The following is a 63,056-nucleotide window of genomic DNA, read 5'->3' on the forward strand; positions in this document are numbered from 1 at the left end:
ACTAATCTTGTAGAAAATTACCTTGATATCTTATTTGTGTTCTAGGAATGAATTTGAAATTACATATGGTTTCTCATCTTGTTGGAATAGAACCTACAAGTACAAGAACAATATACTGAAATAAACCACCACTAAAGAAGGTGAAATAGGAAGCAATTTCACACCAAATGGATAAAACTGCTAAAACTTGTAGGAGAAGGGAAAAATAACTTGTGGAGGACATACAAGTAGACAAGATACATTCATGTACATGAACACCCTAGTAACCTCATAATGAAAACATGGTTTCTAGGAATCAAAAGCAGATGCATTAATTGGAGACTTTGAAACTAATTCCTATGAATGTACAATATAGAAGGATAAGACCCCTCCAATTATTAAAATTTCTTATAAGAATAAAGACAAGATGACAATAGTGTTTTGGATACACTTACAAAAGAGCCATAATGAGCTTCACAATTGTCTCAAAGAGAAACAAGTCCACCAGTCCAAGGACAATCTGAGTACTGATGCACAACGATCTATTGTTGAAATGTTAGCTGCCCCAACAGGGCTGAACACTCAATATCACATTTGAAATAACCAATGATATGTTAAAAAATGTATTTTTACGAACTACACATGGACCATAGTTGATTACAAATGTTACAAAGTAGTGTTATTATCTTGTGCACAATGTAAGACGAGAATATCATGTTAAAAGCCATTATTGTGTATGATAATATCTTGTTCATCAGAGAGAAGCAAAAGCGGATAAATTTGCTATCCGATGTTAGAAATGTTTGCCAACCACTTACGCATGGGCAAGTGAGAACATGATTCTCAATGTAGGAATCACACATCTTGGCATTGAAGAAGATGAAAAGGGACATAGCAGGATGTATCTTACACATTTTGTGACGAAGGTTCTTGTGGACTTTCAACTATGTAAAAGAGACAGTCGCGGTCCTTTGGAGATCTGGTTCCACAGGTACCTCTAATTTTTGCATCTATTTATGTATCAAACAATAGGGGAAGGAGCTATGTCCAATGGTATGCAATACTTAAGAGGCCAAACTAGGAGAAAGTACATGCACTAAATTCTGCAGGTTGCATGTTAAAGGAGGAAAAAATACTGTAAAATATTGTATATTTCAGTTCGAGAGTATTAGAGAGACAAATTTTTTTATAGATGAAAATGAGTGGCAACTAGTGATATATTTTGATATCGTGTGCAAATTCAGATGTGTCATGAGAACAATAATTTTGTCATTGATCAAGGTTCTTGATAAACATTTTGTCCAATGGATTTATACCATTGACCAATAATGCATTTTGATATGGTGTTGCTCTCACTATCAATCAACAAGCATTCGTTTAGATCATTTTTAGATTAACATTTCATACAATCCAGTAGCACCTCAAGATTGTCGGACGTTGTCCGGTCGGCACCGAGTATGATGGCTCCGTAGCGATAAGAGATAGTGGTATCGAACGTTGACAGTGTCGTTGTCCAATGGATCAAAACCCTAATGGGTCTATATAACTACGTTGCAATTATTGCCCTATGTGTCGTACGTGCAGGCTCTGACTCGAGGGAGGCGCCGAGCTCCAAGCTAGGACAGGGTCGCCGGGTGATGGCGACGGTGGCCTCTTGAACCTCGTTGAAGCGACGAAGGCGTCTACGGCCAAACGGATTCTATCCGTAGGGCTCACACGTAACGGACGTACTCTTTCGTACCAGTAAGACACTCATAGAGTCATAATTTTCTATCAATTGTTACTCTCTCACCTACCTAGCCCGAGTGTGGTGGAGTCAAGACAAAAGCGTGTTGTAAACGGTGATTAAACGAGCAGCGGGAGAGGACAGCGTACCTCATCGGTGCGTGGCTCGTCGTGCAGTGTTGTCGACGGTCGGCGTCGATCGCAACAGGTGTGGCAGAGAGTTGCCGGAGAGATCACGGCGGCTCGACTAGTGTATGGGTGCAGGAGCGAAACTGGAGGTCGGAAGAGAGATAGAGTGAGGGAGGTGCAGCACCAGGAGTAACCTGAATGGAGGCCCGGAGGTCAACGTCGCGTCTATCAAAGGACTGTCATAGGCAGAGCGGGTCGGGCGTCGTCACCAGGTTAGCGAGCACCACTAACAGCCTGCCTACGTTCAACGGCAGTCAAGCAGCAACACAATGACCGTGGGGTGCTCTGGACACACAATTCCTGAGAATTCAACGCGACCGGGCACCGTCGACCAAATTAGTAACACCAGTGGCTAACCCAGTTGGTATTGTTGGGCAAGCGCTTCCGGTGTATGGGTTCGGCGGGTCTGCGAGGGATCCCGCAAATGATGGAGGGGGCTGGAATGCTCAATCCGCCGGGCCAAAGGGCGGAGATCGCCATTATTATCCCCACATGATTGATCGATCGTGATTTTGATGCGCGTCTTCTCCAAACAAAGGGGCGTAGGGTCTGGAAGGACCATAATTTGACTTTCGACAGGAAAACAATAGCGAAATTCCCCACAGATCACCAGTCCGCAGAGCCAAATTTTGCCCACACCTTTCAGTCAGCAGCGGGAGGGTTAGAATTGATGGGCTAGACGAAGACCCGTCAAGAGGGTCGCTCGAGCGGCAGTTTGTGTGGCTCCGTCCCTCTATCCACGATCTCTTCTTCTTCTCGATTCCCTTCTTTCTGATGCTTCTTCAGCTCCCCCTCTCTCTCTCTCTCGTCTTCCTTCCCCCCCTCCTTCCTTATTTCAACAACTGTTTACCTAAAAAAAAAACAAGTCCTAACTGTTTAGGGCGCCCTCTCTTCCCTTTATGGAGAGGTCAATGGGCCCCCAAATTGGGTCATAGGGGGGGGGGGGGAAGAATAGGGTCCATTAAGGGGGCCCTCATATTATGGGCCCCCTCATTACAAGGTAAAAGGGGAACAAAATAAAACAAGAAGAAAAAGGACAAGACAAGGGACAATGAAGGGGATCCAAAATACTAAGGATCCCTTCACTTTGACGGTGAAAATACGAACACGGGGGCGCATTGCCGTGCTAAGAAAACGGGACAGACGCGACGAAAACATGAGACACAACTAGCTAAACGATGAAAATCAAAGGGGATAATTGAGCATTTCGCTCACCCGGTCCTCGACGACGACGGCGAGTGGCTTGGACGACGTCATTCACAATCCTTGATGGCGCGTGCCATCAAAGAATGCATTTTGATATGGTGTTGCTCTCACTATCAATCAATAAGCATCCGTTAAGATCATTTTTAGATTAACATTTCATATAATCCAGTAGCATCTCAACATTGTGAAGCCTGTGTGGCATATGTTTGACAACTTCAGAATGTCATTATTGAGGAAATTGTTTGGGATGATATAAAAATAGGATTCACGCAATCCCCTAGGACCCATATAGAGTTGGGGAGACTGAAGGGACATTTTTCACCTTTATTTTAGCAAGGTTTGGATGCATCTTTCCACATCACAGTCGTGTAACACCTTAGTTGAGGATGAGCTTCTGACCCACCTAAAAATCCGTGGAGTGTTGAATGATCCCTCGTTCTGGTGCTAAAGAGAAGGATGCAAGTTAATCCCAATGATTTTGTTGGAGCTTGAGACTTCCTTACTATTTTTTTCCAGCAGTGCAGTAGTTAAAAGATTATTCTCCACTAGTCTAATAATTTGTAATAATAAAAATTCAAGGGTTTACTCACAGAATATATCCATCTTGATGACATTGAATATTTGGTTGAAATAATATTACTTGGAAATCAATCTGGTAGAGCCTTTGCCTCCAATTGACGAGGTCAAAAAGTAAGAATAAGAGTTTGATGATGAGTTTCCACAAGGACAGTAGACCAAGAGGAATCTTGATAACTCCTACCAAACAGTAGCTGTTTGCACAGCTTTTAGATTAATCAAGGAGCAGGGGATTCATGAAGATCAGATGGACTTATAGTTGTCTTTTGTCTCTCTCTCTCTCTCTCTGTCTCTCTTTCTCTCTCTCTTTCTCTTGTTAACTATTTTCATTTTTAAGGACTTAGAGGAATTACTTTTTCCTTATAAGTTAATTTTTTATTGTATTCTCATGTGAATGCATCTTATTTCAAATAGTCAGATATGCAAGAAAAACAAAGTGTAACAGGAAGAACATACATTATTTCAGCTTGATTGACATTTTTTGGGTGGGATCATATTTCATGGGAGGTAGTCATTTTATGATAGACATGATTTTTGTTTCTTATATAAACAATTAGGGAAAAAAATGTACTGACTCGCTTAATTTCTTGGAAAATGTATTAAGTTAATTATTTGGTTGAATAGATTATCTTACTTGATGAGATTCAATTGAGCTTCAGTTATGTCTAACCTTGGAATTAACTAGTATTTCATTATTGAATTATAGATGTTTGAGAAAACATTTTTTGAGATCAATCATATCCATTGATTATGTATTTGTTTGAGGGCCTTGTTTCGACATTATTATGTGGAGATTGATGGAGTAGATTGAAGGAAATATTCTGTCTATCTCTATTCTATTTTTATCTCTCTCACTCCCTTAGGCCCCTTCCCTATCCCATTCTTTGTTTATAAATATATATCTCTATTTCTGATATTTCACTAATTTTTAAATGAATTTCATTAATTGGAATAACTGCTTCAATTAAAATGCTTATTGATCTGTGTTAAGAAGCTTTGAATACTTTTCTAATTCATGAACCATGTTTTGAGTTTTCTTAGATTTTTGGATACCTTTTTAGAAGTTGAAACATAGTATTTCTAAGAGATTCTTATATCAGAATATATTTTTAGGGGTTTTTTAACAAGTTATAAAATAAAATGTAATTTAGTGCGATTTAATGTCTTCATACCATGTGTCACAATCTGTTTTAGTCATTGGAAACTAATCATTGGTCATTGTAAATCTTTAGATTTTACCAACGATTAGGCATGTGAAGCTCGTCACCATTGAAAACCCTAAAAAACTGGTTTCTACTCATGTTTTTTTGTTGACAAATGTTTGTGAACAAACCTCTGTTTGTTGAATAAATGAAAAGTATAGAAAATTTTTAATTATGAACATATTAATGTTATGAATTTCAGCTATCAACATCTTTGAATCAAGATCTTTATATAGGTCTAGTTTCTTAGACATAAAAAATAATTCAAATGCATCTTTAAAAATATATTTAAATTGATGGACATTGTTTTAAAATAACAGGGTTTTGTAGCAAACTCCCTTTCTTTCCTTCAATTGATCTAAAGTATGACCCCGCTGGGACACTGTATACAGAAGGTCACTACCACATTTACAATACCAGCAATATCTCCTTGTCAAAGTCCTTCTGATCAAAATATTTGAATATATTTCATGCATCAGTTTCTAAACTTTTGTTTTATTTATCAATATTAAGTCTTAAATTCTAGATACCAATTCTGAAGTATGTACCCTAAAACATCAAAAAAAATATTAATCAACATTAAAATGGAATCGTACAAGTAAAATAGGGTATAAAAAATTGGTATATAAAACACAGCTGTCCTAGAGCATGAAAACTTGTGGTTGAATCTGAAAATAAAGGCAAAATGGTAAAATGGCAATGTGGCAATTAATTAGAATCATGTTTAAGCGGAAAATTTAAATAATATACATTTTTTTAATTTTGTAACTATGAAAAGGAACATGGTAAGAACTCATATTATGTAAATTAAGAATTATGGATGTAAAGAGGGCCTGCACAGGTTCTACAATGTGTTTTAAGAAATAATGATTTTCAAACGCAACCCCTTCTTAAAGATCACTTGATGACCAATGAAAGAAATTTACTTTTAGGTTAAATTATGTAATACTACACTTGAGGTAGATAACATAGTGATGATGGAGAATTGTTAAGGATTCATGTATGTAGATATGACTTTATACCAAAGAAATGCGTATCACATGTTATGGTTTGAAACTCAACTCAGTGTTCTAATTGAAGCCCAATTATGTTTACAACTAACCTACATATGAAGATACAACTTTATACATCTGACCTACGTAACTTCTTTAAAAAACTTGTCAGGACTTCATCCTCTTATTGGTAGTTTTATCGTTAACGTAAACAGATTTGCCACAATAGGTGCAAAATTTTCCAAAAGTAGTCAGCCAATATCCAACCTAAGACTCTTTTATTTCAAGTCAGCAGAGCCTTTTTACAAGGTAAATGATAAGCGTTTACATCAGGTGTCCTGGTGACGTCCAAAGAATTGGTAATTTGGAGAACAAAATTTAGACTCTCATAGTATTTGAGACAAAAAAATCAACTTGCTTTAAAAATAAATAAATACCAAATGAACTTATCGTTACGAGGCTCAAAGATAAGGGTTTCATGTGATGTAGTCCAAAATTGACAATATGGAGTTTCCTTATATTTTACCTCATAAGGGTCATTGGTAATCTGGGAGAGATTTCTTAATTGTTTTGATAGCACTGTGAATGGAGAGTGTCCAATGAGATAAGGGAAAAAAGGTAGGTGCTGAAGGTAGTCTCACATGGGTAATTTTGTTTGGGCCTTTCTCTTACTCACATGGGTATGTATTTTTATATCTGATGAACCTTTTGTGGGTGACCTCTTTAACTCATGTATTAGTAAAGCTAATAACTATAATTTCCCAATAACCATTAATAGGTCAACCTTTTTAAATAATAATATATAACAGAATAATTAATTAATTAGGGATCAGTTTTCAGATAACTGATAAGTTGAATGGCCAATGTGTGAGTGAATATACCCCCCCGGAGGGGTACTCTTGTAATTCACTCTCTCTTTCTCTCTCTCTCTCTAGGGTTTCCTCTCCTCTGTATAAGGGAGGCAACCCCTCTCTTATCACTTGGACAATATGATTATCTCTTCCCATTGTTCCACATGGTATCAGAGCCAAGGTAGCCGCCGCCGTTGCTTGCGAGAGGCACCTTGTTCTCCGGCGACGCCCTATCCTCCGGCGACGCCCTATCATCCGGCGAGTTAACCCGGCCATGTAGTCTTCCTCGTCGCTGGCCTCCGATTCCAACGGAGAACCGTACTCCCACGAGAACGGGAACTCCGCCGGAAAGCTAAGTCCCTCGTTACTGTTCTTCTCCGAGAAGAAGTCGTCGGCGAGAAACTCCGTCGGCAACCGTCGCGCTACGTCGGCCATGTCCTCCGCCATTAAAGAAGTGGCGCTTCTCTGGAAAGAAGGGTAGAGTAAAGCGACGGGGAGGCAGCACGCCAGCGGGCAACTGCAGAACCAGACCGCAGCTCGATATACTTTACGAGTCTTCTCCAGCAGTTGGGCTTCTTCTCTCTGGCAGACCGCAAGAAGACATCTTGAGAGAGTGAGCTCTACAGTGGAGTTCTACAGCAGCAGCCGCCGCCGCCGATCCCCTACAGCAGCAGCTGCCGCCGATCGGCTACAGTAGCCGCCGATCGCATTGCTGTCGATCGGCGCCACCAGCAGCCTCCCGCCGATCGGGATCGCTGCCCTCCGCCGCCAATCGTCGATTGCTGCCCTCTGCCGATCGGGATCGCTGCCGATCGTGATCGCTGCCGCTCGGGATCACTGCCTACCGATCCAGATCGCTTCCATCCGATTGCTATCTCCATCCGATCGGCGCCTCTCTGTGGATTCCAGCCACCTATTGACGCTTTCCGGCGTCGCCTATTCTATATTCTATTCGGGGATTCATGGAGCGTCGGGACGGTTCCTCGGCCTCGTCGTCGCTTCCACCTCTGACTCAGTACCCGGGTATGCCTCCGGACCCTTATATTCCTTCACACAGCTTCATTACCGGAATTCAAGGTCCGACGGCACTACTGGACGGCACTAATTACGTGACGTGGTCCGCGGGATTTTGTCGGTTTCTGGAAATTCATGGACGTCTCTCTTTCCTCACCGACGAACCGCCCTCTCTTGATGACCCCAGATTTCCCACCTGGGTCACTCAAGATCAGGCGGTTACTGCCTGGCTCCTAAAGATGGCGATTCCGGTCATCGCAGAGCCGATGCAGCTCATCTCTCCATCAAAGGCCATTTGGGATGAATGGGCCCGCATGTACGGGTATCGCTCCCATATCGGTCGGACGGTGGAGATAGTGGAAGGGATGTTCCGCGCGCGCCAAGGCACCCGGCCACTCCAGGAATTTTATGCCACCCTGCGATCTCTCCTCAACCAACTCGAGATCTATCAGCCGTATACGGCCGATCTCACTATTCAGCGACGCTATTGCGAGGAGATTGCGGTTGGTTTATTCTTGGCAGGCATTGATCCCACTCTTGGTGCACAGATTTGGGGTCACATTCTGAGCTCCGCCACTCTGCCTACCTTGGGTGAGGCCTTCTCCACGGCTTTACGGGTCACCCCCCCGGTGTCCGCACTTCCCGTTCTCGCTCCGTTATCAACGGAATCCACTGCCCTTTCCTCCGAGACTCGACCTTACAGTCGCGAATCGGATGGCGGTGGACCTAGTCGGGACAAGGAACGCAGTCGGTACCCCCCATGCACGCATTGCCAGAAGTATGGTCATCCTTCCGAAAAGTGCTGGAAGAAGTTTGGTAGACCCCGCCGGGTCGCCAACTCCGCCATGACGGCCTCCTCCTCGGCTTCAGGCATCCTCACTATATCTAGGGAGGAATATGCCCGCCTCACTGCCCCTCGGGCTCCGACGGTTTCGTCCAGTTCCGCGGGATCTCATACTTCACATATTGCGTCGACTTCGACCTCAGGTACGGCTCTTCTTGCCTCCTCTCCGGGTTCCTGGATCATCGACTCGGGAGCCTCTGCACACATGTCAGGTACCTCCTCTCTCCTCTCCCGTATATCTAGCCTCCCCCACCCTGAGACTGTCACCATTGCAGACGGTCGTGCTTGTCCTGTTCAGGGCAAAGGACTTTCTCTCCCGACTCCCTCACTTCCCTTATCCGATGTCCTTTATGTCCCTAATAATCCTGTTAATCTCCTCTCCATCAGTGCTATCACTAAATCTCTCTTCTGCTCGGTGTCCTTCTTTCCTTATCACTGTACCTTTCAGGACCTGCGGATGGGCAAGAGGATTGGTTTGGGACGTGAGACCGGCCGGGGCATCTACGAGCTCGTTCCCGATATTCCTTCTCCTAGCTTTCGTTGTCTCCTTTCACAGTCAGACTCTTCTCTCCAATGGCATCGTCGTTTGGGCCATCCTGGTATTACCAAACTTCGACAGGCCCTTCCCTGGATTAGTCTATCTCCTTTTGAGTGTGAGTCTTGTCAGTTAGGCAAGCATTTCCGTTCCACTTACTCTCGTCTGGATTCTGTCCCTAGTACGAAGGCTTTTGATCTCGTACATTGTGATGTTTGGGGACCATCTCGTGTCTCTTCTATTTCTAACTTCCGCTATTACATCGTATTTGTCGATGACTTCTCTCGTCTCTCGTGGGTTTACCTACTCCATGATTGCACTGACGTTCTCTCCTCGGTTCGTCTGTTCCTCCAAGAGATATCCACTCAATATTCTTCCACCCCTAAAATTCTTCGCACGGACAATGCCTTGGAGTTTGTTCAGTCCGCTCTCCAAGATACTTGCTCCTCGCTTGGCATCATCCACCAGACCACGTGCCCCTACACATCTCAGCAGAACGGTGTCGCCGAGCGGAAACACCGTCACCTTCTGGATATGACCCGTACTCTCCTCATTGAGATGGGCATTCCACACTACCTCTGGTCGGATGCCCTCCTTACCTCCACTTACCTTCTTAACCGCTTACCCTCCTCCCCTCTCGGTGGTGATGTTCCTCTTCGTCGTCTTCACCCCGATCACGAGCTATTTATACTGCCTCCTCGGACGTTTGGGTGTGTGGCGTTTGTCCATGACCATACACCCAACTTGTCCAAATTGGCTCCTCGATCCATTAAAGGAGTCTTTGTCGGCTACTCACGCACTCAGAAAGGTTATCGTGTATACCTTCCTGATCAGCGCCGATATCTCGTCTCGGCCGACGTCACCTTTTTTGAATCCACTCGCTACTTCACCACCCCTTCCCCTCCGACCACTACTCCACCTATATTGTCTACTATGACGCCACAGTCTACCGTTCCTCCTTTGGCTCCTCCTCCACTTGAGCCTACTCCTCCACATCTCTTGGAGCTCCCACGTGAGACACCCTCCTCCTCATCTACTACACCTCCTCGCTTGGGACCTCCAGCTCAGTCGGTACTTGCCCCGGAGCCGGACTCCGTCGAGCCACCAGGCGGGTCCTCGCCCCTGTCCGCAGGTTCCACACCACTTGCATCGGCCACGGATGACCTCCATTTACCCGTCGCCTTACGGGAAGGTACTTGCTCTTGTACCCTTCATCCTATTTCTCACTATGTCCATTATGACCGTCTTCACCCCACCTATCGTGCCTTTTCCCTATCCCTCACCTCCGAGTCGATACCACGGTCCCATGTGGAGGCCCTGTGCATTCCCCACTGGAAGGAAGCTATGGACCAGGAGTATGCCGCACTCACCGAGCGTCGCACGTGGATTCTTGTTCCTCGTCCGTGAGATACAAATATCGTCACATGCAGATGGATATTCACGGTGAAGTATAAGCCAGATGGCCTCGTCAATCGGTACAAGGCTCGTTTAGTGGCACGCGGCTTCACCCAGACATACGGCATCGACTACAAGGAGACCTTCTTTCCTGTGGTACGTCTGAACTCTATTCGGGTTCTTCTCTCCATTGCGGTGAATCAGGGGTGGCCGCTACATCAGTTGGATGTTTCCAACGCCTTTCTTTATGGGGAGCTCACCGAGCAGGTTTTCATGGAGCAACCGCCCGGATATTCCACTCCCGGCTCGATCGGCAAGGTATGTCATCTCTAGCGTGCTCTATACGGCCTCAAACAGAGTCCACGCGCCTGGTTCACCAAGTTCAGCGAACTTGTACGTACTGTGGGCCTCACCCCATGCACGGTGGACCCTATGGTGTTTCGTCGGCATGGATCCATCGGCACGGTTATACTTGCGGTATACGTGGATGATATTCTCCTTATGAACAGTGATCAGCCGGGTATTGCTCAGGTAAAAGCTTATCTTCACCAGCATCTTACCATTCGGGACTTGGGTACGCCCAAATATTTTCTCGGCATTGAGTTTGCTCATCAGCCGGGTAAGTTGATCTTGAATCAACGAAAGTATGTCCTGGATATGCTGGAGGAAGCCGGGTTACTGGGGTGCAAACCTCGTAGTTCACCTATTGACAGTAAACCTTGCTTCTGGGATACTACTTCTCCGCTCCTGACTGACGTTGAGCCTTATCGACGCTTGGTGGGGAAACTTATCTATCTGACAGTCACCCGTCCGGACATTGCTTACCCAGTGGCACTCCTCAGTCAGTTCATGCATGCTCCTCAGGACATACATTGGCAAGCCGCATTACGCGTCCTTGCCTATTTGAAGCATGCCCCTGGCTGGGGGCTTCTTTACCAGCGCCATGGACATCTCCGCGTGGAGGCGTACTCGAATGCTGGTTATGCTGGGGATCGCGGTGATCGGAAGTCCACTTCCGGTTTCTGCACTTTTGTTGGCGGTAACCTAGTTACGTGGAGGAGTCAGAAACAGCGGGTGGTCTCCCTCTCGAGTGCGGAATCTGAGTATCGTGCCATGACGCAAGCCTCTTCGGAGCTACTATGGATCCGCTCTCTCCTTCGCGAGCTTGATTTTCCGGTGCAGGAGGTTATGCCAATGTACTGTGACAATCAAGCCGCTATCTTCATCGCCAACAATCCCACGTTTCATGAGCGGACGAAGCACATTGAGATTGACTGTCATGCGATTCGCGATCGCGTGCTCGCCGGTCTCATCACTACTCCACATGTGAGCTCGTCCGAGCAGTTGGCGGACATTTTCACTAAAGGACTGAGCACCACGGCATATGACGTAATCTCTCGCAAGCTGGGCATGTTTGATATCTACGCTCCAGCTTGAGGGGGAGTGTGAGTGAATATACCCCCCCGGAGGGGTACTCTTGTAATTCACTCTCTCTTTCTCTCTCTCTCTCTAGGGTTTCCTCTCCTCTGTATAAGGGAGGCAACCCCTCTCTTATCACTTGGACAATATGATTATCTCTTCCCATTGTTTCACAACTGATAAGTTGAATGGCCAATGTGTGGGTTGTTAAGCCACAACTTTTGGTTTAGAAGCTACAAAGGCATTTATGAGCACCATTATAAAACCTTTACATCAAGGGTTATTCAATACATTACTTTAAGTATATGTGTCCAGCAAGCCGCTTGTACATTTCACATCTTGTTTAAAATTCAATTATACAGCACATTCTTTTAATGGATGTGTTATGCTTAAATGAGGCCCATGAAGTCATGACATGACAAAGTGAATTCTGTAGATTTCCGAATACAGAAATCCCTAGGCTTTAAACATGCATTAAAAATATTAAACTTGAAATGATTCTCGAGGACTACCTCTAAATCTAGATACACTAGCATTATCTAGGCTCACACAAAGAATGAGTATGGCCACTCCCATAGCCATTATTGTGGATACATCAAGGATATATAATGAGTTATGTAAAGGGGTAGAGTTCATTACACTGATCTATTTTAATCCCTGAATGGAATCATACATATCCATCATGTTGTTTAATGTCTTGGTTGTGGAAATTGTTAGTATCTTGTATCAGACACATCAAGAGGTTCATGAAAATGATTGATAGGTTGATAACATACTAATTATAAGACCAAAGTCATAACTTTTACATTTTTTCACTTAAATATTTATATATGCATGTTAGGAAGCTTAAATGATCAACTCTATTCATATGGATTTCAGATATTTAATGGAATACTTGGGCATCATATTTATAAACAAAAACCTTTCAGATTTTTTTCATTAAATCACAAGTAAAATAATTTTCTAAATTTGCCATATATATATTTGATATATTTTTTGAATTATTATATTTTTGTAGACTTGTGCACAGATCACCACATGTCAAGTTGTGTGCTTCCAGATTGTAGATCATCATTGGTGGTATCCAATCATGGCTGTAGGCAGTGATCAATAGTTTAATTATTGCACAATATATCATTGTGGCATTATAAATCATGATGCCATAATAATCACTAAATTTTTTGTGATTCTCTTTTTTCAATAAAAAGAGGTAGATTTAAATAATGAAGAATGCAATTTTGGTGAGAAAGCACATACAGGGTCCTTTATGAGTCACAGAGGAAAATATCGATTAGGATGCAAGGAATTTGAGGGCATCTTTTGCTAACAGACACTTGTCAGCTTATGATGAGAGAGATAGAGTACAATTGACAAAATCAGAGTACTTATTTTACAGAAAATGATGACTTCTTTTCAGGATCACATAATTTTCTCTAATGACATGTGCCAGATCATCACTTAAACGCATTTAAATGTGATTATAAAGGTAGACTCTATGGAAAATTTGACTGTTTCATACCCATACAGGACAGAGAAAATTTGATGGTTGAGAATGATTCAATTTCCAATAAAGATATCTCGTAGTAAAATATGATTCTCTTCTACCTATCCATACACTTGGATCCACAAAATAAGTCACACATGAAAGATAAGTGGTGGGCCTTTCTTACTGTCCCAAATCACCTAAACCGTAGTAGAATATGTGGATTTATATTGACTTGTCTTGATCTCACTTCATTTACTTCTTCTTAAACATCATCCATTTTATCGTAACATAAATACACATCATCGCACCCACATATTCCATTCATATAGTTATGTGAACTATTGTATATCTCTATCTTTTATTATCATCTTTATCCTCTCCACAGTTCTTGTTTTACAATCTAAAAAATACTATTCATTAGCAATCAAGACAGAATATTATTCTGTCATTTTTTACGTGTATCGTATATGGTTTTTGAACCAAACACAACTTCATCGTAGTAATCTATAGGTTGGTATAGTTAATTGATAAGTTTGTTAAATAAATTTTATTGAACCATTTTATCTATTAAGTGAATTTATTGAATTTTCCATTCCTATAATTGCATGAAAGACTGGCGATCAGCTACACAAACCGGAGGAGAGGATAATATAGATGGCTCAGATTGCTCTAAATTTTCAAACGATGGTATCAAACAATCTAAAAACAATTTCGAGCTGAAGGTTTGAAGGTAATTTCATCTTTGATTCATCCACCATCTTAGATCTATAAATAGAACTCCTAATTCTTCTAAAACAGATACCATTGGATTTTGTTCTTAATTATCATTAGCAGAGTGATTTCTTCATTCAAAAATCTAATTTGGCTCCACTCTTTTTCTACAATACCAAGTGATTGAATACATGTGAATAAAAATAACCACTTGGATTGTTGGGCATTTGACGACAAGGTTAGTGTGACATTTGCCTTTTATGACTCACATCTTCACCCTTTCTTGTAGGATGATTATCACCTATTTTTTCACTTGAATGAAGAAATCTATAAGATTTTAAAATCACACGTGCCACTTTAAATCCATTACTCATTGGTATGTATCTACATTCATTTCCATTGCACCAGCAATAGTAAAATTGCCAACACCTGCCGCTGATCTGCCGCTCGTCAGCACATATCTGTCAACCTCTCTGTCGCAATCAGGGACACTATCTCTTTCATTTTTTCACTTCACTAATGTACACTACCGATCATTTGGGGTTACCAAAGAGCTGGAAAAGGTATTTATTTCTAATTAATTTAGTAATTTTATATTATAAAATTATATAAACTCTTTTAAATTTTTTATGAAATCTGAATAAGTTAGTTAAATTAGGAAAATTATTTTCCAACTAATGTAGAATTAGTTTTCAATAGTTTTGTTCTATTAATCTAAGTTAAATTACTTAAGAAATATTACAAAACCAAAAAATTCACTTATTTTATACTTTCCCTCTATGAATTTGACCCTTACTCACCCTATGCTTGTACAAAAACTTATGAATACTGTTGCATAAACCTGAACTCTTAAACGACATATCTTGCCCTTTATTTCTTGTTCATCAGATGCTTTTTAGGATATTGGGTTAAATATATGAAGACCCCTTAAGCTATATTAGGACTATACCCGAATCCTTGACAAATTTCCTCTACATCTCTCGTATACAACTAAGTTGACAGGTTCTTTCATTTAATAGAGTATGAGAAATGACTAATTTTAGAGGATCAGTTGGGTAAAAGCTATAGTTAAAGACCTAAGTGAAATTCAGCTAGACTGACTGTATTTTGTCATGACGAGAGCTGGGTTGGTATATATGATGACTCAATACAAGTTTTCAAACCCTAAGGTGAGACCTCTACCCTTGGCTCCAACAAGATGTGTTGAAGGTTGTTTGACCATCTTCTCTTAAAGATTCAGAACTGGACAATTTGGCACATCTAAAAATTTCAAATTATAATAAGTTACTTTATAGTAGCTTCCTAAGACATAAAAGATACACTAGAATATATCAAACAAATTTAGCTAAAAATAGAATAATCAAGAGTAAAAATGAAAAAAAATTGGAATATAAAGTGAACCTAATACAGCTTGGATAATTCTAAGACAGAAACTATTTGCAAGTTTGCTTTTAGAGATTCTTTTGAAAGGATCTATACAAAAAACTAGCCAACATGGCATACATGATTTATTTGAATTTGGTTTTTCTTTGTTCATGTATGCCAGATAAAAATAGGCGATGGCCAAAATGAATAATACATGTCAAAGTAGGTGCTCCAAAAAAATATAACATTCTATACAACAGGAAATAATGTGAAGATTGGTAGTCATAACAAGATTTAACTGAAATTACTCTCTCATAATGATGAATCAGTATTATCGATTTATAATGACTAGTCATTACATGATGTATTACTTAAATTAGTCTCTCATAATGGTGATCCAGTATTATCTATTCAAGTATGAAGATGACTAGTCATTACTAGGTATATTACCAAAAATACTCTCTCATAATCCTAAGCCAGTATCATCTCAGTTTCACAATTCAATTATTATCTTGATTATCACCTCCCCCTCGGTATCTTCTTCATTCAAATATTAGAAAATGATCCTGCAGGAGAGGTCAGAGAAAAACAATCAGTGATCATGAAGAAAATTCTAGCCACATCGTTTGAACCAAAAATTCACAAATGATCCAACAGTGTGAAATAAAAATCATGCTGGACACTTCTTATACTGATTCACCTAATTCTAAAGAGCTTGAAACTTCTAATGATAATGATCCATAGCATGAACAAGAGTAGTTTCTCGTGCATACTGCATTATAATAATTCTCTTAACTGATCTTAAAATGTTCATTGTATAGTTACCAAATCATTCTGGGCACTTCTTCTAATAATTCACATGATTCTCAAGGGCTAGAAACTTCTAATGATGATGATCCATAGCATGAAAAACAGTAGTTTCTTGTGTAAACTGAATAATAATAATAATAATTCTCTACACTTATCTTAAACTGTTCATTGTATAATTACCAAAACATTCTGTGGATTTTTTTCTACTGAGTTACCTGATTCTCAAGAGCTTGAAACTTCTAATGATGCCGATCCATAGCATCAACAATAGTAGTTTCTTGTGCAAGTTGAATAATAATAATCCTCTAAACTGATCTTAAATTTTTTATTGTATTGTTACCGAATCATTCTGGGAACTTGTTCCACTGATTCACCTGATTCTCAAAAGCTTGAAACTTCTCATGATGATGATCCATAGCATGAACAAGAGTTTTTTCTTGTGCATACTGCATAATAATAATTCTCTAAATTTATTTTGAAATGTTTATTGTATAGTTACCAAATATTTGTGGGCACTTCTTCTATTGATTCACTTGATTCTCAAGAGCTTGAAACTTCTAATGATGATTATCCATAGCATGAACAAGAGTAGTTTATAGTGCAAACTAAATAAGAACAATAATACTCTAAACTGATCTTAAATATTTTATTGTATAGTAACCTAATCATTTTAAATTCTTCTTCTTCTGATTCACCTGATTCTGAAGAGCTTGAAACTTATGATGATGATCCATATAATGAACAACAGCAGTTTCTTCTGCGAACTGAATAATAATAATAATTCTCTATACTGAGCTTTAAATTTTTATTGTATAGTTACCAAATCATTTTGGACACTTCTTCTAGTGATTCACCTGATTCTCAAGAGCATGAAACTTCTAATGATGATGATCCATAGCTTGAAAAAGAGTAGTTTCTTGTATAAACTGAAAAATAATAATTATCCTCTAAACTGATCTTAAAATGTTCATTGAATACTTCCCAAATCATTCTGGGCACTACTTCCAATGATTCACCTGATTCTAAAGAGCTTGAATATTCTAATGATGTTGATCCATAGCATGAACAGAAGTAGTTTGTTGTGCCTACTAAATAATAATAATCCTCTAAACGGATATGAAAATTTTCATTTTATAGTTACCAAATCATTTGGGGCACTTCGTCTACTCATTCACCTGATTCTCAAGCTTGAAGCTTCTACTGATGATGATCCATATCATTAACAAGAGTTGTTTCTTCTGCAAACTGAATAATAATAATAATGCTCTACACTTATCCACAAATTTTCAGTGAATATTTCCCCAATCATTCTGGGAACTTCTTCTACTGATTTACCTGATTCTTAAGAGCTTGAATATTCTAATGATGCTGATCCATAACATGAACAGAAGTAGTTCGTTGTGCCAACTAAATAATAATCATCCTGTAAAGTGATCTGAAAAATTTCATTGTATAGTTACCAAATCATTTGGGGCACTTCCTCTACTCATTCACCTGATTCTCAAGAGCTTGAAACTTCTACTGCTGATGATCCATATCATGAACAATATTTTTTTCTTGTGCAAACGGAATAATAACAATAATTCTCTGCACTGATCTACAATTTTGCATTGAATACTTCCCCAATCACTCTGGGCACTTCTTCTACTGGCTCACCTGATTCTTAAGAGCTTGAATATTCTAAGGATGCTGATCCATAGCATGAACAAGAGTAGTTTGTTTTGCCAACTGAATAATAATAATCCTCTCAAGTGAACTGAAAAGTTTCATTGTATAGTAACCATATATTTCTGGGCACTTCTTCGACTGATTCACCTGATTCTCAAGACTCTGAAACTTCTAGTGATGATTATCCATACAAGAACAAGTGTTGTTTCTTTTGCAAACTGAGTAATAGTAATAGTTCTCTACGCTGATCTTAAAATGTTCATTGTATAGTTACCAAATCATTTTGGGCACTTCTTCGACTGATTCACCTGATTCTCAAGAGCTTTATACTTCTAATGAAATTAAACTATAGCATGAACAAGAGTAGTTTCTTGTGCAGACTGAATAATAATAATCCTCCAAACTTATCTTCAAATTTTCATGGAATAGTTCTCAAATCATTCTGGGCACGTCATTCTATAGTTACAAAATCATTTTGGACACTTCTTCTACTGATTCACCTGATTCTCAAGAGCTTTAAACGTCTAATGATGGAGATCCATAGCATGAACAAGATTAATTTCTTGTGCAAACCTAATAATAATAATCCTCTAAACTGATCTTAAAATCTTCATTGTATAGTTACCAAATCATTTTGGATACTTCTTCTAGTGATTCACCTGATTCTCAAGAGCTTGAAACAGTAATAATGATGATCCACAGCATAAACAAGAGTAGTTTCTTGTGCAAATTGACTAACAACAATAATCATCTAAAAATGTTCATTGGATACTTACCAAATCATTCTGGGCACTTCTTCTACTGATTTACCTGATCCTCAAGAGCTTTATACTTCTAATGATAATGAACTATAGCATGAACAAGAGTAGTTTCTTGTCCAGACTGAATAATAATAACCCTCTAAACTGATCTTCAAATTTTCATTGAATAGTTCTCAAATCATTCTGGGCATGTCTTCTACTGATTCACCTGATTCTCAAGAGCTTGAAACTTTAAATGATGCTGATCTCGGCATGAACAAGAGTAGTTTCTTGTGCAAACTGAATAATAATAATCCTCTAAACGGCTCTTCAAATTTTCATTGAATAGTTCTCAAATCATTCTGGGCACGTCTTCTACTGATCTACCTGATTCTCAAGAGCTTGAAACTTCTAAAAATGCTGATCCATACCATGAACAAGACTAATTTCTTGTTCAAACTGAATAATAATGACAATTCTCTACACTGATCTTTTAATTTTTATTAAATAGTTACCAAATCATTTTGGACATTTCTTCTATTGATTCACCTGATTCTTAAGAGCTTGAAATGTCTCATGATAATAATTCATAGCACGAAGAAGACTAGTTTCTTGTGCAAACTTAATAATAATAATCCTCTAAACTGATCTTAAAAATTTCATTCTATAGTTACTAAATCACTTTTAAAACTTCTTCTACTGAGTCACCTGATTCTTAAGAGCTTGAAAGTTCTAATGATGATGATCCATAGCATGAACAAGAGTAATTTCTTGTGCATACTGCATAATAAGAATTCTTTAAACCAATCATAAAATGTTCATTGTATAGTTACCATATCATTCTGGGCACTTCTTCTAATAATTCACATGATTCTCAAGAGCTTGAAATTTCTAATGATGATGATTCATAGGATCAACAAGAGTGGTTTCTTGTGCAAACTGAATAATAATAATAATAATTCTCTACACTGATCTTACAATTCTCAGTGTATAGTTATCAAATTATTTTGGACTCTTGTTCTACTGATTCACCTGATTCTCAAGAGCTTGAAACTTTTAATGATGATAATCCATAGCATGAAAAAGAGTAGTTTCTTGGGTAAATTAAATAAGACTACTAATCCTCTAAACAGATTTTAAAATTTTCATTCTATAGTTACCAAATCATTCTGGGCACTTCTTCTAGTGATTCACCCGATTCTCAAGAGCTTGAAACTTCTAATGATGTTGATCCATAGCATCGACAAGAGTAGTTTCTTGTGAAAACTGAATAACAATAATTATCCTCTAAACTGATCTTAAAATATTTATTGTATAATTACCAAATATTCTGGGCACTCCTTTTACTGATTCCCCTAATATTTAAGAGCTTGAAATTTCTAATGATGATAATCCATAGCATCAACAAGAGTGGTTTCTTGTGCAAAATGAATAATAATAATAATAATTCCCTACACTGATTTTACAATTCTCAGTGTTTAGTTACGAAGTTTTTTAGACACTTCTTCTATTGATTCACCGATTCTCAAGAGCTTGAAACTTCTAATGATGATGATCCATAGCATGAAAAAGAGTAGTTTCTTGTGTAAATTAAATAATAATAATAATCCTCTAAACTGATATTTAAATTTTTATTCAATAGTTCCCAAATCTTTCAGGGCACTTCTTCTACTGATTCACCCAATTCTTAAAAGATTGAAACTTCGAATGATGTTGATCCATAGAATCAACAAGAGTAGTTTCTTGTGCAAACTGGTTAACAATAATTATCCTCTAAACTGATCTTAAATTATTTATTGTATTGTTACCAAATCATTGTGGGCACTTCTTCTACTGATTCACCTGATTCTCAAGAGCTTGAAACTTCAAATGGTGTTGTTCCATAGCATCAACAAGAGTAGTTTCTTGTGCCAACTGAATAATAACAATAATTCTCTGAACTGATCTTAAAACTTTCATTTCATAGTTACCAAATCATTTAAAAACTCCTTGTACTGATTCACCTGGTTATCAAGAGCTGGAAACTTCTATTGACGATGATCCATAGCATGAAAAAAAGTAGTTTATTGTGGAAAGTGAATAATAATAATTATCCTCTAAACTGATCTTAAAATATTCATTGAATAGTTCCAAAATCATTCTGGGCACTTCGTCTACTGATTCTCAAGATGTTGAAACTTCTAATGATGCTGATCCATTGCATGAACAAGAGTAATTTTTTGTGCCCACTAAATAATAATAATCCTCTAAACTGATCTTAAAATTTTCATTATATAGTTACCAAATCATTCTGGGCAATTCTTCTTATGATTCACCTGATTCTTAAGAGCTTGAAACTTCTAATGATAATGATCCATAGCATGAACAATTGTAGTTTCTTGTGCATACTACATAATAATAATTCTCTAAACTGATCTTAAAATGTTCATTGTATAGTTACCAAATCATTCTGGGCACTTCTTCTAATAATTCACATGATTCTCAAGGGCTAGAAACTTCTAATGATGATGATCCATAGCATGAAAAACAGTAGTTTCTTGTGTAAACTGAATAATAATAATAATAATAATAATCCTCTAAAGTGTTCTTAACATTTTCATTGTACAGTTACCAAATCATTTTGCTCACTTTTCCTGCTGATTGAACTGATTATCAAGAGCCTGAAACTTCTAATGATGATGATCCATAGCATGAACAAGGGTAATTTCTTGTGCAACCTGCATAACAATAATAATCCTCTAAACTGATCTTAAATTTTTTTTTGTATAGTTACCAAATCATTCTGCGCACTTCTTATAGTGATTCACCTGATTCTCAAGACCTTGAAACTTCTAATGATGTTGATCCATAACATCAACAAGAGTAATTTCTTGTGCCAACTGAATAATAATAATCCTCTAAAGTAATCTTAAAGTTTTCATTGTATAGGTACAAATCATTCTGGGCACTTCTTCTACTGATTCACGTGATTCACAAGAGCTTGAAACTTCTAATGATGATGATCGATAGCATCAACAAGAGTAGTTTCTTGTGCAAACTGAATAACAATAATAATCCTCTAAACTGATCTTAAAATTTTCATTGTATAGTAACCAAATCATTCTGGGCACTTCTTCTACTGATTCACCTGATTCACAAGAGCTTGAAACTTCTAATGATGATGATCCATAACATGAACAAGGGTAGTTTCTGGTGCAAACTGAATAATAAAAATCCTCTTAACTAATTTTAAAATTTTCACTGTATAGTTTTTCTTGCATGTTCTGGGCATGGTCTTATAGTAAGATCACAATCTTTATTTATAGTAAGATCATAGGCTACAGGAGAGAGTTTAGCGCCATGGCCAACGCTGGAGAGGGCGAGAAGGGGCAGGATCAGCTCGCAGATGCGCTTGCTAATCTGTTCAACAACGTCGCTGTCATGGTGCGTGGCGATCTCCAGGTCACTATCTCCCCTCTTGATCTGTCTATACCGTTCTCTAATTCTTCTGCATTGGCGTCCATGGGATGAATTGGTGGATTAATTTTGAGGTTTCTTGGGGTCGTTTGCGCGATGATTCTTAATGGGTGCCCGCCGATCATGAATTTCTTAGGCATTTTTCCCAAATTTATCGTTTTGTGCTGCGTCTGTGGAGAAATTAACGACTTTACTTTAAAGTTTCTGGGGGTTACATGGAGGAAGATTCTTAATTGCTGTCGGCAGATGGGTACTTGGTTTTTTTATGGATTTGCTTATTCTTTTTGTATTTGATCTTCGGATTGGGATTCACCGCATCAGTACGGGATTATCAATTTCTTTCACCCAGTTCATAATTTATAGATGTTGAGTCTCGACTGTTTTTTTGTGGGGCATCTTTCTGTTTGGAATGCCAATCGGATTACAATCTGATCATTTCTTTCCTTACTCTCGAACGGTCTTTAAAATTTTGGTGACTTTTATTCTGTTCCATCTCGTAATAGATTGAATGAATTATTCTTCAACTTCTAGCATCAGAAGATTTTGTCTTTCTCTCAGTGACCTCTGATCATGGTCCAGAAGGTCTCCAAAAGACTTTTTAGTTCATGAAATCCTCCAACTCGAGTTACAAATATTGAAATATATCCATATGTTTTGAGCCTGATGACTTGACCGTTTCTTGTGGCGGTTTAGATAAGCCATCAGTCTGTCCGTCATTCTTGTTATACCAGGACTTTATTGTCTATTTCGGCATTTCATCAATTCTGGGTTGAGTTCAAAACTTATCCAGTGCGGCATTTGATGCAGATTTCAATTATTCTATCATTGCTGCAAAATGATATCTTTATAATAATTTCTGTTCTGCCGCTAGTAAAAAAAGAGAATGAGAAGCTAAGTCAACATTTTCTGGATTCCATGCAGAAGGGAAATAAATCTGATTTAGATGTCATCAGTTATTTTTTTTTACACAATGCGTTGATACCTATTTGGCTTGCGATTTTCAGAAAGTGAAATTAAACTCTCAAATGATCTGTTTTCAAATGCCTAGATGTTAAATTTTCACCCTTTTGAAGCAAACTTATATGCCCTACAATATACTCCCAATTTACTTCAAAATTTGACCGATCAGTCTTCTAATAGCTAAATTACAATCCAATGCTATGAAAAAAGTCCTCTGACATGCTTTTTACAAAAACGTATCAAACGAAAGGCTAACCCCTGGAACTGCATTAGGGGATGGCCACGCGTGTGGCCTCTTTTAAATAGATGGCCAGTGTGGGAAGAAATTCATTCAGACATTTCAAGATTCCGAATCAAAACAGCGGTCGAAATGACCAGAGGCCAGAGCAGTGAGATACTCTTTTTGGCTGGTATAAGAGTCCACCAAGGACTCCTCTGTTTGTTTATACCTCTCTGTCTGTATTTTTGATTGGATACTAGAGATACATTTGGATTGGATCTGGACTTTGAATTCCACCACATTGACAATTTTCTTCAAAATTACTATTCGAACACTACTGAGACCAATTTACGTATCAAAATCCTAGAAAATTTATTGGAAAGTTGTAAAGCCTGTGCTTCTCTTCTCCTTGTTTCTTCTCTTTTGAAACATTGTCAATATTTGTTGTACCCTTTTACCGATGTTTACATTTTTCGCTAACACTGCTGATGAAGATTTAATTGATAGGGCATGAGTAGCTCATTGGAGCTTTTAGAGAAGATGAACCTAAGATTCACAGAGGAGTACCAGGGTTTTGAGGATATCGCTTCCGGATTAAGACATTTTGTTGAGCAGTTGAGTGATAAGAACAAGGGTTTTGAGACCTACGTCCAGAAAATTGAGCTAATTGATAGACAGGTGACAGAATTTGAAGCAGCTGTGTCAATGCTCGCCAGATATGTATCATTACTTGAATCTAGAGTGAAATCAGCATGCCAGAGACCACCTGTATGATACCTTTCATCCTATGTTTATGGATAACTAGTATGATAATCTTTGCTCGTATAGAATCAAAGTTCTACTAATACTTCATCATACTCTTAACACAACATGTTTCGTAGTTGTGTCATGATATCATGAATGTATTTGAATTTCAAGCACGTTTTCAATTACTCATTACTGCCAGGACGGCCTGAGCTTCAAGATATTTGATCAATGATCCTTTTTGGGGAGTGAAACAAATATTAAATAGTGTATGTATGTTTTCTTGGTTGTATGTTTAAACCTTCACGATGTCATGCTTAAAATAGTATGTCGACCATTAATATTCCGATGTCATGTTTCGTAGTTGTGTCATGCTTAGTGTTTTGTATATTAGTTATTCTTAGGGTTAATATCACGGTACAGCCCAAACTAGGTTGAAAGTCTGTGATCTAACCTTAGCATTTTTTTTGGTACGGTATATCCCAAACTCACTAAGTCGTCTGCGATATATCCTGGTGATGACGTGGAGTCCATCGTGGCTGCAAGGTGGATCTCCGGCCAGATTTTGACCTGGCAGAACCCACCTGGCAGCCACGCTGGATTCCACGTCATCGTTGGGATATGTCAACTTGCCAAGGGTTTTTCGATAAGAGAGAGAGGGGCATTCTAGAGAGAGAGAGAGGCAGTCTAGAGAGAGAGAAGGAGAGAGAGGTTCTAGAGAGAGAAAGAGAGGTGTTCTAGAGAGAGAGGTGTTTTGTAGAGAGAGAAAGGGAGAGAGACCCGATCGGAGTCCGGCAGAACGCCTCTCTCTCTAGAACACCTCTCTTTCTTGAGAGAGAGAGAGAGAGGTCGGGTCTCTCTAGAGCGCCTCTCTCTAGAGAGACCCGACCGGAGTCCGGCAGAACGCCTCTCTCTCTAGAACACCTCTCTTTCTAGAGAGAGAGAGAGGTCGGGTCTCTCTAGAGCGCCTCTCTCTAGAGAGACCCGACCGGAGTCCGGCAGAACGCCTCTCTCTCTAGAACACCTCTCTTTCTAGAGAGAGAGAGAGAGGTCGGGTCTCTCTAGAGCGCCTCTCTCTCCCTTTCTCTCTCTACAAAATGCCTCTCTCTCTAGAACACCTATCTTTCTCTCTCTAGAACCTCTCTCTCCTTCTCTCTCTCTAGACTGCCTCTCTCTCTCTCTCTAGAATGCCCCTCTCTCTCTTATCGAAAAACCCTTGGCAAGTTGACATATCCCAACGATGCCGTGGAATCCAGCGTGGCTGCCAGGTGGGTTCTGCCAGGTCAAAATCTGGCCGGAGATCCACCTTGCAGCCACGATGGACTCCACGTCATCACCAGGATATATCGCAGACGACTTAGTGAGTTTGGGATATACCGTACCAAAAAAAAAGCTAAGGTTAGATCGCAGGATCATTACATTGAAGCACCAGGATAATGAAAGTTAAACATCAATCTAAATGTAACTTAAAGAGGAGGATGAATCCCTTGGAGTTCTGAAGAATAAAGAACTACTGCTGCTTGTAATGATCCTGGTGCTTCAATGTACGCTGATCTTTTATTAAAATTTTAATGAATTTGCAGTCAGATCAATCCTGGCTTTTTGATATTCAGTCTCCTTTGAAGCTGTAGACAATGGTGTTTTTGAGATATTAGCCGAGCAAATAAGTCAACATCAAAGTGGATTAAGGTCTTTGCTTTCTGGCTTCTGGTCTGTTCCAAAAATCATTCTTCTATTATCTGGAAAATAAAGAAAAAACATTGTACAGTATATCCTTTACCAAATAAGGAGTGGAGTGGTTCAACATCTTCAGTCTTTTTTAAAGAGCCAACCATTCATGAACATTATTAAAGTTAGATTACTCCCATTTCCTTGATAAACTAAAACAATACACTTCAAACACAACTAAGCATATAAGTGAATGTGGTTAGTGTGAATATTTGTAAGCTTTCCCTTTTCTCAAAATATGGAAAGTATATGATGGGAAAGGGGTGGATCCATTAAGAGACAACTGTCAACAAAAACAAAAAATTGATATCTGATTAAATATTTACATACAATAGAAAAAGAAAAAACCTGTTACTTTTTTGAATTTTTAGAAATTAGTACAAAAATATTTGTTTGAGAAAAATCAGAGCTCCAAATTTTGCCAAAATTCCTGCAAGAGCTGAAGAAGAATTACAAATTCGAATAAGGTTGGTTCAAATTTTTGAACAAAGAAAAAATAGAATATGATATTGAATGAAGATAAGAAACAGCTTTTAATGAATTTTATGGTGGAACAATGAAAATTTGAATTTAGGGAGAGAAAATAGGAAAATCAATCTAGAGAGAGAATGTGGAAAAATATGAGGGAAAATCTTATTTGAAGTGAATTTGGAACGGGTCTAGAAATGTAAAATTATGGAGCGGAGGAAAGTCCTTGACTTATTCTTATACTTTTTGTCTTGATTTTGAATGAAATGTATCACTCTTACTCCTAAAATCTAGATTCAAGATGTTGGATGAATAATCCTTTTTGGGGAGAGGATCTTATAACAAATAGTGTATGATTATCAAATGAGAACTAGTTGGATCAAATATCTTGTAGGTTCTGAAGTGTGAAAGCTGGATTAGTGAAGGTTTGATAGTGCTACAGAGTGAGAAATGAAGATGAACCTCAGTCTGAAAAAGTCACTGGAGATGAAAATTTAGAAGAAGATGATATTTCAACATTATCTGGTGGATAAAGGATGAAAGGGTATGTAAATTACATTTTTTTATTCTCAATAGGTCGCACCAGGCTTTCTGTTATCCAGAAAATAGTAACGTAGGTCTGAATACACTACTCACTTTAATTACCAGAAGCCGAGCATGTGGATCTGTTCAAGTGGAGAGAAAGTCTAGAACTTGTATTTCTGATGTAACAATTTTCTGGGAGAGATAGACAGGGTAACCAGGCACATTGGCATCTTTAAACCACTGAAAAATAAAAAAATTATGTTCTGAGGTTTTGCAATATCATGCACATTTTATATCTTTCTTCTGAATTAAATCAAAATGAAATACACATCATTGTAAGCTTATTTATAGATGCTGGAAAATTTCCAAGATGTGAATAAAACAATACAAAATTTTAAAGCTTGTTTAAGCATAGTTCATCTTAAAACTTATCAAAACGTCTCATGGTAATCGAGTGCTAAGTTTTGATTGGGCTTATTTTTCATTCCAGTGGTGTTCGAAATAAATTTCTTATTCGTTAAACTTTTTTATATTGGAATTAGGTTTGATGGGACATTTCCTTTAGCTGTATTATTCAACTTAACACATTCTGTGAAATTTATATTACAAATAGAGAAATAGCCTGTTCCTTTAATGTTTTAGTTTTAAATTACATTACATTTCTATAAACATTAGTATCTATCTCAATATGGGCTTAGGTACCTACTAGTTAGAATGAATTCTTTCCCACACAAGCAGCTAAGGTTTGTGAGCTCCAGCCATTATATTCAACATCCTACTTAGAAACCTCCTAACACATAAGACAGATATCTTAATTTTTCCAATTTTCATTTTTAACGAGTAAATTTTTAGATGGATGTATTTATTCTATGCAAAATATTTAATCTCACAAGCATGTTTTTAATTATAAACTTTCCCTTTACAAGAACATTGAAAACTTTGGGTGAATATTTTATCAAATATTTGGGTAGATTAAAGAACAAGTTGGAATTAAATCACTGGAATGAAAATTTTAGTGGCAGTGACCATGATATCTTACGAAGTCATGCGAATGAAAAATACTCTTTCCGTATCCTTTCTCATTCTTCATTTTATAAGAAGTAGAAATTAGTGTAAGACGTTATAGAAATTATATTGGGCAAAACTTCTACTCTGGTTTTAATAATTGTGGACACTTCAAATTATATTATGTATTTGATCTAAATTAGTCATAAAATCAAAATGAATATGAAAAGCCAGTTGTACAATTAAATTTTTATTACTTTATAATTAAATTAATTGATGTTTAATGAATTCAAGGTGGTTGTAAGATTTATGAATTTTGAATGTATCCAAACTGAATTCAATTTTGATGTCAAAACGATACGGAGAATATTTTAAACTATATTACATAATGAATGACTACAATGATTTCTTAAGAAATTGAAACTGAAGCTTTAGCTGCATACATGAAAAGCTTTTGTGAATTTGCATATTTCATTTTTTTCCTCCTCTGTGTAGCGTTTAATGTTTGTTGAAGAAGTGTTGGTAGGTTGAAGTTGAATCTCAAAAAATGAAAATCAAAGCCTTATTAATTCAAGGTAAAAAGTAGTTGAAATAATTTTGTTCAGAGGCGGCATGGGAAAGAGAAATGAATATCAAGGGGCACAAGGAGATGTTTTAAATTTTAATCTGCAGAGTCTTAGGTGATTATGATGGTGAAGTTATGAAACAGATTTTTAATCTATAGAAAAATAATTTGTGATTCATTCCACTATACGCATTATATAGAGAGATGATACTTAATGTATGTAGTATGTTTATTTAAATTTGATAGAATATATGACAGTCCAAGACCTTTCTAAATAAAATTTCAAAATCCTGATCCACCTCTTATGGTTTCTCTTATCATATAAAAACTTATATGCCTTCATTTTGGTCATCTAACTAAACAATCAAATGAGTTTTCCACAAAAGTAAGAATAAATTTTAACTTGGGATATAATTGTAGTAAGATATTATATTTTTTAGTTCTACATAAAAAATACAAAAAAATTTCCAACTGGGGAGCATCCTACATGTATGACTTTTCAACACCATTTAACGGGTGAAATAAATAAATATTATTAATATAAAAATATATGCACTGATCCATGACTCAAGAAAACAATATTCTGCGTAATTATTGAAAGGCATGAATAGTTTCTCTGAATATCCAAAGCTAAATATTTTTACCTATTGGACTTAGTTCCAAAAGTAAACTCTTCATGAACATTCAGATATTAATTGAATCTATGCATTTCCCAAAATTTTTATTTTCTTAATAAAGGATGTACTGGAATTTCTGTATTTGTGTACATGTTTAACTGTGTTGAAGATGGTTTGACCAGTCTTTTAATGTTTTGCTTAAAATATATCTAATAAGTTTTTATTCAAATGGTAAATCCGGTATTTCGACCATTAGCCTAAAATTTATTATTTAATATCTCATTTTATTTTCAACCACAGGGTAATCGATTTATTCTATTGGGCTCCAATTTCTCCACGATTTCTGTCCCGTTCCGAAAGTCATACATGTCTTATCTATATGCTTATTCGGATTTAACATGATTTAACTTTCCTTTTTTTAGGCACGCAAATATGGGAAATATATCTTGCCCCTAATGTGAGTTCTCCATTTATTTGATGTTCCAAGCTTAATGTGATTTACTTTAAACTCGCAGCTTCTTCTTCTCCTTCTTCATCTTGATTTCTTGCTCCATCTTTTCTGCTTGTAAAACCGCATCATACAGTAATGGTAATTATGGTGAGACAACCTTTTGTGACCCTAAGAAGAAACCTGCCAAGGATTTTCTATCTAAGAACAAATCTGATTAACCCATTGAATGTATCGAATCCATATTCAAGATCTTGCCTTAAAAATGCACTGGTAGGTTAGATATAAGAATTAATATAATCTTCATATAAATTTAATATATTTAAATATTGAGTGACATTTTCAATTGGTGACTGATAAGTCCAAATTTAGGGGTTTTATGTCGTTGTTTTGATTCAGACTTAGCCAACAATATTTATGAAAATTTTCCACTTAAATACTCCATAATTAATACAGGGCAAGTAAGGGGTCGATCCACAGAGAGGCAGAAATTTAATTTTAGAATTCTTTCTCAAGCTTGGGATGAAGAAAACGATTTTAAACGTGAAAAATACAATTTTTTTGGGATGTTTCTAGATTTTTAGGTAATTTTCATAATTCCCTATGATTTAAATTAAGACAAAGTACCAGGAGAAACAAAAAATCATATTTTGAAACTAATTTTTCTATTTTCTCTTAGAAAATTAATCAGAAATAAACATTTTTAGAATTTTCTGGAATTAATTTACATAAAAAAACAACTATAAGTATTAAAAACGAGAAATACAGATTTTTTTTGAAATATTTAGGTGTTAAAATGACTTTAAATAGATTATATGAATTTTCTAGATTTTTTCCAAATTGTTTCGGTTTTTTTCAATGCAGAAAATAACTTTTCCGATTTTTCTGATTTTTTTATTTTTAAATAATTTTAAATACGAAAAATATGAAATTTACCTACTCCGGCGATCGCCGAAGCGGCGGCGGCGGCGGCGGTGGCGGATCAGCGGCGGCAAGCCAAATGGGCCGGCGGACCTGGGTTGGCCAATAGAGGGCTGGCCTTAGTGGGTCAGCCCACTAAGGTGAGCCCAATTTGGCTAAGTCAAGACTTAGCCAAATTGGGCTTAAGCCTTATTGGGCTTAACCCAATGGCCAGGACTTAGCCGATTTGGCTAAGTCCTGCACAGGGTACCCTGTGCCCTGCGGTCCTGTACGCTGGCTGTGCGCGGACCGGTGGCCAAAAGGCTGCCTCTGCCGCACAGGCACCGCACGGCACCGCACGGCACCGCACAGCACCGCACAGTGGCGGCTAGACGACAGAACTTGTGCTTTGAAAAGATCAAAAAATGATATTTTAATGCGATTTTTTTTGGGATTCGAAGTAGGGAATGCTTGAGGATCTAGAGAGACATAGGGAGATATTTTAGAGTGAGAAACAAATGTTTCTAGAGAGATAAAATGTCGAAATGAGAGGATAGAGAGAGAAAATGAGGAGATAGAGAAAATGAAGAGATAGTGTAGAGAGAGTTTGAGAGGGAATTTGAAGGTGCAGATGAAGGAGATTTTTTATGAATTTTTGAGATAGTGAACTGTGGATATGGATGGAGGTCTAGAGAGAGTAATAATAGATTCTAGAGAGAGAAAGGGCCGAAATGAGGAGATAGAGAGAGAAAATGAAGAGAGAGTGTAGAAGGACTCTGAGATAGAATTTGGATATGCAAATGAAGAAGATTTTTTATGAAATTTTTAGGGGAGTAACTATGGATATAGATGAAGGTCTAGTGAGAGAAAAAACCTATTTTAGAGAGAGAAAGTGGAGAAAATGAGTGTTTAGAGTGGGAAAGTGATGGATTTTATGGGTAAATGGATGGGAAATGATGGAGAAGGTAGAAATCTAAGATCCTAAAGCCTCAATGCAAGTTTACTGAGCCCTCAATGCTTCTCTCAAGTATGGATCCTTATATTTTGCCAGGATCAGGCGTTTTTCAATGCAAACAAGAGACGAGATTAAGAGAAAACTTCAATAAACTTACATTAAGCAGGTTGAACAACCTGGATTCTGAAAAATGCCTTGTCCTGCTGGCCAGCTACTTGCTAGAGCACGTCCAGAATGAGGGAAAATAAGGGAGAAAAATTCTATTTGTACATTGTGAGAGTTACTATAATACCCCTTTGGGCATTATCTATTCTCTTTTCTTGCAATTCTGCCTCTTTTTCTCCATGGGTTGAGAGCTTTGCCTTGTAATTTCCAGTTTTTTTCTTTTGTAATGTGTTTTCAGGCCCAATAGGTATTTCAGGTCGTGGTCCAAGCCCCTCTGATCTCTCCTTTAAAAGCCAACAATACCGTTTCATCATTTGCAGCCCATTTTGATAATCACTAAGCTCCCAAAATCCTCCAATTTTTCTCAGAATGATATCTTCTAATTCCTGTGAATTTCTGCACATTTGGAACTATAAAATACTCATCAGAAATCAATAGAAGTCAATGAAGTTAGTAAAAAATAATCATAATGTGCAAAAGTTGGAATTATTAGCTAATGCATAAATATTTGGTTAATTCAAACAATAACATGATAAATTATAAATTAATAATACTAAAAATATCTAAAATGTATACAAATATAGGTTCATTTATCTTGTTATCAGTGACTATTAATAAACTTCACCGAATAATCTCTGGTTCATAAACTTCTTGTCGTGTTTTGCATTCAATAAAATATCCACAGTTCTAATGATTCCTTATCATTTATCCTAAAAAAGATTAGAAACATGGGTAACCATGCAAGATAGTCGTGGACCAACTTCCATACCCTAAATAAGAAACAAGATACATATGATGAAAGGATCATATATACCATAAATATATATATATAATCATTTATTTATATATGGTTATAATTCTTAGCCCACAGAGAAGATTTGGAATCATAATTCAATTTAGATTCCAAAGTAAATCTCACTCACTTAACAAACATCTAGAACACCAAAAGTACGTGTACTCATCTTAGATACTGAATAATTAGAGTAATTATAATGAGTAAAATTAAAAACCTCTTCTAGGCTCTTTGAAATGACAAAAACCTTCTTAAAATTAGGGCACAATATGACATAATTTTATAATGGGACCCTTTATTCTTCTCGGGAAAAAACCAAACATGAATAAATGCCTCAGCAATCTCCTTTCTGTATGAGATTTTAAAATGAGATGTTTTATCCGCAAATCTAAGCCTAGTTCTCAAAAGACATTCAGCTCAGGTCATCAGATGCAGCTTTGTAAAAAGTTCTCATCCTCAAATCAAAAGTTGGTTTTAGAATGTTGAAAACCATCAGATGGTTCAAAATTTTACAATGTTTAAAGTTATTTAAGATTATCTTTGGACATTTTCATAAAACAGGTTTATTAGAATAATACATGATTCAGAACTCAAGTATTGTATCTTTTCATGATATATTATAGTAATTCTAGTAGATTGTCTTGCAAGCTAATGCCAGCTAACCCCAACGTACGATGGCTGTGGTGTATTGACCAAGCCTGTGAAGCATTTCAACCCATTTAGAAGCAAGTCTACATCAAACATGTTCAATGCCCAGTTTCCAAGTACTCTAAAATAAGAGTCTCCAGGGTGATCTAACCACTCAACCTGCACTAAGAAAAGGGTGAGCCTTCGAATTTTTCCAGTTTTCCATTATATATTTTGTTTGTGGCGATAAGACGCAATGCTATTGTAAAAAAAAAAGATTAACCTTGCGTAAAAAAACTTGACACCATGTAAGATCCGCTAGCATAGCCTAACGCAAGAAAGAAAGAAAATACTTTCAAACATTTCATCTTCTCTATTATTAATTCATCTCTTCGCTGCATGTTCACTCAAACGCCACAGACCCTCTGACGAAGATATCAAAGACGATATTTTCTATAAATTGATTACATTCTTCCGACGGCGACTCAGTCGTTCATGGCCATCGGACGGTCAGAATTTATACCTCCGGGTTTTCATGGATACAAAATAATCACCGTCACTTATAAAATTATCAAAGATATTAACACAAAGTAATTATAACATCATCAGTTTATTACAAAACCCATGAGCTACAATAAATATCGAACACTTTTTGCAAAGGATTAAAAATAGAATTACGATGAAACAAAACGTTACCATGTCAGGAATTACCCCAAAAATATCATCATTGTTCGTGGGATCAATCCAACGTTTCTTTCTTCCGTTATGTACGGAAAGATGTCAATGTTCTAGCATACAAAATCCATTCGAACATGGAAAAATTACAACAATTGAGGAACAAAAATAGAAGAAGAGTATATACAACTGGGATTCAGTAATCATCCTCTCCCTCGTCGCTGTAGTTGGCCGTGGTGCAACTACTGCAATCGGTAAATACACGGTGAGAAGCTTTGTTTGGGTTTGGACCGGACGCAGCGTCCGATAACAGAGAATCAGTATCATCATCGTAATCGCCATCGTCGTCTTCCTTCATGTGGGCTTCTTCGTAACATCCCGTTTCATCGTCGTCTTCTTCTTCATCGTCTTCTTGATTCTCTCTTTCATTCTCGTCAAAGTCTACGTCTGATCCGAGATAACGGGTCCAGCTTGAACCTCCGCTTCTGCCGCTGTACTCTTCAGAGGATTCCATCGTTGAACAGAGAAGATGGGAAAACGATGAAACTGAGCGATCTGAGAAAGCTGTGATATTGTGCGGAAGATGATCTTGGGCTTGCGCATTAACCTTAAGCGCGTTAAATAAAGAATGGGATGTCTGTTTCTGTACGTCTCTCAATAACTCCCATTCGAATTGTCGTTCAATGGCGTCAGCCTGGCGGTGGCTTCGGTCTTTTTCAGAGGAAGAGCGCCCCTTGCTTTCATTTGTCATGTCTAATGTCATCCTTCTTACATTTCCACTTTCTCAATTTACTTCTGCGTGTAATCTCCATGGATGTATTAATATTGCGTTATCGGAAGAGAGAGACTTGAAGAAATAAAAAGATATATACATTTATATATATATATTATAGAGAGAGATGAAGTAAACTTGAGTATGAACAGATTAATTCACCGAAGATAGGTTAATAACTGAGCCCATTAAAGAGGTTGGTCTTGATTTTTTAGTGGTCTTTTGCGTTCATGGGTTGGAACTTGCTTGATCTCTCAAGAGTAGTGGGGTCTCTGAGAGGATTTAAACCTTACATGTGACCTAGGGACTGGCATTTATTAATACGCGACGTGTGAATCTTAGTCATGTTTAGTCCCTCCTAAGTTAACCAATGACTTTAATTGGGACGGACTAAGCCTCAAACTCCCATTCAAAATGTATTGAGATTTATATGATAGCCTATAATCTACAATACTTCGTATTGTTTTACATTTAGGATATTAAAACTAGAGAAGGAGGGCTTGGTAAGACGAGAAAATGAGTGAGAGAGAGAGAGAAAGAGAGAGGGAGAAAGAAAGACAGAGAGAGAGACAGGCATAGAGAGATAGAGAGAACGAGGGAGAGAGAGAAAGAGAAAGATAGAGAGAAGCACAAAGGCAGGGAGATAGAGAGATAGAGAGAACGAGGGAGAGAGAGAAAGAGGAAGGGAGAGACAGAAAAAGAAAGACAGAGAGAGAGGCAGAGAGACACACAGCGAGAGAGAGAGAAAACGAGGGGGAGAGACAGAGAGAGAGAGAGAGAGAACGAGGGGGAGAGACAAAGAGAGAGAGAGAGACAGAGAGAGAGAGAGCAAGAGAGAGAGAGAGGAAGACAGAGAGAGAGAGGCGGAGACAGAGACAGTGAGAGAGAGAGAGAAAGACATAGAGAGAGAGGCAGAGAGAGAACGAGGTTGAGAGAGAGAGGCAGAGAGAGAGAGAGAGAGAAAGTGGGAGAGAGAAAGAAAGATAGAGAGAGAGAGGCAGAGAGACAGAGAGAGAGAAGTAAAGGCAGAGAGAGAGGCAGAGAGAAAGAGAGAGAGAAAGAGAGGCAGAGAGATATAGGCAGAGACACAGAGAGAGAGAGAACGAGGGAGAGAGAGAAAGAAAGACAGAGAGAGGCAGAGAGACAGAGAGAGAGAGAACGACGGAGAGAGAGAAAGAAAGACAGACAAAGAGAGAGAAATATAGAGAGAGAGAGAGAGAGAGAAAGAAAGAGAGAGAGAGAGAGAGAGAGAGAGAGAGAGAGAGAGAGAGAGAGAGAGAGGGAGAGGGAGAGAGAGAGAGAGTAAGAGTGGGACATGTGGAATGGATCTGAATGTTGGATAAAGAAGATTGGTTATTGCTGCGTCATGGCCAGCCAAAGCTAAGCTCAATACTGGCTGGCTGGATATGGCTTGGTGGTTATGAATGCAAAGTGCCACCACGTTTAACGTCATCCGATGGGCACTTCTGATTTAATTACCTTCTTAACGTGCAGATCAACGACAGCTCAATAATGTACTCTGCACAGCTGTCCTTCCATGTAGGATTCAATTGTAAGATATTGCTGCAGGTGGCACTTCCTAAGGCCACCTTGTAAACGACTGACCCTACTTCTTAAGTCACGCACTTCTAATTGGGTCTATATAACTGTCTCCAGCTGGTCAAATAATTTCTGTCCACTTCTAAAGTCGTTCATTTTAATTAAATTCATGTGCCCTTTTGGTTAAATAATATAGTATCATAGGGAATCGTCCGGTGATGTTATTCAAACCAAGTTTTTAAACATCTGATCCAGCGGCTTAGATTATTTGACTTTTGACACTTTCTTGTGATGGAAATTGGGATTGATTGAAAGTTGGATGGACCATATGCAATCTTGGAAGATCAAATTGATGTACTTTTTCCCCTCTAGTCATGACTTCTCATACTTTAGAAGCATCTCTTATGGATGTACTATTTTTTTAGAAAATATATCTCTTAAAGTTGATGGCAAGGATGAATCCAGAGCATAATAAATCGTCACTTTCTATTATGATACATGGTAAAAAATGTGATATGACATTGAATACCTATATATATTATTATCTATTTGATAATCATGTCTCTAATTATCAGTAAACGTCCCACATTTTATAACAGTTCACTTTCAGAATTCGCGAGTATTTGAAATGGAGTAAAACACTCATTTTGTAGTGGGGGTCAAATCAAGGTTCTTTACATTCTCAACCTTCTCTATAACTAGAGATTTGAAGTTTAAGTAAATCCAATATAAGGATTATGTGTCGCGTAGTTCCATTTTTTGGGGTTCTACCTTCATTGTATATTAGATGGAACACTAAGTATTTCAAGTGTTACAACTTTGTTAATAAATGGTTTGGAATGGTTATCCAAATTAAATACTCTTATGAATTAAAACTTGAAAATTTTTGTTGGTTGTATGAGTTCTATATCAGCCACCGTATGTCATCTGAGTAGTTTTTCAGCGACCTCTCACACTAAGTGAAGCATATTCTAATTATAAACTTATTGTTTTCGGATGTTATCAACATATTCTAATACAACTTTGAGGCTATTGATTGTGAAAATATGGGATGGAGACTATGAAATTTATTTTAAATTCTACTTACTATGTTGATATCTAATTAATTTAATATAATAATGTGACATGATTTAAATAAATGTATTAAACCCACAATTTAGAAACTTTGATTCTTAAGATATTCTCCATTCAAATATTTGTCGTACCGTTCAAATAAATATAATGGAATACTTAATTTCAGGCATTGATGACAACAAAGATTGAGAGTAACATCTTCATTGATATAGTTATAACATATTAGAATAATCAATTTTCAACACAAATTTCAATGTTCTTAATTATTTATTTAATTTTTTGTAACTAAAATTTTTAATCTAAACTTTAAAGGGTTTATTATTTAAATCTTAAGAGATTGATATTTTACCAAACATTACGTAGGTGTATTATTAAATTTACCAAGAATTAGAAGTCAAATTTTATTATTAAATTGTAAAGTAAAGTTGGTGTTAGAAAATGACCTAAAGGGTGGTGCACTGCTTGAGTTAATTCAATTCTCTTCTAAGATGAATCACAATTCATCGATTGTTATCTTAAAAATTTTACTATGATTAGCTAACAATCAAAAATGTAAATTATTGTGTTATTCAATTAAAATTTTCTGCCTATTCCTAACATAATCAAGGTCTATTTTAAGAGTTTTATGATGGTTAAACATATATTTTTATGAAAATGCCCTCAGGCCCAATCTAACCATAGTTCTATTGTCCAACAATGAAAGATATGGCTGCTCTCAACTCTATAGTGATATCTAAAGTCAAGAACCGGAACCAAGGCATGAGATAGATTATGTCTTTGAAAAATACTTATTGACTTGTATTTCATAAACATCAAGCCAAATCGGATGCTTCTAATCAAATAAATTTCCACGAGGATATAGTCAAACTCATGGCTTTTACCTTTTGATTTGATAACAGATACCTGCATAAAATGAAAATCTGCCAATAATTAAGAATGATTAAACTCAACATAACCCTACACAAGAAATTTCTATTTGATATGAATATAAACAGGAGAAGAAACCTTAAAAATATAAATATCTATAATATATTTGAATATCTATAATACATTCATATATTATAGATATTCATATGAATACCAATACTACCAAAACTTGAAAAAAACCCTAACCCTGTTAGGGGTACCCTATATTCTATGACTCCATAGCCTTAGATGAAAGATTACCTAAAAGCTACGTGACGAGAAAACTATATTTTGTTATATTATAGTGTTTTTCTCCTTTATTCAACCAGCCAGTATTCTTTCTCCCTCAACTCACCTATTAAACTTTATCCGCCAATCAAGGATTACGCTGTATACATCTATTTTCAGGATTCATATTCTTTCACCTCCTATTGACTCTGTTGCCCAATATTTTATCCCTTCAAAGATATTTTTCACTAAAAGTATCTAATAATTAATTGTTTTTATCTTATTAGTATTTATTTGAATCACAAAAAAGTGTAGTTAGATTTCTCTAGATATTAATTGTTTTTCCTGTTTTTATCCCATGTCTATTGATGTACAATTCTACCATTAATATAATACATTTTGACTACTTATGTGAATTTCAATGTAAACTCCATCTACATATCGCGAGCCAGGATATATCAGTTTTTTAAATCTTCCTTCAATTTAAAATATCTATATTGTATCTTTTGCTCAATGTCAACACCTCCTAGTTGAAACATACCAAATTCTACTATGCATCTTCATTTTAATATCTAATCTTAAAATAGTAAATTTCAATACTTCCAATTTGTCTCAACTTTTCTTTACTTTCAATCAAGTCTCAAAAAAATTTTCCACTCTATTTATTACTTTAAAGTACTATATGGATTTGAATAAATTAAAATTTATGTTTGGAAGTAAATTAATTTTAAAATTTATTATTCTTCCTATTTTATTTATTATTATTCAAATCATTGGTCTTGTTACAGCAGTTGTCTTATCGCATAGTTATTAACATATAGTATTGTAGTTGATAAAAAATTAGGTTATTAATATCAAAATTACATCCATTATTTATCTTATTTTATTTATTATGTCAATGAGCCATCTAACGGTTTTCAACTTTTAATAAAAAGTAGATAAAAGATTCCGGATCCAGTGGTGGGTAATCATTTGACATAAATCATATCATCTTGAGCAAGATACGACCAAAAAATCAAAACCTGTGTGATACATGGGTAATCTTCTAGATTCATCATCATTTACTATGTATCTCAGTTATCTTTACACAGAATGGACTTAAAACTAATGGTACATGTCTGTTTTAATATTTTTAACTTTCTTAGGTAGCTTCCATTAGTTGGGAAAGTTATATGGTGCAGGTTTATTGATGGGGGACCATCTCACCAACCGGACCACGTGATGCCAACACACCTCATTATGAATCTTGAGCCAACGCGCACGACCTCGACTTCAAGTACTCAGCATAGCAACGGTCGTGAGTAGTGAGTTTATTTTCTTGTATTTTGATTTTCATGAAAGATTCATATTGGGCCGCTGTGTTTGGGCTCGTCTGTTGATATTTGATTTCATGTTAATGATGTTCGTTTAGGGGAAATCTCTCATCACGAGATGGTTTCCCCTAGCTCGGCCCACTTGGGTGTCCTCCTTACCCTATATAGAGGGAGGCATGTCCATGGAGCCATTTGGAGTTTAATTGAAAATTGAAAAGTCTTCTTTGATTGGGCTCCCGCCTCCTCCCTTTGGAAGTTTATCTTTATATTTTTCTAGACAGAAAAAGTGGGAACTCCGTCCGCATGTCGCCAGATTCACCACGTGGAGATCACTCTGTGGAACAACCGCTCGTCACCGACTTCTCCTCCCCCTTATCGTTGTTGTTGCCTCTTCTTCTTAGAGCATATTCAACAAAGTCGCCTCGCCCCAACGTTGGCCTACAAGAAGCGTGTCATCGGTGCCTACCCTGCACGCCTGCATCGCGCTGCCTACCGGCAGCCATTGATCACCTCGCCACTACAAGAAACCAATTCTTGGGTGGTTGAACGTCCAAAACCCTTTTTGTGGATCTTTTGCCAGCCACACTGCTGCTCGAGCGCCACCAGTGTCGTGCCCTAGTCATGCCTCGTCAAGCACCCTGATTGCCGAGCACCACAGCATCATCCTCCAGCGTGTCATCAGCAGCCGAGCTCCACCCACGCCATCAGCGTTTCACGACCAAGTGCCCTACGTTGTGCCTGCACAACTACACAGACCTACTTCCATGCCCCGCCCGCCCACGCGCCCTGCGCTCACATGCCAAATGCCCACGCCCGCACATCAACCCCCACGCAGCCATGCCCACACGCTGCTCGCCCACATCCGCGTGCCCCTTGGTGCTCACACACAGCACTGCTGCCGACCTCTGTCAGCCGCAGTCGTCGATGTCATTGTCTGATCGACAACCCGCACGCACTCAGCGCACGCGGGACAATGCCCATGATTATTTCCCCCCCACGCCAGCAATCGCCCATTGACCGCAGTCATCTTCCTGGAAAATGACTCCTCCCTCTAGACTTATGGACCCATAAGTCTAGAATTATTATTTGTTTTGTTGTTACCCATGAGACCCCCAGACAGGTTCTGTTGTTTCCCCTCTTCTTTAGCAGTATTGTTATTTGTTTTGGTGTCTTCTTCTGCTACTTGCTCAGCTGCCTGGATTTTATCGACAATTCACTAGAATTAGCCACCTTTTGTCGAATGGTCGGATTCTTTTTCCTGAGATAGCACTCAGATCATCTAGCAAAAGAGGATGTGGATGCCTCTTGACACGACGTATCCCCCACCTCATAGTCGTCTAGTGGATCCAGCCGGGTCATTGGTAGTCTCGCAGTGACGATCCACTCTCGAATCTTTAGTCGATCGTCTTTACTAGTCAACAATTCCTCATACTCTTCTCATTTGGCTTTATCGATACATTACATCAACTGTTCATTTCATCTATCTGCCGCCTGTCCTATGTTGCAACTCGAGTTGTCCGATCCCTACGCTCATCGTGTTACATCATTTATTATCTAGAGAATGTTCACAATAGAATGGAGAGCTCTTTTGATGGGCAGCTTTTAATATTCGCTTCTCTTGCAAATTATCATATATCGCAACCAAAATTCTTTATGTCTGACAAATTTCATTTACATGAAAATAATGATTAGCCCTCATATTTCACTTAGTTCACCATATACAAAATGTGCTATATTAGTGCTTACTACCATATACTAATAATATTTATCAATCTAGTGATATTCTGTCGGTTGAATTTAACCATACTCCCAGAAGTTCATAAAATTTGGCACATAGGTGGGTTAGGTAATAATCGAACCCTTTACATGTTATGAGGTATTTAGTTCATCTAGAAGATATCATTAGAGGGGAAAAACAGTTATATATAAGATTTATAAACTTCGTGAAGCTAACTACAAACTGAAAGCCGATATGAATTGATGGGTTATTTAACATTCAATGGAAAATTTGCAACTGTTCATTTTGGGTTTGATCACCAAGTGGGCTAATATCTGATTTGTAGGGTCATAATTCAGATAAACATCTCAGATTCGGAACTTATTTGACCAGTCTGCTAGTACATGGGACATATCCACCAACGAGACTTGAAAATATATTTAGTAGAGTAGTGCTTTCCCTACAAACACTGTGAATTTTGTGTAATGTGCATACCAGTTAAATATTCAAACAACACATCGTACAAAAAATTCTCATTGCAAGTTGCCCATAGCCATGTGAGGTGAGAATGTGCCAATTTGTGTGAATTTTCTGAAGTAAACTGGAAAAATGGGACATCAAACACTGCATTTTGCATGATTATGGAGGGCCTTCTTTCATTCCAGCAGAGTCCCTTTGATTATGGCAGAGCTTTTGACTGATTTGTCCCAAGCATTCCATGAACTTCTACCTGCTATGTGATAATCTCAGTTTTATGGTTTAAAATTTGTCGTTGGTGATTGAGATTATTCAATAAATATATATATTTTAACCGTACTTAAAAATACATAGTTAGTCATGACTACGGATCGTCTCCACAGGGAACGATGATTAAGGAATTACTTTCATATGCTAGTGATGATGAATGAGAGGATCGACGAAAACAAGACTCGAGGATGTGAGTTACTGATATCGATTATAAATTTGTAAGTTGTAAGTTAATTTAACTTAAATAAAAAAGTAAGTGCACGTGACGGACATGATGATGGACGATGGTATGAACACTGATAATGATTGGATTTGGAATGGTACAGTGGCGAGGATGAAGAGATGAGAAAATAGAGAAAAATGAGCGTGCAAGAATGATTATAAACCCTAATAACGTTAAGTACGATGACGGAAAAGAGACAACATAAGGCGAAGTTGCTTATCGTAAATCCTTACGTTCTGCCAAGATCATGAAAATTTAAAAGTGCTAGTAAGCTCTCCCCCTTCTCCAATGGTTCTCCCCACAAACCCAAGAGACCAAGAACACTCTTGATGGATCTTCAAACTCGCTGTCTTTCAGTCAGCCTACACAAGTGGGAAGCAAGTTCAAGATGAATTTCACAATTACCCAGGCAGATATTTATAGATTAGATGGAATCGATAGAAAGAGGAGGGGACGACAAAGCAACGCTTAAAATTTCAGCTCAATCGGAGTTGTAGATCAAAAGTTATGGCCGTTTGAAGTTGAAGCAATCCTAGCCCTTGATTTCCTTCTCTCTCCTCGTCAATTCCTCAATTTCGGTGTCCATTAATAAGTAATAGGACTAGGTATTCTGCGATTTCATATTCTGTGCAGGCGCCCTTCGTATTCCATGCCACTTGTACCAGAAAAAGGACAGAAAAACAAAGAAAAAACATAAAGACCATCTTTCTCGAGGCTGACGTGGTGCTGCGTCAGCGTGCCATGCCACCCTCTTTTTTTATTCTCTTTTCTTTGTTTGAAATGAGTGAACGTGAGCGTGCCACATCACCCTGCACCTAAAAAGCAAAAAATACTAAAAAATTCATATTAAATAAAATAAAAGCCCAAAAAAAACATATACATGTATATTTTGACTCAGAAAAAGCATATTTTTTCCAAATTTAAGGTCAACAGTTCTAGAAAAATCATATTCCGTCTCAAAAATTATATTCTTTAAAAATATATTGTTTAATCAACAAATTGGAAAGTACAAGTAATTTGCATAAAATTGCATAAAATTCTTTAAAATTGCATAAAATTCAGAAATTCATTCTAAAAATAGATTTAATCATTTTAAGCGTGATAACATGCAAGTATGAGTAATTTGTTGTAGATAAACATGTAAATATGATCATATAAGGTACTAAAAATGCATGTTATTAGTATGGTGTTCTTTATTCATCCTATAAGTTCAACATGGTATCACACAAAATTGTCATTAACATTTAGTTGATATCTGCTGGTGTTTTCTCCATTACCCAGAAGTCCAATAAGTAGTCAGTTAGATAGGTGAATCCTTGCATGCTTTTGGTACACATCTTCCTTCCATCATCACTATTACAAAGAGGCCATGTTGCTTCTAGCACAGTCACTCTTGGCATCAAAACTATACTATGAAAAAAACACTCTATGAATATAGCAGAAAAATGGAATTGTGATTTCATACAATTTCCAGATATTTAGTCTTAAATGTATCATGACGATTCTTGATTTCATTTAAACCTTACCATGTGTAAGAATCATAAGCTCAGTCTGACTAATTGTAGCACAACCACCACACAGAGAAATGGTATTCATACATTTTTTCATTCTGGATATTGTAAAATTATAGGAATTTCAATATGACTGTCCCTATGTCGTGTTTTCTTTGTGAATATATGTAGCTTCACAGAGTAAATAAAAGCTTTCATTCATTTGAATGTGGTGTTGATCATACATTTTAGATGAGGCTTCTGAAAGGATGTCTTTGATCTGGGTATACATGTTGCATGAAAATAAGTTTACTGATTTGAGATGCCCTTTCTCTCTCTATATCACATCAGCCAAATTATTTTTATAGTTTATCTCTCTCCTATAGGTGTGGCTGATGGATCACCTTTTTCTCTCTCCACCTCTTACTTAAAATGCAATGATATATCTGACCAATGTACCCTGACCATACAAAGAATTTGCAAGGCCATCTTATATATTGCTTATGATGACCTGTTTTTTTGGAAATGGTTACTATCTAAACCATGTAGTTTCTCTCTAGAGACAAAAAATCCATTAGATCTTTATCCTTATCCATTGAATTTGATGCAAAACAGGATTGTTTGATAAGCGCCTCGGTCATGAAAGCACACCACATGGATATCACACTAAACTAATTGTGATGAAATATTTTTATATGTCATTCAATCCCCCATCCTGGGATGGGGAAATACATCATTCTCTCTATTCCCTTGTAGCCTTATTTCTATCTGTTTTAGAAGAATAATGAAGGGTCATTGTTAATTATGACAATGATGAATTCTTTCTCTTAGATAGTGATATAATATAACTTCTTGCATTTATCCTTGATTTCATCCAATTCATAATAAGTGATAAGAGTACCATCAATCATACACCAATTTAAAGATCACTCTTTTACGATTTATCATGCGTGTATATTCATCATAAAGTTAGGAAAAAGATAAGCCAGAAAAATTATATGCATTTACAAGGTCAATATTTTGTAGACATTTCTGTGAACGATGAATCAACTGATTGTAGCACAAACAACACAGAAAAAAATTACCTAGAAGACTATGATGCAATAAAGTATAACAGATTTTTTGGACGATGGAAAGATTAAATGTCACTTATGCGATGCATCATAAACCATAATAATTATTAATAGCACTCCTCTCTATAGACATCTTGAAAGGTTTCATTATAAACTGTATGGTGTCATGAAGGGTGAAGGGAGATGAGTGTGATAAGAGATATCACTATATGACTAGTATTAAACATCATATAATACAAAGTATTTTTATACTTACTATATCACTGGGAAAGTAAAGGAACGGGTTGATTTGACATGTATTTACAATTTACTGTGTGATATTATTAGAAGTGCTTCATGAGACTATTGGAAGAAGTGTCGCATAAGATTTGTTCCTTATACTTGAGAAGAATATATAGTTGTCCAATCATTCAGGACTATCGATGCAGAAGCACATTTGCTTTATAGAGGTGTAAAGAAGAGCATTCAAAGAATGTAGGCCAACATTGCTTAAGGGTCACTTAGACTTGATGTGTGGACTTCCTAGAACAACACTGTCTTCTTAGGAGTGAATGTGCATAAGGTAGTTCCACAGAGTAAAGTGCGTGAGCATGTCTTGGCATACGCCAGTTGAAAGTCCCCCCCACAAGGGAAACATGAATGCAAACACGCTTTGCATATTGTAGAAGTTTGAGTTGAAGTTAAGTGTATGTGTGAATTCATTAAGAAACATGGGTTTTTTATCGATTCATTTTTTTCTATGTGATAATCTTATGCATGTGTGAATGTTTTAGAGGAAGGAAATTTGGTGAACCCTCATTAGGAATATTATTAGTATCCACGTATGCTGCCTCACATTATGCAATCCATTTGGCCAATGACAGCAGATAAAGGTTTAATGAGACTGCTGAATAAGATGGATGCCCACATTTTCCATACTAGTAGTTATTGTCAATACAAGGGTTCTTCTTGACATGATCGCATTGAACGCGTTAAAGCTAATAGTTTTGGTTGAAGAGGAGTGAACTGATTAAGGTGTTTGCACATATATTGCAGCCTCTCGAGATGGCTACTGCTCTCGCTTGCTAATTGAAGGAACCAACATCAATGAAAACATTGAAATCATCAGGGAAATAAGAAGACATCTCGATATTGTCATGCACATTATTAGAGATGCACTCATGTTTTAAGTAAATAGTGTCACATTAACATGGCAACATGATCAATCTACAGTGATCATTGCGTCGTAAAGACTAAGATGACCAAATATGTATCATGCCTCACATACGACAAGGTCCTCGCCATTGCATGAGTCAATAAGTCCTCCTTGAAGTTTTAGTCTATTGGCTGAGTATCGGAATGAAATCATGTGATATGTACAAATATTATTTCATGCGCCAAAGGTTAAGAATAATGGGAGCATGGTTTGCATGGTTTCTTATAAAAGTTTTCATCTAGCTTAGACTTCTAAGTTTTTGTATTGTGAATCATTCAATGAGTTGTTGCTACACATCAAGTAGATGCCAATCACTATCCCATGCATGAGCTAGATCTAGTGTTCTAGGGACCTTGATCTAGATGAAAACATAGAACAATCCACAACAGAAGACTTACATTAGAATCATAACAACATTATGAGAAATCATGAAAAAAATCCCTATGGAACATATTGTGTTTGTTATTTCTTTGCCTCGAGGGAATCACATGATCCTTGTCATGTTAAATCTCCTCCTTCACCCTAATGAGCTCCATTCTCATTTTTTCATCGTCTTAATGATATCTTGATCACATCGAGAATGGAGAGGAGCTATGGAGAGAAGTGAGAATAAGGGCAAGACCCCTGAATATTATGGGCTAGTTGGACTTCATTGAAGGCCTTCCCCAATTTTTATTTAGTTATTTTTCATAAAACCCTCAAACTGTAAGTATATCTTCTAACATCCAAATGATCATTTTTGTGTGACTCTTTAGAGTCATCTATCAGTCTAGATGACTCTAATGGCCTGATAACCTTTATTGGGCTTCCAAATTAGTGAACTATATCATCATATAGATTCATTAATGAAAGATCAATTTAACCCAATTAATGTGTTGAGTCTTCAACCTGTGGGGTAATAAGCTACACCTCATGCTCGAGAAGATACCATGTGCTAACCAGTCATCCACTCGCTTATGGAACCAAGATGTCATCAATTACCATGTGTGTTTAGTCCCTCACCCACTTGATGCTCCTAGGATGACTTAGGTTTGATTCAACTTCTAAACCCTAATCATTCATCCTAGTGAGTATTGGTGTGTTCGTAAATCATTGAGAAATTCTTCTACAATATTGCACTACCTTGCCCAAGGACTTCATTGTATTGTCTTTTTTGAACTATCTCTTCTTATACAAATGGAAAATGATACCATCTTCACCACTATATAATCTTTGTGAACTTTTTATAACAAATTATGCATAAAGTTGAACCACGTAACAGTTGTATAAGTGGTTCTTAGACCCGAGACACCAAACATATTTTGTAGACAGACCGTTGTACTTTGACTATGAACTATGAGTTTCAAATCATGGGTTTCTTAAAAAATTTACTTCAGGTGAAACAAAATCTCTCAAAGATTATTCAGTTGCGAAGATGTGTAAGTGGTTCACATAGATGACAGATGGATAGTTTGTTACAATGCTCATCAGGGATTCATACATATAATTTAGTGAACTCTTTCCTTTAATGAAGCCACTATCCTTGGTGTTTCCACACTGTTAGTTATGGGACTAGCCATACTCACCATAGGAGTTGGCTAGACATTGTGATTCTATTCGGATATGTCGATGACCTTCTTATCATTCAAATATGAATATTTAGAGCACATGCTTAAAGACTAGTGATATTCCTATGATAATATCATCATAATTCCTCAAGTTCGATCAGGTATTCATTTACTTCATCATAAGCATCACACATGCCCTCTTATGAATACATTGTATCAATGAACGCGGAAAGATATATAGAATGTGTGACTCACTTGCTGAACACAAATATTCTTCTCTATCAATCCTACTATGATCAATTATAAATGACATTGAAGTTTGGTGCGAAGGACCGTGTAAGCGATAATACCAAGTAGAGGGATGATTAGGTTATACCTTTTTTTGCTTCAAGCTGACGGAACATTTAGAACTTGTCTAGTGTAATGATGGGAAACGTACCAAAACAACACACCTCATAAAGCTATGTTAAAAAATTATTAAGTTTGCATAATATAATAATTTTGTTTTTAATATTTTCTTCTTTTGGTGTTTTTTGGATTTCAGTTCTTCAATTTCCACCATATTAAATTTAGTTCATGGTACCAATTTTTTAATATTATTGACTTTTTGTATTCCATATATGAGTTTAAAGCATTATATTTACCCTCTGCTATAATAGTTGTACATGAACTACTGTTTAGGGTAGAAAACTTAGCATTCCACCTGCTACAATTTTTGCATGGAGTCTCCCTTTGTGCTTAAAATGTTACGCAAATATACTTTAGATAATTGCATTTAAAATTTCAAAAGTTGAAAAATATTTCAGGATAACATATACAGTTCATGTCATATTGGTACTAGGACAAGCACAATGTTTGTTTCTGAAGTTATGGACCAGTAGCTTTTGCATTCAAAAATTCATATTAGTTTAATTTTATCTTATGATATATTTTAAAATACTTTATCTCTGTCAAGTTCATAATTAAATATATATCATCACAATGATAATCATGATGCTTTTTTGCTGTCAATAGTATTAGTTTTTGTTGAAAGATAAGATTTTGCAACACTAGATTTTTTCCCTTAAAGAAAATGGTATGAGTGTATTTTATGAGGTGCTTTACCTAAGGTTAGGTAGTATGAATATAGATGTGGCATTCAATATGTGATCTCGTCAAAATATGACATGTCAGACAATTTTTGTGATTTATTTATCTAGATACTGGGATTTTTTTATCAATATATGAAACTCCTCATCTATTCCTTATGTTCTCCTTGTTCTTTCAATATTTAAGCTCCCATCTTCCACATAATAATTTCTTGAAATTTGGGTGTATACGATGACAATTCCCTAATTATGGGTAGCATTTTTATTCTCTGACCACCTATTTTATTCATTTAAATTGACATCCAAACGTCTAAAACAAGGATACTATGAGCATCTTGATTATAAAATTTTTGTAGTCTTGTGTAAAATGTGATGTTCATGGCTTTGACCCAAGCATGTTTGAACATATCATTTCTGAAGGAAGGAACAATGGATATGTATACAGTTGTTTTCTAAATTTTTTTTTGGACTCTAATTTGATATCAATATTAGATAATTGGAAAATGATATAAATTCCCTTCCTCCTCAACTAAGCAAATAGTAAACTTTTGAATTATCCATTCTAGAGAAAATCCTTCTCTCTTGTCCATAACTTTAAGTTCCTTTACAAGCTCATTTCTGTAGTTTCTCTAAGTCAAGAAGATTCAGTATTTTGGCTAAAAATGAAAATACTAGTTATTCTGAATAACCATGTTTGGACCAAGCCAGGTATTTCACATGCAAGGCTTGCACCTCAGCTTGGAACTAGTATGTCCAATTTGGTAATATTTTGACCAAATCCCAAAAAGGAAGCTTTCGGTCTGAATGATGATCACTATGCCGTAACTTCTATTTTAAATTTGATTTTATTACAGGGAAACATGAAGTGTTCTTACTGGAAAATATTTGGGGCCCAGAAAAAACTAAATACACCACAATATGTTAATCTGAATATTGTAAATTGCTCATATGATAATTATTGTTATCTACATAATAATGGATGTCAATAATTATGAACTTCAATTCCATCTAAAAAATATTTTGCAAGAAATAAATGTTCAAAGTATAACCAATGATGATAAAAATAGTTTGTATGATTTCATTGTTTTCTATAATTGTAATCTAAAATATTATATTTCAAGGTACAAAGTAATCATTTGCACAAATAATTGCGAGATGCTGCAAAAATTTGAAATGCAAGACAGATGGTGTGATATTTGCACAACACCACACATACCCCTTTAACATTTACTTATTTCCAATTAAAATGATTACTAGATTGAATTTATCCTTAAATGAGATAAAATTATCTATTTGAAACTCATAGGGTTAAAATGATGGAAACTGTAAATATTTGTTTGAGAAAAAGCAAATTATTGATGAAGGTAAACTAGGTATTATATTTTATGTTTCCTTATATTTAAATTGTATAAATAAAATATGCAGTTATATAATCTCCCTCCAATATTTATAATGGGCTGGAGCTCGTCTAAACTGGCCTTCAGAGATTAATCAGATTTTTGAGTTTGGGTTGGGGAAAATATTATGATAATAAGGAGATTAAGAGAATTTAATGATGTGGTAGAATAATATTAGGCATAAGGCGATACAAGGAAGAGATATTAAAAGGTGAGAAGATTAGTAATTAGTAGAAAAAACTAATTAAAGTAAGGCAAAATTTATGATGGTATAGCTTTGTAGAACTAGTAAACGCAGCATTAATATATTTATAAGAAATGTATTATTACTGAGATTGATATGTTTGATACATATTATAGGTAGTGAATAAGTAAAAATATTTATGATTTTGTAGTGAAGGGAGAGATTAAGATCTATACCTCAAGATTTCTTTTTATAAATGTAATGAAAAGAAATAAACTAGGGAGATTACTCAGGAAATTTACTTAATAGAATATATTTTTATCATTGTGAATTATTTAAGTAATACGTATGTTATATCAAAATGGGTGAGATAGGTAGTAGGTTATTAAATAGTAAGATTCAAGAAGTTAGTTAATAGTGTTATTTATAGATAAATACACAATACAAGAGGGATAACTAAGATGAATTAAGATAATAATATTATTGATTGTAAGAAGTAAATAATTGAATTATACATGATAATTTGTAAAGTGGATTAGAAATATAGGATATGAATGCAAGAGCAAGAGAGATAGGGTATACTTGATTTTAAAATTTACAAGTTTCAATTAATTAGATGGATAAAGAGGGAGAGCGAGAGGATAACGTTATAGAATACGGGTTAATTGATATTTATTTATCTGCTTTTGGAGGTATATTCTAGTATAATACTCTGGGTTGTACAGACTTATGTACTTAATAATTAATTTTTAGTATTTTTAATGACATAAAATTAAAAGGACATAAAAGGAAATTTGGGTAAAGTGGTTGGTGCTTGTGAAAGTTTGTGAAAATGCCTCCAAGAGGTTGGTCTATGAATTTTTGATGGAATCCAACTTCAGGCAGAGTTTACTCCAATTCAGTGCATTCAGTTATGCTTATAAATTACATCTCAGCTAGATGAAGTTCAGAACGCATCTCAGATTTCCCTGATTCATACTAAAAGAGCAGTAGTGCCAGCCGCCCTCTAGCTCTAATGTGCATCCATGCTCATCTTCCTTGCTCTTGTTGCAGATCCTTAGCGTTGTCGACCTCCTTCAACATCTTTCACAGAGAGCCAAACCTTTGTGGATATGTCACATACTCAGACTAGGTTGGAAGACTAATATTTGGGGTTAAAGGATATCCTTAATAACCTATGAAATGTTGTCATCTGCCATAGTTTGTGTAGTCTGGCCTAGGGGTCCTCAGTAGGTTGTTGGACTGCCTTTGGCTGTCCCCTCAGCCAAAACCCATCATCTAGCTGGAGGCGACAGCAACCAAGGATGACGATAGATGTATCTGCCCCCATCTGTTGGATCTTCTTTAGGAGAGGTCACCAACTACAATTTACAGCTCAATGGGTATCTTATGCTAATGATCGTGTTGTGTGTTACTTGCTGGTGCTCGCCCCCATGTGCACCTTCTACAAGCAGGTTTGAGAGATATACGTCCACTGGCCTATAGCTGACTTGAGTTATGTTGCACCTAGTGATAACACCCTAAATTCAGTCTTCATTTCAAACAATTTAGCACAATTTTATGCATTTAAGGATATTACAATGGGGTTGTTATCACATATTTACATGCAATTAATGTTTCCAAATGATTTCTGATTTTTCCCTAATTTTCTGTTAATTTTATGAATTTTTCTGGGATTTATTTAAGTTTAAACTCATTATTTTTAAATTAAAATGGCAGGTTTAAATTTTTATTTTTTTTAATAAGACTGGGGATGAATTTTTGAATTTTCTAGAATTTTCTGGAATTTTCTAGGATTTTTTAGGATTTTATTGGATTTTCTGGGATTTATTTGAGGAAGAAATGAGTTTTCATAGAGCAAAAGGCCATATTTGTACGGCGAAAATGAGTTTTAAACTAATTTTCGAACTTTCAGGGGCTTTTTGTAAATATGTGTTGCAATTATACCCCCAAAAAAGGCTCTTGGTCATTTCGGCAGGGGCATAGATACAATTATGAAAAAGTGGCAGGGATTTAATTAAAAATTGTCATGGTATTTTTTGTGATTTCAGGAAAAATTTGGAGGAGAGAGAATGTGGAACAACATATGCACAATTATTCTTGGGCGGCGTCAAGCAGAAAATTCGTATTTTAAAAGGGACTGAAGTGCAAAACTACAAGAGTGACTCTCGTGTGACCCACGTGGCCCCATCTCGGCCGTCGGATGAGAATCCGATGCCGCTTGATGAGGGGGGCCACCGGGCAGTAAGTTCTCCGGCTGAGCGGCGCATAGAGTGCGTACGCACGGGCAGTGATGTGGCGTGTGTATTCACTAGCGCTGCAAAAATGCATTCATAAGTGTATTTTATATGTACAACATTTATTTTTCTTGATATTTTTTCTTCGTTTTGATTTTTGCCAGAGGGTACGTGGTGACCAAAGATTAAACCCGAAAAAAGGCATTCATATTGGGGTCGCCAATGAAAAGATGACACATCATTGCGTGTTTAAAATGAAAATTAATAAATAAATGGATTTAAATCCAATGGCTAAAATTGGTTTAAATTCATTTATTCATAACTTTTGATCCTGAAGTCCGGTTGAGATGATGTTTTTATGGATTTTCTTGTCTTGACCTCCTCTTTCTATAAGTATGTTGGATCATTCACATCAAGCCTACATTGATAGATAAAAATTAATTAGTAAATGGGGGTAAAATGGTAATTTTTACCATGTAACCTAAGTATAAAAGCTGAATTTCGAGAGGGGGAGCTCATTGTGGATGGTGCTCTATCACAGCTGCAAGACAGAGAGGAGATCCAACTTGGATCAACCTATTTGGTGCCTTTTGTCTTCTTTGTATTTGAACTTTTAGTGTATTTTAGATGATGTTTTAGTTAAATTTCTTATTCGTTCTTCTTGATCTTGGTCTGAACTTCTAAATCGCTAGGCTTGAGCGAAACGTGCAAGCTCTTTTTGAGATTGAGAGGAGAGATTGAGAGATTTACCTAGTTATTCCAACTGCACATTAAAAAAACTATTAAAAAACTTTAATTTCTAGGAGATTAAATTTCCCTTTTATTATCTAATAGTGTAGTTATTTCTGAATCATCAAACCTACGAAATCAACCAAACCAAATCAAAATTTCCCTCTCAACCTCTCTAATTGACCCCTTTGACCCTTCTCTTTGGATCAAAGAAGCCAATCTAGAGCCCCTTATTTCTTCTATTCCTCTCATCTCCTCTCCCCCCCTTTCTAACTTCCTTGTCTAATTAGGTCGATTTGATCTTCATTAAAGACCAAATGAACTCTAATTAGGGTTGAATTACTCAAGAAAAGCATCAAATTGGAAACCTTACTAGCTTTCCTTGGACGATACCTTTACTTATTACTACACATCTTAAGTAGGGTTTTAATAAATTTTAGTGTACAAGCTGAAATTGACACTGACAAGGGACTAAACTTTAGTAAAATTGACCCCTATTTTTGGCTTATCACCGAGACCAGCTGATGATGCATCACCTAAAACTCTTTTTTTATTCATCTTTTCTTTAATTCAAATTTAAATACAGACCTGTACATATATATAGCATATCCATCCTAAGGGAAGAATTAAACCCACTATAATGTTCAACCCCATTAAACATCAAAATTTTAAAACCTATTTAGACATAATTATAGTTGGTCCTGTAACTTATGTAAAATCATTATAAAAATTTAAAGTTAACCCAATGTGTTGAATAATGCAAGAAACGTATTTTTTCAAAAAACTTACACTAATATGAACATCGCGATATCAAAGTATTAATAATTTTTTCTAGGATTTCATACAGGAATTCGTACTAACAGATAGGCGTATTAAAATACCTTAATTGAACCTAATAGACTCATTAAATAATTCAATTTCCAAGTGAAGTACAATAATACAAAAAAAATCCTGGAAGAGAGATTAATGAGATTATATACCCAATTGTAAAACTATGGGAATCACTTCCTCTAAATGAATGATAATTCCAGGATTTTTTTTGATAAGTTAATATATACTATTTTAACACTATATAGTCAATTGGCGTACATATTAAGCGCTTTAAAGCATATTGGCCAGTTTGGGAGAATCATGGCACCCCCGATTATATAATACCAAGGTTAAATAATTTACTTTTGAAAAGATATTTTATTTTGCCTTATAATTGTCTCATGTTCATATATTTTCAAATAAATAAGATTGTAAAATTAAAAATTTGAAGTATAATACTCTTAAGTACTTCCAACGATACAAAGGATACGGAAAAAACTAGAGTTGGAATTTGTTCAGAAGGAAAATAATATTATTAGTGTATATCCTGACCAATATTTTAGGGATGACATTATTAGTTAATTTAGTCACATTTATCAAGGATTTTTAAGTCAAAACAACAAGACTAGATGAAGAGGGGGACTAACAAAATTGTAACACAAATTATAAGCCCCAAATTGACATTGTTATCAGATTCACATTTTTACCTTGGTCTTTGGCTTATGGATTTCTTAGTCTAAATTAAGCAGATTTGCGATCATATGTTCACCGGAGGTTGGGCGTTGTTTGATAGTTTAATTCATAGATTTCTTTGGCTTATGATGAGTAAAAAGAGAAAAATCGCTTGCTGTGTGAAGGGACTTAAAAGGGCCACTGGCTTAATATCTAGAAGACATAATGTGTTTTAGTAACTATATGCGTATGCAAATATATTTGATGTAATGAATATGGAAAAGAAAATCCATGAATTAATCTGTCAAGCAATGTCCAACCATATGGTTTTTGTATCTCAATATGAACAAATATTTTAAAGTTCTGAGATCATCTATTCTACTTTAGCCACCCATTGGTATCATCACAATTCACTTATTATTTTATATAATTTTAGGAATAAGTTTTTTAAAATACATGTGGCCTGCAAGCCGTTCATACATTACATATGTCATTTGGGGTTCATTCTAATGTGCTGCACTTCTTATAACTCAAGTCCATTAAATACATGGAATGATTAAGTGAATTGTGATGAGATCATGATACTATGAAATAACAGCTTCTCTAAATATTATTATATGAATAATTAGTGAGAATGACATGGAAATGTCTATGAAGAATTGCAAGATAATCCACGGTGAGGGAGATGATTATTCTCAAACATTGGTGAGTTAAGAAAGATGATTCAAGGAAGATGATGATTTATCCATACAGAAATACTAGCTACAGTGGCTGATTGGTGTTGAATTATCAACCATATCCTAAGTCATTGGGGAGTTTGATACATGGTGATTAATCAAGGTTAATATGTATGAGCTAACTGATAAAGCTTCTATGATGAGTAGACATGATCCGTATTTTGTTTGTCATGTGAAAGGTCTAGCTTGGCACTATAATTTTTGTAACTTACCATACAATGTGGTTAAATCAATTCATGATGAGTTAATCTATATAGTTAAATAGTTAATTCATAAGCTTATTCAATAAAGGTTATTGTTCCATTAGAGAAAATAAGTAGACTTAAAAGGGCTTGTGGGGTCCTAATCATAAGATTTTCAACTATTGGATGATAATTCGAAGACTTCTATCAAATGCTTTCAAGGATGTATATTTTTTTCAAGTACTTTGTGCGACCCTCATATGATGCCAATGTGAGTCGTTTTGTGAGTGCCGTTCCCGTCATTTTGTTACTCATCTTGATTGCTGCCTCTAGTGCGATTTCATGGACATGAAATCAGTTTTCAAACAGTATAATTGAATGGAACTAATAAGAGAGCTAGTACTCTTCATCACAAATGAGTGTAGAATGAGTAACCAAAGAGAATGATCCCAATATATGTTTATGAATTTTCTAGATTAAAGTAAATATTGGCTAATTTATGTTAACACATCCATAAATTCAGGATAAGTCATTATTATAAATCTAAATATTCATTGTCACCTAAAAATAAAAAATGTATGGAGATTATTATCATAAGCGTTTAATGAAAACATATAAAATGCTAAGTTTTTTATTTTACAGTGGAAACTAAAATTTTCATTCTTAAAAACATCAATTGTAAATTTGAGTAAATAGGTCCATATACTGGAGAATATGATGAAGTTTTACAAAACTTAGACCAATAAGAGTTTTATGAAATTTGGACAATTTTAGCTATCATCCGAATGTTGGCTACTGATTTCTTTGAAACTTGGGAGCGAACACATATATCATAGGTATTAGATGTATGAGACTTTTTGATTTCTTTGTACTAATTCATCGGAAAATATTTGAATTATTTTAATTCATTTTTATGAGGAAAAAATAAAGCATGGATTGAATCTTTCTTTATATATCTTTATTGATATGGTTTATCTTATTAATCCAGACATTACTATGATGTATATGAGCAAAAGTGCCTATCAAAATCAGTAGCATCAGTTGCAAAATGTAATGTCTTGCTCTGTGATCTAACTTGCTCCATGAAACCTGTCAACTATGTGTGATGAAAACAAATGTTTTATCATTCTTGTATAAAGATCATGCCCATTTTCTTATGCTCACAAGTGTAATCAGATCAATTCTGAATTTACACAAGTCAATAACCTCTAGAGTTGAATTACTTTTATTCATTTAGGACAAGTTCTATGGGTAGATGCGTTCTCGAAAAAAATATTTTATTACTTGATGACTAAAACCAATCAATATAACAGAAAACCAACGAGAGTCATTGCCTATTTGTTTCTATCATTTGGGCAACACTCTCACTGGCTAATCAAATGTGATACTGGATTATATGCAATTAAGAATTCAGGAATAGGTGGATAGTGTGGGTTATCAGAAAAGTGTACATTATAAGATATTAACTCAATGTAACTACAATATTATGCTATTAATACTCCTTTCACAGCAACTTTTTTATCAATAAATCCTTTTACAGTAACTAACATCTTAATATATGATAACATTCCAAAGATAAAAATTTGAAACAAGTATCTGTCCAGTTTTCTTCTTAAATAAGAGTATTCATGCGTGAGCATTAAAGGAAATCAACCATAATGTAATTTAAATAATTTTTTAACTCCCACAATATCCATATTTTTAAGTGGAGCAGTTCTGCTAATATCCTGACTTAAAGAAAAAAGTTTATGCACAGAGCATTAAAGTAAGGAGAAAAGTCAAATTTTCATAAATAAAAAGAATCACAACATTCAGTATTTTTTGGAATTAAGATCTTTAAAGTGGATCACCATGAAGTTCTGTATTTTTTGGAAGAGTTATCCTTGATGATCCTAACATGTATAAAATACTCATATGACAAATATGATCCATAAGTATGACATATACAACACTTTTATTTTAATATGTACAGATTGGACATTGAATTTGACATAAACTATTTGATGAAAACCTTTGACATGAATAACAAGAAGACCAAACCAAACTGATGCCAGATGTCATCGGTGACGTCGTCCGTGCAGCTATCAAGATGCAATGCTTTGATACCGATTTGATGTCGTACGTCACCAGGAATGTCGTCCGGTCAGCATCGAGACAATGATTGGATACCAAGATGATGTCGGATGTCATCAATGATGTCGTCCAATGGATAATTCCCTAAGGATATGAAACTATGTGATGCGATGAACCCTAGGTGGATGTGCGTGCATGCCCCTACACATGGGGATTTACCAAGCTCCAAGATCGGAGACTTATGATGGTGACAATGACCTTCTCACCCTCGTTGGAGCGACGACGGTGACTACGGTGAGGAACGGAGTAATTCCATGGACGCTTGCACGTAACGAACGGGCTCAACCAGTAATAGGAAATTCACTTGTGACATAGTTTTCTTGGTATATTTCTCTCACCTAAACTAACCCGAGCGTGGTGGAGTGCAGTCGAAAATATACTGAAAGACGTAATATAACTAACGAGCACGGGAAACGGCATACCTCGTCGATGGCGACATTCGTTGTCGGCATCTTCATTGGTGCAAGGGCCGGTGTGCGAAGGTTGGCGAAGCCACACCGCTGATGAGCACGGCTTGACTCAACTAGCGGTCATGACGCAGTGTAGGACGTGTTTCAGGAGGGCGTAGGTGAGGATAGGAGGGCGATGACAGCGTCGCCTGGGGCGTAGTGGCTAAATTGTGGGGGGCAGGCACAGCTTGAGGCAACGCAGTCGTAGTACGCGGGCGGCTTGCAATGGTGACAAGGTGATATTATTGGCCACCGGGCTGCGCCACAGGAATGACCAACTGACTGGCGACGTGCCGGTCGGGCAGCGCCGGCACAATTGGTCGACAGGACCAGTCAGGCGACCAGCGAACAGAGTTAACTATCAACAGCTTTGTAATGGCATTGGGCGTTATGGTGACCTAGTTAAAGTTGGCGCACACATGTAGTTGCTGAGGATACCGTCGCCGTAATGCGCAACACGTGCGTGCTATGAGCCAATAGCACGCGGGATGCTATTCAAACATTGACCATGGGCAACATCTGCAATAATGAGTCGGTCATGTTGACTCAGCGGTGGCAAACGACCGACCCCGTAGGTGCCTTAGTAGTGGTCACGGCAGCTCACAACTGGATGGTCTGCCAGGTGTTGGCTCTACAGACACCGAGCGTGCAATGGATGATCTGTGCATCCACCCGTCGTGGACTGAGCGACGTCGTTCACCACCTGTCGAGCCAGCCTGCAATGAAGCTGCAGAGATTGTCGTCAAACCAGCTACGGGCCTACGCAATGACAGGCGGTCGCGACGTGCACCGCTAGTCAACATTCCTTGAAGTCTCTCATTCTCTCTCCTTCTCTCTACGGGCTGGCACAATTCCTCTCCTTCTCTCTCTGTCTTATCTTCGACTCCTCCCTCTTCCTCTCCCTCCTCTCTTCCCCCCTTTCTTGGTGAAACCAAACGTAAAACACAAATTCAACTCCATATTCTGGTCTACAGACCTAGGGCGCTCACTTCTCCCTTATATAGGGAGTCAAGATGGGGCCCTCGGGGTGTCCAATAAGGGGGGTTCATATACATAGGACCCCCTTTCAAACCAAAATAAAATCTTAAGAAACAAAATGCCACAAGACATACGACAGTGACACGACAAAACAAATGACGCATGATGATACGAACACGACTCGACAAACATGGACACGGGGAGAACGAACACACGAACACGCAAAAACAAACAGGACAAGCACGATCTGGCAAAATCAAATTACTCGATGGTGCGATCGTGCTCTCACCCGGGGTATTTAGACTCGAGTGTCTTCACTCACACTTTGGCGTGCTGGTCGAGGGGATGCGAGCCGGCAGGGTCGTCGATGATAATGTTCTTGACTCCAAAGACGTATCCGATGGAGTGGGCTGGCGTGCTTCATCACACACCCACAAAAGACTGGACAGATTTAAGAAAATTTAAACTAAGAATCCAATTAACCAAAAAATTTGAGATCAATACTAGGTGAATTACTCCCTCCTAAGGTTAAAAAATAATTTAAATATTATATATTTATTTCATTTACTCTGATTAAACTATTCAACTTATATGTATTAGATCAAATGTTCTTCGTATCCCTTGTGTTCCAGATTATAATATCTCCCCCCTATCCTTTAATAGCATTGCCTGTTTCAATAATTAGTCCCTTCTTGATATAAATGATCTACATCTTAAAAATATTTACAGTATAAGTCTTTACAAGTTTTGTTTTGGAAACTTGATTTAGAGTTGAATTGTCTAAAGTCCTGTGAGGTGCTGAAAACATCGCTGATAAGCGTTAAAATGGTCTGATTACACATAAAATGGCATGACTCATCCACAAGGAGGCAACTGGATATCAACTTGTAAATATTATTTATTTTTATTGATAAAAGTTGTTGATGAAAAGGAAATAAACATAATTTCTCATGTAAATTTTTATTCAATAATTTTCAGAATATTAGGAGAATTTCATAGGTTTCTATTCATCAGTTATAGAGTTCCAAATCCGCAATTTGAGATCAGACCAAACTCAAATTCCAAACCACGACTCTACAAGAATAGTATGTATATGTTCCTCTTTTCCCATATACATATTTAGATAGATATATTCTTTTCTTTTAACTTCAAGAAGCGTTCAGGAATTCAAATTCAAGGTCAAAATAGTGAATATTTCTATGAAAATTTTAAAAGAAATGTTCCAGATACACTGACGAATTTTAAAGCAATCCAATCTTTGATATAGAGATAGACAGTAGAGCTAGTGAGCTACAAATAGGAAGTGGTAAAATTGGGGGAAATGGTCTCTTATTGGATTCTAAATTGTTCTTGAAATCTTAGGTAGAAAACATATTAAGGAACATAATATAATGCTTTCCTGCAGTTTATATATTGATCTCAGCTGAAATAAAGTGTTCTTCACCATAAAAACAAATCCTCCAAGGGCATGAATATTTTTCCCATGCCTTTGCCTTTTGGAAAGATTTAATAAGGAACTCAAAGATGAAGAAGAAACTTCCAAAATCAGGCCAAGAACCAAGTGAAACTTTGACTCCAAGAGCTTGATGTGTTCTTCTTGGCCAACTATGGTTTGTAGAAGTTGAAAGTAGTCCCTCCCTGTTTGACCTAGTTTTAGTGAACAAACTGTATGTATGGAAATATGAGAAAAAGACAGAAGTAAACTAGAAATTTTAGGGCAATCTGATGGTTGGATTTTCAGATATCACGTTTTAAAAAGGAATTATCTCTAGGCATTTGATTTCTTTATTTTCCTCTATCAACCTGCCGCCAGTGCATTTAAGGTTTCTGCATGCTAGTTCACCAAGAAATATGTGCACAATCATCTATATCATTGGTCCATTTTCTCCTAAAAATATGTGTGTCTACGTCTTAACTTTCATAAAATAAATGTCGTTAAATCACATGAGAGAGAATATACTTGATCTACAGTTATCGTCACACTACCAGTCAAAATTTTCTTAATGCTGGTCAAGCCATAAAATACAAAAAGATTAATTCTTTATATTTCATGGTTCAACTTGTTTGAAAACTGTGCGCATTTATTATAAAAAATGGTGTATTTTTTCTCATCAGGCCCACGGAAGCCATTTTGTTTTTTGATTTAAATTCAAATCGAGAATCCATCTCTTTCCCTACCACGTTCCATGAAAATTTCAGGACAATCACTAATTATCTTGTAATTGGTCATTTTGGACTTCACAAATCGTGAGGTGAAAACTGATGTTGTGTTCTATAAAGGATTAAATCCAATCATAAGAAACAAACTCAATCACAACACATGGCAGAATGATGCCAGACGTCGTCTAGGACATCGTCCGGTTGGTACTGAGATGATACTCGGTTACCTAGAGAGTGGTGTAAGATGTCGTCAATGACGTCGTTTGATGGATAATTTTCCTACGGGAATATAACTACCAAATGCTATGATGCGTCCTACGTGGTTGTACTTGCAGGCCCCCAACTCGATGAGGTGTCCCAAACTCCGAGCTCCAAAGCGGATGTTGGATGATGGTGACGGTGGCCTCCTGACCCTCGTCTGAGGGATGACGGCGTCTACGGCGCTGAACAGAATAAATCCATAGAGGCTCGCACGTAATGGATGGACTCGACCTGCACCGGTAAGACACTCAATTCTCGTAGTTTTCTCAATTCTCTCACCTATCTCTAGCCCGAGTGCAGTGGGGCGCAATTGAAAGTATACTGCAAGAAGTTACATAACAAGCAAGCATAGGACGACGTACCTCGTTGGCGCGATGCTCATCGTCAATCCTTCGGAGATGCAACAACCGGTTGGGACCATAGGTGGGGAAGAGCTGGGGAGGGACCCGGAATAGCTCGACTGGTGCAGGAGCAGTAGAGGGAGAGGGCCGACGGAGGGGAGCAGTGGCGTGCCGAGTCAGCGCGACTCGAGTGATAGGGCCAGCTCAGTGCAATCAAAAGTATACTACAAGAAGTGATGTAATGAGCAAGCAGAGGATGACGTACCTTGTTGGCGCGATGCTTGTCGCCTATCCTTTGGAGATCCAACAACCAGTACAGACCGCAGGTGGGGAAGAGCCGGGGAGGGACCTGGAATAGCTTAACTGGTGTAGGAGCGGTAGAGGGAGAGGGCCGACGGAGGGGATCAGTGGTGTGCCGCATCAGCGCGACTCAAATGATAGGTCGAGCTTAGTGGCACAACCTTGGGGTGGTTCGGTGCCGACAGGATCGAATCAAACAATCAACTCACAAGGCCAAGGGCGTCTTTCACTACAAGGTGCAGTGCACAGGGGCTGCGCGTGTGCGATCGCAGCGACCTTTGCTGAGCAAGGCGCATGCAATTTGGCATTCTCAAACCTGGTGGAATCGCATGATGTGTGCAATTGCCACACTGCCCACAGAAATGGCCGATGGACCCTGGCACCATGGGGATATCATGTAGGCTTTGCAGAGAATCTTGCTGTTGTAGAGCTCTTGTGGTGTTGACCCAAGGTGGTCAATCCGCCATTTGCGATATGCGATGCGGAAGAAGGGGCCTGCCCATGTTCGCAGGAGATCTGAGGTGCACCAGTCCAATGGTGGCCGTCAAGTTACCGGTTCTCATAGAACCCCGCAAAGAGGATGGATGACCTGGGCGAGGGAGGAGCAATTGTGGGAGAGATGGGACAATCAATCGCAACTCGGACCGTCCTCCGTTCTTCCCTGATCGGCTTCTTCTTCCTATTCCCTCCTTATCTCCCTCTTCTTCCTTCTTTCTTCCTCTCACGGTGAGACCACGTAAACAAGCAACACTTCCAAAAAAACTATTACCTGGTTTTTCTTTCCAAGGATGCCACCTCTTTCCTTATAAGGGAAAAGTCAAATGGGCCCTAGGGAGGTCCACAAGGAGCGGTTGGGGAAGGAGGGGAGAGGTGTTCGACTAAATGCCCAATAGGGGGTGAAGAACTAGAGAGATATGCATAGTATTCAAGTAATAGTAAGTTTTTTAATGTATATTATATAGATTTCATGAGAGAAGATCAATTATTATAAGGTGTTTCTGTCCAACGCCCCTCGG

At 37.0% G+C, this 63,056-nt stretch overlaps 1 protein-coding gene across 2 annotated transcripts; it reads left to right on the plus strand.

The window, feature by feature from the left end:
* The first annotated feature begins 21,992 nt into the window (after window positions 1-21,992).
* Window positions 21,993-24,433, plus strand: BLOS2 (biogenesis of lysosome organelles complex 1 subunit-like protein). 2 transcript variants are annotated; one of them, XM_078583506.1, is made up of 2 exons: window positions 21,993-22,148; window positions 23,851-24,433. In XM_078583506.1, exons 1-2 carry the CDS (start codon window positions 22,047-22,049, stop codon window positions 24,115-24,117), a joined length of 369 nt encoding a protein of 122 aa, XP_078439632.1. In that variant the 5' UTR covers window positions 21,993-22,046; the 3' UTR covers window positions 24,118-24,433. The 2 variants fall into 2 exon arrangements, with proteins under 2 accessions (XP_078439632.1, XP_078439634.1); XM_078583508.1 differs by having other exon boundaries at window positions 22,013-22,130.
* Window positions 24,434-63,056: the final 38,623 nt, after the last annotated feature.

This window comes from Wolffia australiana, chromosome 11 (assembly GCF_029677425.1).
Source record: "Wolffia australiana isolate 7733 chromosome 11, ASM2967742v1".
NCBI classification, from domain to species: domain Eukaryota; kingdom Viridiplantae; phylum Streptophyta; class Magnoliopsida; order Alismatales; family Araceae; genus Wolffia; species Wolffia australiana.

What these genes read in the sequence shown, in the direction of transcription:
- BLOS2 (XM_078583506.1), top strand. Translation starts at nt 22,047, where the DNA reads ATGGCCAACGCTGGAGAGGGCGAGAAGGGGCAGGATCAGCTCGCAGAT. An exon ending in TGGTGCGTGGCGATCTCCAG is followed by an intron (nt 22,149 to 23,850) that starts GTCACTATCTCC and finishes TTTAATTGATAG; the next exon opens with GGCATGAGTAGCTCATTGGA.